Source organism: Ursus arctos, unplaced genomic scaffold (assembly GCF_023065955.2).
Source record: "Ursus arctos isolate Adak ecotype North America unplaced genomic scaffold, UrsArc2.0 scaffold_11, whole genome shotgun sequence".
NCBI classification, from domain to species: Eukaryota; Metazoa; Chordata; class Mammalia; order Carnivora; family Ursidae; genus Ursus; species Ursus arctos.
Window position 1 is genome coordinate 59860237 of NW_026622775.1, and position 72089 is coordinate 59932325.

Sequence of the window (72089 nt, forward strand, 5' to 3'; positions counted from 1 at the left end):
TCATTCCATCTGTTCATTCTACCATTGATATTTCGAAGACTTAAGTTGCCTAGACACAGATCGTAGAAAAATTAGAAAATAGGAAAGAAATAAAGTTTCTCTTTTTTTCTTTCTCTCTTTTTTTCTTTTTTACAGAGTATTATAAAAAGTTTGTTTTCCTGGCTAAGAGCAGCACATGTACAAAGCTTTCTTCGTTAGGGTTTGCTATTTAAACCATCAGCTCATTCTGCAAGAACATCAAACATGTGTCTACCAGATGCTGGGGAACAGCGCGGTCCTAAGGATCTGACTCAAGTGAACAATAATCCGTGGACAGCGGGTGTGAACCTGAGCTGGGCCAACACCTCATCAGACCGAATGGCTAATTGATTTCAAAATTAGACTTGGTATTTCTGAACAATAATCTTAAAAGGCAGCAATAAAATACATCAGGATCCTTTGAGCCAGCCAAGCTTTCATCCAAATGGCTTATTGCAAAGAGCTGGCACACCTGAACTTCGGCACAGCCCAATAAATCCCAACACAGCAAATGGAAACCACATTTGGCACTGGAGGCTTGTCAGGAAAAGTTTGTATTCATGAGGAAACATGATTTTTTATTTTGAAAATAATTTTTGGGTTAGTGGCAGGAAGCAATTCATTGAATGCGTTTTCCTTTGACACCTGTGATTTATGCAATAAAATATGCATACTAGGTATCTGAAGGCTTTGGGGTGTCACCTAATCTTTGGAACACCAGGAGCAGCCAGGGCGCAGCAAGGGTTATAGTAGTTCCATTAGTGATAACTTAATCGCATGTGTAGGCCTACCCCTTTGAACTCTGAATAGCTGTTTTGTGGCATCGGGGTCCAGAAGGGTTTAAATCTGACTGCACCGCAGTGACAATAAATTATACCAACTATTTTAGAAATGCTTGGAATCTTATCTTGCCTTCAGAGTGAGCAAACTAAGATTACAATCCCCGGTTGAAAATATGGCATAAATTCTGAGAACAAACACTTAAGATTTACATGACGGCAATGGTGAATTTTAGTACTCTTCTCCAGCGACATTTTATTAGAAATCCTACAGATACATATCGAAAGGCCTTATTTAAAAAAAGAAAAAAAAGAAAAGGAAAGGAGGCAAACAATAGGGTACATCTGACTGGGTAAAGTGGATTTGAGAATTGGTGGCTTGCGTAATCCCTGTAAAAATGAGATTCTTATTTTAACTCTCTGGCTATTTTAGGAGAAACACTTTTTTTTGGCATTTTCTTTACACGTATTATCCAAATAATTGACTCAATTTTTAGAATTAAATTTTATGTAAAAGCTTTGCTCAACTGGATGTTTTTGTTGAGTCTTTTCACTTCCTTGCTAGACTCTATCCAAAGATAACAAAATATTTCATAGAGGGAGGAGGGAAAAGAAAAAAAAAAATTAAGGAAAGGAAATAGACGCACTAGTATGGGTCTGACCCAGAACTCATGCGGCGAAGAATTTTCTAGAGAATCAGGAGGGCAGGGAGTGACCCTGGAGACCTTATCTGCAATTGAAAGTATTTTTCCTTCTTTGGGTTCTCCCTTTTTCAGGGCAATATCTCTCTGGCTGGTCAAAAAGCTGACCACCTAAGAGCAATTGTGATTATGATTTTTTTTCACGAAGAAGTGACTCCCAGCCTACAGCCTGTACTGAGCTCAGTAGGAAGTGACTGCCCCTTGGGAATTCGTGGTTAGAGAGCTGAAGAAAGAAGTCACATGTGAGTCCTATCCTCCACTCCTCCGTTAATTCTCTTGATGATCTTGGACACATCTTCCTCTCTGGCCTTCAGTTCACTCATTTTTAAATGATGAGAATCGAACCAGATGATGTCTAAGGACTATTTCAGTTCTAAAATATTATAAAGCCATAAAATAGCTGCTTCAAAGTTGGTATAAACAAGCTTGGTGCATGCACTGCTTGAAAGAAAACGTTAGAAAGAAATATTTAGGCTGTGATATTTAATGAACTGGATTAGGACACATGCAATGGTTTTAGAAATTTGGTTTATAGCCACATTTTTCAGCATAATGAGATAGAGAACTAATCGACAAAAACTTTAATGAGAAATGCTATTTGAAGTGGAAATGATTTTTTAGCTGGAACTAAGTAGATGGAAAAATCACTCATTAACTCCACTAGCACAGGGCTAAAGCAAAATTTTCCAAAATAAAATTAGTTTCTGAGAGCACATCTCTCAAATCACATTCTTCATTTATCTAGTTAGCCAGCATACTCTGAGTGATTCTTTTATAAAGACAAATGAATACTCAAGATATACAAATACTCCAGAGAGTTACTAATGCAGAGTGTTGAATTCTGGAGAGTTTTAGATATTGTGAAGATTAACTACTTGGTATTCTGTTTATGTATTTTGTCAGTATACAATAAAAGAGTAAAGCATGTATTTAGTTTCAAATGGTGGAATCTTAAAAGTTGGAATCCAAAATAGTGCTTAAATTACAAAAACACTTTTATGGTCTATGTTCAAACCCAAAATTCTTAGGGTTTTCCATTTTAATGTATATTTAGCAATTAAAATTTATGTTAATATGACGTTGTGTTATCTATACCTTTAGATAATTTTATCTGGAATCTGGTTTTGTTTTTTTTTTTTCTGAGAGAGAGAGAAACAGAGCTCATGTGTGATTGGGGATGGAGGGGGGGAAGGGCAGAGGGAGAGAGAATCTTAAGCAGGCTCGATCTCACCCTGAGATCATGACCTGAGCCAAAAGCAAGAGTCACCCAGGTGCCCCATCTGGAATCTCAAGTAATACATTTTAGAGGGTACCTATTTTTATTTCGTTCAATATGCCTTTGGTCTCACTTAAGTAATTTTTTAATTTTTGTGAAATGACGATAATAATGAGAATAATATTTAACAAATGTATTCTAGTCTGCCAAGTGTTTTAAATGCAGTGACTCATTTAAATTTCACAATAAACTTGCAAGGTGGGTACTATTATATCTGTTTTACTTATGACGAAAGCAATTGTAAAAAGGTTAAGTAACTTGCCCTACATAGCACAGTAACTTTTAACTGGCCATTGCCCACCAGCTCTGATTTCTACAATAAGCACCATTACGACTGCAATGAGTGTCATCACATTCATTTATTCCTTTATTCCACAAATACTCATTGGTGGCCTGCTAAATGGCAATCACTACTCTAGGTATAGAGGACAGCAGCACATTTACATTTTAGGGTTGGGGATGGGCAAATAAATGAGTAAATATATAAATAAACGAGATTATTTCGGTTAGAGGATTAAGTACCAAGGGCCACCACGTCTAGCCACACGAGTTGTGACTCTAAGTATTGTGAAGAAAATAAAGCAGGATGGTCCAATGGGGAGTGACCAGGAGTGATTTTAAATTAAGTAGTCAGGGAAGGCTGCTTGGAGGAGGTAGCATTGGAGCTGAGATTTAAATGACAAAAAGCAACCAGCCTTGGGGAGATCCTGGGCAGGGGCACCATGCAGAGTGAACAACTGGTATGAAAACTTTGAGGCAGGAACAAGTTTCCTGAGGATAAGAAACATATAGGCGGGCAGTGGGGCTGGAGCCCGGTAAGCAGGGAAGGGGAGGGAAGACGACTGGGGGGTCGGAAGTGGACTAGACCCCATGTGGCCTTTTAGCCATAGTAAGGAGCATAAAATGCATTACTAGAATACTAATGTAAACCTTCCTGTTAAACTGTTGTCATTAGCATTTATAGAGGTAAAGCAGAAGCTTGAGAACTTTTCTGACTCTTGGAATGCTTGGAGATTTTAGGGGCAAAAAAAAAAGAAAAACTATAGACCATCTCCCTGGAAACACACACTCACACACACAGATATCTGCACACCATTTCAGGAGGTATCTGGATTCATGCTCCCCCAGGAGCTTATATGTGGGCCCACGGACTTCGGGTTCAGAGAAATCACAAACACGATTTAACAGTGAACTAAAATGAATTGTAGTCATTAAATAATAAGTATAATCCACACTTAAGTAGACAGTTTTCCCCCAAAAAATTATATAATCCAGTCCAGACTGTAAGCCACACTACCCCACACAAGGCTAAGTTTCCAGTTTCAACCTCAAAGGTAGATTTTTTTTATTTTAACAGACCCCCAATCTCCTTTTTACAATTCTTCCATGCAAAAGCCAAATTCTAAAAGCCAAGAACAATAGTTTCATAAATCAATTACCAGAAAAATTTCACCTCACCGATGTGAGGTTATTTTTGATTTGTCTTTATTTGTACGACTCCTATGTTTCGTGGCAGAGATAATAATGTATTGCATTAAAAAGCGATGCCTTAGTCTTCATGGTTATGGTGATGAGAGATGGATGATATAGACAGGTAGGTAGGTAGGTAGATACGTAAGTACATCGATATTTAGATAGTTACATAGATCCCTACATCCCCTCCAAAAAAATATAAGAATTCTGCAACACAGGAGGCCTTAGGCCTCAGAGGTAAGGAAACATGGACCCGTGTAAGTTTTCTTCCTTCTGAAATGTTTCTTGATATGTTCGAGATCCCAAACATAAGTCAGCATCCAGGGCTCTAACCAGCTGGTGTTCTGACGGGTTTGAGATGACAGCCTAGCATTTCCTCTCCGAGCAGACCACCTCGGGAATACGAAGGCTACAGGACACTGTGAACATTCTCCCTCAGCGTATAAAACACACCTGTACCAAATTAATTTGTGCTTATCCAGTGTGAAGTTCACAGGGTCCCTCAGCCTTTCTTACCTATGAAGGGTGGTCTATTGACTTAGCTGCTGTACAAAACAAGCCCAGGCAGGGAGCCCCAGCCTCTCGAGGGGCTTTTCCAGGAATTATTCCTAACATATTCCCAAGCTTGGTTCTTCTTTTGTTTTCTCCATTCTTATTTAACGTTTATTTATATAGTGTAGTTTTGTATTTTCAAGGCATTTTGACCACCATTTAATTGCTAATCCATCCCACATTGTTGTAAAGTCGGCATTATTCTCCTCATGCTGGGGAGAGACCCAGAAACGGGTTAAGTAATTTTCTCAAGGAATCCGAATGTGAGTCAGTGATTAGGCTTCAATTAGAACTCAGTTTCATATGCGCAATGTTCTTTTCTCAGGTCTCTGGGGCACCATGTTATTATCCGGGAAACGTTCCCAAAGACCAAACTAATTATCCCTAGCTATGATGCTTCTGCCTAAGAAATAAACACTTCTGGGGACAGAAGAGGAGGGAAGAACTGTAAAGAAATAAATTTCCTAATTTTCCATAATGTATTAATGTATTGAATGTAATGAATGTATTACCTCTTTTTCAGTCTTTGTAAATTCATCCCCCCGTATTTTAATATACTCTAACATGACGACTGAAAGCCTAAAACAATTATACTTTCAGAAAATAAAACAGTGAATTAAAACTATTAGAGTTGAACTTCTGTTGAGTACATTCACTTACTCGTTTTACTTTGTGTGCTTAATTGAAAAGTTAAAGTTAATCTTTGCAAGTAATGGAAAACCAGAAAAGAACGCATATTTGATAAGTCTCTAGTGGACATCTGTCAAAATTAAAATACTTTTTAAATTCAGTCCATTGTTGTTTTGAATATGAAAATCTGACAGATGGCTCAAGAAGGAAAGGAGGACACATTGGGAGGAATATTCTTCTCTAGTTTTCTCCAATTCTCTCTCTCCACTAGGTCATCTTGTGGACACCCCTTAATTATGTTTTTTCTTCCCCTGCTCCTTTTGGGATCCCCATAACTGACCTTCTCCATTTATATGCAAGTTGCATCCAGGTTTTTCTTAACCTATACCTCGACCCCGCAGGTCATTGTAGGATCTGCTATTGTCCACCAAAATTTCCCTCTGTATCTATGTCAGGTCTCTAGAAGTCCACTTTGACAACTCAGTTTTTTATTTTATTTTTACACTGCCTCACTTCCCATCAACGTCAGTGATAATTCTCTTGACTCTTTGGACCATCTCCTCTTTCAAATATGTTTTAAAGAAAAGTAACACATTTCTGCTTATAATGTGTTATAATTGCTCCCATTTTCTACCCCCCAGAAGCCCAATGGCTCCATCTTTCAGTGGAATTCCTCACGGCACCACCAACATAATTGCCCTGTGTTCATCATTCAGATCACATCAGAACCATCCTGAAAAACCTTTCAGTGGTTCTCAGGATTATAGCTCTCACAAATGAGCTATGTAAACCATGCTGCTTGTTCTTCAAATACCACACTTATATGTTCCCTGAAACAATTTAGGGTGTTCCTTTTTCTCCAATCATGGCCCAATTTGTTGGTCTCTAAGGGCTTGGAAGAATTCTTTCTGAACATTCCCTAGATTTCCACTTACACATGTAATAGCCTCTTCTGTTCCATCCCACACATTGTAATTTTCTTCCTTTAATCTTGAACTCTTCTCCTTTCACCAAGAAGTCTTTCCTTATTAACATTACATGCCCCAAATCTCTCCACTTACCAATTGTTTATTACTTCTGTTTTCATACTTTGGTTTTTTCAAATTCCTATTTGGTAAATTCTTCTTGTTATTCTCACATCTGTCTTGCCTTTGTCTCAAAGGACATAGTCTTTACAGCTAGTGAATCACAAACACGCAATGCCAATTCTACGCCATGCCCTTAATTATCTGCTGTCTATTTGCTTTAAAAGAGAGAGAGAGAGAGAGAGAGAAATTTAATGTACCTTTTTCTACCAGAAAGATATCTCTGGAGTTTTTTGTTTTTTTTTCATTTCTGTTTATTTGTGTCGCCCATATGTTTTGTAGTAGAGCTGATGATGTGTTGAATTATAGGATGATGCCTCTTTCTCCACTGGTTATATTACTATATACAGTGTACTATGTATAGGATAGAGAGAGGGAGAGAGGTGAGTGTATCTATCAGAGGTGAGTTGAGTGTAGAGTCAGTAGACCCCAGAGCCAGACTGCCTAGGGTTATATTCCACTTGAAACCTTAATTATTAACTCTGTGCACCCAATCAAGTTAACTGCTCTGTGCCTCAGTCCCCTCGCTGGTTACGCAGAAATAATCATAGTGCTCACCTCTTAAGATGAATGTGAGGCTTTAACGAGAAACTGTACTTAAAGAAATTTTTAAATAATTTTATTTATTTATTTGAGGGAGAGAGAGAGAGAGTGAAAGAGAGCACGATCTGGGGGGAGAGAGAGAGAGAGGGAGAGTGAAAGGCAGACACCCTGCTGATTAGGTAGCCTGACACAGGGCTCCATCTCAAGACCCTGAGATCATGACCCGAGCCGAAGGCAGATGCTTAACGGACTGAGCCACCAAGGTGCCCCTGTACTTAAAAAACTTACTAGTGTCTGGCACAAAGTAAATACTCCATAAGATATAACATTATCACCTTTAAAATTAGATTGAGTTTCTCATGTGACTTTCAACATACTGGCTTGGTGGAAAGAGTGTAGAGAGCAGAGTGCAAAAGAACATACTACCAGCTTCAAAATAATTTGTAATATAAAATATTGAGTGTGGTTAGTGTTTAAAGTTACAAATTTAATTATAGTGTATTCTACTGAGAAATTTCATATTTTAGTCATTCACGTAGTAAAATATGCATTTATTTAAAGGAAATATACACACACAGATATAGGAATTTCTCTCTAGGTTCTCAATATTGAATAAATGCATATGTAAATATAAATGTTCTTCCCTGAACAGTGGAAAACCATTGAAATCTTGGTGGTGAGCAATTAGGAGGCTTGTAACCCCATGAGCTAAACTGTAGATGAAACAGAAGTTTTTAGGGAGAATCAGAGAAAGAGACAGTAACAAAGAGAACTCCTAGGGTGGAAACAAATCTCAAAGATTCTCTTCAAAGATCACACCCTCTTTACCAATCCAAATAGCAAATCCCATAATAGAGTTCTCATCCTGCTGGATTGTTAGCCCTAAAAATTCATTCACAGCAGTGTGTGTCTCTGTCCTCCAACAGACATTTACATGTCCAAAATTTCCCCAAATCTATAATCAGTAAAATGATAATAAATGAACCCACTAATATAACTCCCTAGTACCATTCTTGCACATAGAAAATCATCAAGTAATATTCAGTAAATTTAATTGACTAATGTTTTACTGTAAGTATAAAAGGAAAACCAACATGACCTGGTTCAAATTTGTGAAAATAATATAGCAACTTTGCAGGTATTTACATGATTAAGTAAAATAAGCCCTGTGAACATCTAACAAGTTTAGGAGTAATTTTGCTAGTTTCAGAGCTGAAATACAAGTTATTTTCTTAGTAAAGTCAGAAAAGATTACCAGTCAGAATTGCATAGTGAGTTGAGACTGTGAAGCATCTTCCACTCACTGGACACATGGCAACAGTAGAAATATAGAAACTAAAACTTGAAAGGATAAAATAGAACTCGAAAGCAAGATAATCATTTATAATGGATTAAAAAAGAGCCAAAGCACAAAGCTCTGAGTCATATTCAGGTCTGACCTAACTGCAGCAGTAAGTAGTAGCTGGGAAGGGACAGGGTCTAAAATGTGCTTGAAAACTGGGTTTCCTTCTCTTGAGTAGAGGCCCAGATAAGCCACTCAGGGGCCACGACTAACTGGAAGATGTGGAACTAGGGAGAGCACGAGCCGGGGCGGGGGGGGGGGGGGGAGAAGAGGGAGAGGGAGAGGGAAAAGCAGACACCCTGCCGATCAGGGAACCTGATACGGGGCTTGATCTCAGGACCCTGAGATCTTGACCTGAGCCAAAGGCAGGTCCAAGATGACTTGGAAGATGTGGAACTAGGGAGGCACATTTTAGGCCCTGTCCCCGGCCCCCAGCACCCTGCTAGGCAGGCATGGCCAAGAGAACCTGTCTCCTTCTCTGGAACAGTTCCCCGGCATAGAAGAGAATCCGGGGGCAGTCGGCTGAGGATACTGAGACTTCAGTGCTTCTGCCCGGGCTCACTTACAGGGAAATGTTCCATGCCAGGAGAAGCTAACTGAGAAGACCTGGGTCTAGCATCTGCGCTCAGAGCTCTCCTCACAGACCAGGGCAATCCCTCTGGCAGAAGTGGGCGACTGTCCCGGCTGCGGTGTAGCAGTAGTTTTGCTTAGGGGGAGAGAAGGATTAAAACAACAGAGCCCTACAACTCAACTCAAGGGTAACTGATTGTATTTGGAACTGGGTATGGGTCAGTTCACGGCTAAGGGTATTGTGGAAAAAAACTGAGATCTTGGTGCTGAGCAATTTCGGAGGAGTCTTGTAACCCCATGAGAGAAATAAACTAAATGGTAGATAAACCAGAAGCTTAGAAGGGAGAACCAGAGAAAGAGACAGTAACAAAGAGAACTCTAGGGTGGGAACAAATGTCAAAGTTTCTCTTCAAAGATCACCCCTCCTAAGAGGACCCAATTTAATGGGTCAGATTGTGGAGCCATTTATGCCCCAAGGCATTGTCGGAAACAATAAGGCGATCCGATCCGCCAGCCAGGAGGGGAAGCTAGAAGCAATTTGTGATTTTAAGAGAGGCAGTCAGCTAACAGAGAAGTCAGGGAAAAAGAGAACTGCAAAATCCTTTCTCTACTAAGGGTGCTTATACACACGGCAAGGCTGTGTCCACGCAAAACGACATCAGAGGCTGCTCCCAGAAGGAGAGCTAGCCTTTACTAAAATAGTCCACCCAAGTCACCAAACGACCAACACGGAAACACTATATTATCTAAAATGTCCAGGTTTTAACCAAATACCGTGAGACATGCAAAGAACCCGGTAGGCATTACCGACAGGGGAAAAAACAGGCAACAGAAACTACTCTGTATGATACTATAATGACAGATACGTATTAATAAACACTTCTCCAAACGCATAGAATGTGCAACACCAACAGTGAACCCTAAGGTAATCTATGGGTTCTAGGTGATTCTGTTGTGTCCATACAGGTTCATCAGTTAGAACACACGCACCGCACTGGGGCGCGAGGAGGCTAGTAATGGGCGAGGATATGCATGTGTCGGGGCAGGGAATATATGAGACTCTCTGTACTTTACTTCCAGTTTTGCTGTGAGCCTAAAAACGACTTTAAAAAATTAGTCTTTAAGTATGAAAAAAAAAGAATACATAACTTAGAAGGAATATAAAGGTTGGTAGTATTAATCAGCCAGATGTCAAGTTTTATAATAAAGCTACTGTAATTAAGACAACATGGAAATCGTGCAACTATAGACACGTATTGCCCAACGGAGAGCTTGTCTACAGAAACATGTTATGGAAACATGTTAATATTACAAAACAGTCTGGAAAAGACTGAAAGGAAAAATGTTTGATAATTTCTTATCTGTATGGTAACATAAAACAAAATTAGATCCTTACCTCATACTTCATATGAAACAAGTTCCAGATGGACAAAAAGTCTAAATATAAAAAACTAAGCAATGATATCTTGAGAGGAAAATTCTTAGAAAACATCATCATCTTGAGGTAGCAAAGAATTTTGAAATATACAAGAAAAAAAGTCATGAAGCAAAAGATTGTTAAATTTGACTAAATTGCACTATAAAATTCTTTTTCTAAACACACTAGAAATGAAAATATAGGATTTTATCTTTATGATTTTGGAACAGGGAGTGTGATATTGTGATATGAGAAATACATCTTTTGGTCTTTGTTCCCAGCTCCAGGTCAGAGCTTCTAAAACCCTTGTAATTTCCTGGAAAGACTACAGGAGCATCTTTTGTTATAATATTTGGGTTTTGTTACCAGTTCCTGAAATAGCTCAAGGGTGATAAAGGTGAAGGACTGTCTTCTGTTATGTATCAAGCCCTGTTCAACCACACTTGAGTTTCTGTTAATGAGGTGACTTTTTAGAAGCTTCTAGGGATGGGGAGCTTGTTGCTAGGGGAACCAACCATATGATTAGAGGATTGGAACTTTGAGCCCCACCCTCAGTCTCTGGGGAAGAGGGGCTGGAAATGTACAGAATCACCAATGGCCAATGACGTAATTCATCTACCTATGTAATGAAGTCTCCACAACCCTAACCTAAGGAGTTCAGGGAGCTTCTGGGTTGGCAAACACATTGAAGTGCCTGGAGATTTGGCTGCACAAAGAGTTTTATGTTGTTGTGGAATGGTGTGTTGACTCCACACGCCTTTAGGAACCTGAATTTCTTCTGTCTTTCTCTCCAGCCATCTGTGGCACGTGGTTTTGTCTCTCATACCCCTCCCTTCCAGTCACAAGATGACCGTTTCACCTCTACATTACATTTCCTGTCCAGCCATGAAAAAGAGAGCAAAGTCAGTCGAATCTTTTGAAATAACTTTCTAAGAAACCCCACTCGAAGTTTCTATTGCATCCTCATTGGCTAGACCTGTGTTACATGGCATCGTATCGGCAAGAGAGACCCGGGAAGGTGATCTTGTAGCTGGGCATGCTCCCTTGAACAAAAGCGGAGTTCTGTCAGTAAGAGGAGGACAATGAACAGAATTGAATTGGGAGCCATTGTTTTATGCATTCCAAGAGGACCTTCATTTTGAGTCCTGTTTGCTTGACTAGAAATGATTTGGGGGCGACAATCTGATTGGAAATACATTTATTCGATTTGATTTGAGCCTCTGCGCACTGCTCTTATTAAAATGGCACGTCTGTTTGGGGTGTGGACGGAGGAGGAAGAAAGTAATAGATGGAGCTGGTGAATGTGGAGATTCTGGAGTCCCTGAGAGTCCTCAGGTGAACCACGGCTTCTAATAATTTTGCTTTTAACATCTCTGGGCACAAACGCTTCCAATCAAGTTTTCTTTGCTTGTGGATTAAATCAGGGAAGTGCAAAGATCACAACTCTGGTTAAAAATGTGTTTTCATGACGGGGATTAACTGGATTTTGGCAGAATTGTGCTTTTCTCCTTCTAACTTTTTTTCCCTTCTCTTCTCATGGTCTTAGAGGAAGAAACTATTAGAACTAATGTTTTTTAAAAAGAAAACAATATTCCTCCCATGAGAGATCTTGCCTGAAGCAACCTCTTTTATACGGTGCTTCCTAAGGCAGTAAGTCCAGCCTTTTATAGACAGAGCACAACACAGGTGCGTTAGAGCCACACTAACGAGCAGCACACGCTTTTCGTTATGTTTTCATTCGTGGTGTCATCAGGGTCCAAGAAAGCAAAAATATTACAAATTTAAAGGGGGGAGGAAGATTCTGAGGCTCTTTTAAAAGTTAGGTATTCTGGGAATCATAAATAAAATCAAAACTTTGACTTATTACAGTGCACCCCACTTACAGCAAATCATTCACCGGTGAAAATTACATGGAGAAAGAATGTTTTAAAGTCTATAAGAAAGGGGGGATTAAAACAGGTTTTCTTGTGATGTCAATTCAGGCCAACCTTGACCAACCTCCATTCTCGAATCAAAGTTTGGCCCAGTACCTCGATCTTTATAGAAGTTCTGTTAACAATGGCTTTTAAACAGGGTAAAAACTGAAACCAGATTAATTGACTTGCCTCAAGTCTTAACTTCCCTGAAGACTGCAAACCAAGCCCTGGACTCCTTAAAACTCTAATTGGCTCATCTACAAAAGTCAACTTCAAATTTTATCTTGGTGTCATTTGGAAGGATCAGTCCTATTACAGTCAAAGGTGGTTATGATGGGGGGGCGCCTGGTTGGCTCAGTCGGTTAAGCATCTGCTTTCTGCTCCGGTCATGATCTTAGAGTCCCAGGATCGAGCCCTGAGCCAGGCTCCCTGCTCAGTGCAGAGCCTGCTTCTCCTTCTGCCCCTCACCTTGCTCGTGCTCTCTCTCACTCTCTGTCTTTGTCTCTCTCAAATAAATAAATAAAGTCTTTTTAAAAAGAGGTGGTTGTGAATCTTCAGAATCTCTCTGCAGCTACAAACAACATCTGGATTAATAAGAACCATTTTGGATAAGGACATATCTTGAGCTCCTAACTGTATTCATAAGAAATAATGAAGACACGTAATTCACAATCATTCCCTCTTCCATTGCACTAAAGTTTAAAATTGCCCTAGATGCTAATATGTGCAAAAAAGTTGAAGGACGCTTCCACTTTGATTTTTAGCCCCAACCATCAAGCAGTGAAGAGCAAGAGAGTAAAAGCACAGGGACGAGCCAAAGTATCAGCCTTTTATGGTTAATGTTATAGTGTATGGGGGTGAAAGATGTGGGAGAAAATAGAAGATTATATTTATACATTCTGGACTGTTTAGTCCCTTCCAATGGCCACTGATTACTCAGGAGTTGCGAAGCCCATCACTAGAGGGTGGGATGAGGTCAGAGAGACACTGGACCCCACCCAAAGCCTAGTTTGAGCCTTTCTAGAGAGGAAGGCAGGCCAGTCACATTCCAGTCAACTGGCAGATGACACCAGAGCCAAGCAGGGCAGGTGCAAGAACCAGGGTCCTGGAGCACAGTTAAGATTAGAGTTGACTGGAGTTGATGAGGACAAAAGGAAACTGAGAAACACATCTCCATTTGGGAGGGCTCAGTTCTTTGCGGTGGCTTCTTACAAAGGTATGTGCCCTTCCCTGCCCCCAAATATCATGCTACCTCTGGCATTTGAGGGGTAGCATTTGACAATATTTCATCAGGTTGTCATCTCCCCTGCACACACCTTTCTAGTTTTGACACATTTCACACAGTTGTCATACCCACTGTGCTCAGACAAGTCTGTGTGCTTCGGACAAACAGAGCTGTGCGAATACAAATGTCTGTAACTGATAAGGAATGAGGCATCTGGAAGATTTACTGCAGCTAAGACCAGAAAAGAACGCTGTCCCTTCTCTTCCCCTCCTTGGAAACGGATGCCTTTTCATATTTCCATCTAAACACTCCTTCCAATTTTTTTTTTTCTTTTTCCAAAGCCGAGGTAACTCTTCCAGGTGTCAAATCTGTCCCCTTCATCTTCTATGCAGAATGTCATCATGTCTGCCAATCTCTGCTTTTGAATTTATGTTTTCCTTTTCTCTAACACCACCTAGACTAGACCCTGGTCACATCAAACCCGGATTATTTTAATAGTTTCCTAATTTGATGGGCTGGTCCTAGCCTTCCCTCTCCCCTACCTATTTTCATTGTGGGACCCCTGTGCAGTCTCCTTACCTGTAATAATGAGTCTAAAACCCTCCTGTAACACTTAGGATCTAGGCCACCTTCATCCCACCACATTTCCCACCTACCTCTTCTTATCACTCATCTCCCTCTTTCCAGTTTGGCCATGTTTTCCCCCACTTCTTCTTCTTCTTCTTCTTTTTTTTTTTTTAAGATTTTATTTATTTGACAGAGATAGAGACAGCCAGCGAGAGAGGGAACACAAGCAGGGGGAGTGGGAGAGGAAGAAGCAGGCTCATAGTGGAGGAGCCTGACGTGGGGCTCGATCACATAACGCCGGGATCACGCCCTGAGCCGAAGGCAGACGCTTAACCGCTGTGCCACACAGGCGCCCCTCCCCCACTTCTTCTAAACAATTCTCTGCTTACAATGACTTCTCCTTCCATTCCAGCTATCCAAATGTTACTTTTCCTTCCAAGTTCATGTCAAATTATCTCCATTAAGTCTCTCTGAAAAACTTGGTCCCTTTAAATTCCACAGCCCTAACTGTCCATACCACACATTTAGGAATCTAGAAGATTATGTTCTGGTTTGTGTTATTTAATTCTTGTTTTATAAGTTCAAGTTTGCCTCCTTACACTGCTCTTTAGGGCGATGACTTGTGATACATTTCTCCTAAATTAAGCTGTAGCCCCTTCAGGGGACATGCAAATATCACGCTCTGCATACAATGGTTGTTTAATATATATTCATAAAATTTGTCTGAAAACATGAAAAAAATTACATTAAGAAGGACTCTTGGAAAGTCAGCTTGGGATTGGAGAGGATTAAACATTTTATACACAAGAATTAGTTTGAAGACACACGCGAGGAATGAAATACTCTGCTCCCTCTGACCTTTGGACCAGCAACAATGCTGGCACATTATACTCTATTTTTTGGCCCTTCTACCACCGTTTCTGGGCTCCTTAATTGGCCTGCATTCCAAGTTCATCACTGGAATGTAAGACATCACCTACACATTTAAATAAATAGTTAACTCTGACCTCTTGCTTTTCCAAGTGAAACAGTGTTTCCAAAAGTGGGAGCCCCCCCCCCCCCCCACTCTGCCACAGCCTTTGTAACTTGAGGAAAGTTCTGTGTAATCTCCTCACATCCCTGTGTTAAATTCACCTTCTCTTCCCCTGAAAATAATGCTAAAGCAAGACAGGGGTAAAAATCAGAGCCCAGGGGAAATAGAAGGATTAAGTAAATTTGATTTTAAACTGAGAAACAATTTTCATTCTAAATAACTTGCCTACATGGTACCTTCAGTTAAACAAAATAATATGATTTTTATTAAGCATCACAGAAGCAGAGAGCCTGGGTGAAGTTGCATCTAGCTGGGGATCTGCTCAGCATCAGATATCTGATTAGAAACACTATAACAAAGGTCGAGAATATATCCAGAATATGAAAATTGATTAAATCACAGAGTGACAATTCTCTTCAATTAGATCTTCCCTATTCCATCTTCGGGGACTATGGCAAAATTATTTAAAGTATGGAAACCATGTAAATTTTATAAAATCATCAAGGAAAGGAAAGTTGATTTTAGACCAGTAAAACAACACCGGGACTGGGATCAGGGGAAACTGAACTGACATGCACTATCTACCACCAGCAGTAGAATCTGGGAGTCATCAATTAATTTTGAATAAGAGCATCTCATTTTTATTCTTTTTTAACACATGTGGGTTAGAATTTCAATCATCAAACCATCATGGGTTGAAAATACCAAGCTGGCTGACCAAAGCTTTGTGTAGACCAGATTAGCATTCAATAACACGCTGACTAATCTCACTCGCCCTAAACATATTATTTTCAGATTTGACTTAAAGAGCCAAGTTACCACTTTATCTCCTTCTTTGTCCAAGCCAATCCCTTCCCTCCCTGCCTTTTACAGTGCCATCTTTTCTTCTTACTCAATATTATCAAACCAAACCACAAATCTAATTAAGCTGTCTTGATGCCAAAATCTCTGCTCCTGGAAAAATGCATCATGCAGCACATCTAGGTAAGTGAATTACAAAAGCATCCAGGCAGGTATCTGGTGAATGTCTCAGTTCATCCCTGCATAATAAACTATCTTCTCCTGCTCATTCATTTGTCAGTCACAGTAACTAAGGATTATTATTTGCTGAATGTACGTGACACCAGCAATTTGCAAAGTCTGTTGGCAAGAAAATCAGGTTAGAATGACAGAGTGAGAAATTAAGCAGAAGCCTGATGTAATTAGCTACAACAATCAGTGCTCTAATTTCTGATTTATTGTTTCCTGTTTTCCTGCTGCACTCCACTCTGTGTATATACTGTATGCGCTTCGTATGGGTCAAACAATTGCCTTATCAGTCCTGGCCAAGCGAGGGGTCAGAGTTAACAATATTTATTTAAACATGCAGGATGCTTCCCACTGCAATTAGGAAATAACTATTACTAATAGGTCCTTGGCACTACTTCCTCATTTATGCAGTTTTTTGGGGGGGAAAAAACAGAAACAGAAACAAGAAAGACTTGGGATTCATGTCTTAAATATGCACGGGAGTCAGTTTCGCTCTCCTTGTAAAAGAATTTTCCTCACTTTCAAAAAATCTGTGATTCTAAATGAGCCAAACAAATCATTATTGTTACAGATGAATGTTCATACAAATATGGAAAAAAGTATCCTTCCTGATAAGTAAGGCAGTTTTATTTTCAAATCTCTGTTAAAACGTTGTTATTGACCTCCCTTTTGTAAACTCCATGGCGAATTTCTTTCCTTTCTGTCATTTAACCACAAACATAAGATGGAATCAGTCATTCTTTTCATACTTAAGAAAGCATTCTTTAAAATAGCAAGTAGGATCTACTTGGAAGAGGAAAATCATGAGCATTTTTAAATTCAAAATAGAATTTTTAAAAAGAAACCTCTAGAGTAAAACAATAAACTCCTATAAGATAAAAATACCACTGGACTGAACTCAAAATAATGTTTGCATTTCTGAAAAGATGACTATACCTCAAGTCCGTGTAAATTCAAATGAAATTTTTATCACTGGCCATGTAAAGAACAACTTTATAGGTCATTTTGAAAAACAAATGAACTGGGTATGATGAAATAAGTATTTTTGTTTTTATTCCTTTTTAAAAAAATTTTTTTAAGTAAATAAATAAATACTTTTTAAATGTTAATTCCAGTAAGTTAACACACAGTTATTTTAGTTCCAGCTGTACGGTATAGTGATTCAACAATTCCATATGTTTTTGTTCTTTTAATTTCAAAATTTTACATATCCAGTGCTCCCACAGCACGATAAACTTACAATAAGATGAAGCAGAATCTTTACAAGGCCTTCAGGAAGCCCTCGGCTGACTGCAAAGCAATATGGGAATTAGAAGAACAATGAGTATCGGGAGACCTAGATTTTTATCTAGGCCATTTCTTTCATTAACTAGTGGTCAAGTCATCTGCCCTCTCTAGATTTCATTTTCCTTAGAGATGAAATGAGAAGTTTAGACTTGATCTATAAATCCTTTTTTTAAAGATGTATTTATTTATTTTAGAGAGAGAATCTCATGCAGACTCCCCACTGAGCACAGAGCCTGACAAAGGAGGGGTGGGGGACTCGATCTCATGACCCTGAGATCATGACCTGAGCCAAAATCAAGAATTGAGGCTTAACCGACTGAGCCACCCTGGCGCTCTGATCTTTAAATCCTTTTCATAACAAAAATTAGTATAAATTAAACACTTATGCTCTGTGTCAGGCATTATACTAAATATTTTAGAAGCTCTTTTTTTTTTTTGCTATTAGTACAACTAAATTAAAAACAAATCAAATTCAAATTAAATTAAAATCTAAAACATTATAATGGATAAAAGAGGGGCATGAGGAGAAAGATTGTCTATTATATTTGCCCATATATCTGCTCTTACATTATTCTGCCCTTCCTGATGCTCCATGATTCCTTCATTTGTCATTTCCTCTTCATTTGAAGAACTTCCTTTAGCTGTTCTTGAAGGGTAGGTCTACTAGTGACAAATTCTTTGTGTTTCCATTCATGAGAGAATGTCTGGATTTCCTTCATTTTTGAAGGATAGTTCCCTTGGGTATACAATTCACTGTTGACAATTCTTTCCTTACATGTTGACAGACATTCCATGTTTTTTAATTCTCTGAATGGTCTATGAAGTAGGAACTCATTATCTCTGCTTTACAGATGAGAAAACTGAGACTGAAATTCAGTGACTTGCCTGAGGTTATTCAGCTAGAATGAGACCCAGGGATCATTCCAAACCAGGTTAATTAGCGCTCAGGGGCTTAACCTTTGAGTTCTTTAGCCTTATGTCTTAAGCTCCTAACATAGTAAGATTCTAACCAAACATACATACGGATCCATGGAAATCAGCACTATACTATATCTTAAACCAAAACAGAAATCCACACAGTTCTGCTCAAATAAGATTGAATACCTTTATGTGTGAGCGTCCAATTGTACTTGTATCTAAGAACAGCTCCATGAAAATGCCAATAAGGAGCGTGAAATCAACCACTAAATAGTTGCTGAGCACCTACTATGTTCTTAATTCAGAATTCGATCCTATAGAAAGGTATAGACATCTAAAATGCATCCTTTTCCCCCAAGATATTATTGATTCTGTTGGAATTATAATCCATGTTATACATTTGTTTACAATAAAATTTGAGGTGCACACAAAAAGTGCCGAAGTATTTCAACTCTCAGAGCAAGAACAGTCAGAGAATATTCATGGATGAGGTAAATGAATATAATCTGAATTAATGGCAGTGGGAAAGAAGAGCTTTACTGGAAAAAAAATGGCAAAAAGATGTTGGGTAAGGGATTGAATAGAGACAGGAGTGTTTAAGAAAGTCTACAGTGTTCAGGGCTGAGTGGTGAGGACTAAGTAGACAGAGTCCCGTGGTATTTAGAGGAACACCTATGAGGATCTCCTGATCAAGGCTGACCTTCAAAGACATGTCTTGAAGGGGATGTCTGAGCTAACATTTGAGAGATAAGTGGGGGGTAACCAAGTGAGGAACCAAAGTAAGAGTATGCTGAGGCACAAGATAAGCATGCTTGAGGTGAGATATCCCACTGCATGCTGGGGGTTCTGAAAGAAGTTTGGAACAGGTAAAGTACGCAGTGCTGGAGTATGTGATGGAAAAATAACACTAGTTCAGTCTTAAAGAGTCTGTTATATCTTCATCTGAAGATAATAGGGAAAAACAAAGGGAACTCGGGTTGCTTCCAGTATTTTGGCTATTGTAAATAATGCTGTAATAAACATAGGGGTGCATAGATCTTTTCAAATCAGTGTTTTCGTTTTCTTTGGGCAAATGCCCAGTAGTGGAATTATTGGATCATATAGTATTCTATTTTTAAATTTTTGAGGAACTTTCATACTGTTTTCCATGCTGGCTGCACCGATTTGCATTCCTGCCAACAGTGCACAAGTGTTTCTTTTTCTCCATATCCTCATCAGAGAAACACAAATACCACATGATTTCACCCATATGTGGAATTGCAGAAACAAGACAAGTGAATAAACAAAAAAAGAAGACAAACAAACAAACAAACAAAAAATCCAGACTATTAAATACAGGGAACAAGCTGACAGTTGCCAAAGAAGAGGTGGGTGGGAGGATGAGTGAAAAACATAAAGGAGATTAAGAGTACACGTATCCTGATGAGCCCTGAGTATTGTATAGAATTGTGGAATTATCATATTGTATATCTGAAACTAATAAAACACTATATGTTAATTATATTTCAATAAAAAAAGAAAGAGAAAGAAGGAAAAATAATAGAGAACAATGAAAGAATAACATGATCGGACTTGAATCTGGGAAAGCCAGATATTCAGTGTAGATGATTGTATCATCTGCAAAGTTAATTTTATTTCTGACTTCCCAATCTGTATTCCTTTTATTTTCCTTTCTCGTTTTATTGCCTTAGTTAGAACTTCCAACATGATAGTTGAAAAGGAGTAGTAATAGGAGATATCCTTGCCTTGTTCTTGGTCTCAGTGGGAAAGTTTCAAGTTTCTCATCATTAAGTATGCTAACTGTAGAGGTCTTTTTGGTTTTTTTTGGGGGGGGGGTGTTTGTTGTAGCTATTCCTTATCAAGTTGCAGAAATTCTCATGTGTTCCTAACTTATTAAGATATTTATCAAGAATGGGTGTTGGATTTTGTCAAATGCTTTTTCTGCACCTATTGATATGATCATGTGATTTTTTTCTTTTTCAGCCTGTTAATGCAATGGATTACATTAATTGATTTTCGAATGTTGAATCAGCTTTGTATATCTGGGATAAATCTCACTTGGTTATGGTATGTAATTCTTTTTATACATTGTTGGATTTTATTTGCTAATATTTTATTGAGGATTTTTGCATCTACGCTCAAAAGGAAATTAATCTACAACTTTCTTTTTTCATAATGTCTTTGTCTGTTTTGGTAGTAGAGTAATGCTAGCATCACAAAATGAGTTAGGAAGTATTCTCTCTGCTTCTGTCCTCTGAAAGAGATCCTAAATAATTGGTATATTTTCTTCCTTAAATGTTAGGTGGAATTCAAAAGTGAATCCATCTGGGCCCCAGCTTTCTGTTTGGGGAGGTTATTTGCTATCGAGTCAAATTCTTTAATAAATACAGGCTTATTCAGTTTTTCCATTTTTTCTTGTGTGAATTTTGGCATTGTATGTCTTTCAAGGAATTGGCCCATTTCATCTAGATTATCAGTTTTATGGGCATAGAGTTAATTCATAGTATTCCTTGATTATCCATTTTTTAGAAATCACATAGAAAGCACAAGCACCAAAATCAAAATAAACAAGTGGGATCATATCAAACTAAAAAGCTTCTGCACAGCAAAAGGAACCATCAACAACAGAGTGAAAAGACAACCAATGGAATAGGAAAAACATATTTGCAAATCATATATCTGTTAAGGGGTTAATATCCAAAATATACAAAGAACTCATACAACTGTGTAGCAAAATTAATAACAACAGTAATAATCCAATTCAAAAAGGGTACAGGACCTAATAGATATTTTTCCAAAGAAGATATGTGAATAGCCAACAGGTATATGAAAAGATATTGAACAGCACTAGTCATTAGGGAAATGCAAATTAAAACCACAAGGAGATATCACCACCTGCCTGTTAGAATGGCCATCATCCAAAAGACAAGAGAGAACAAATGCTGGTGTGGTTGTGGAGAAAAGGAAACCCCTTTGCATTGTTGACGGGATTGTAAGTTGACACAGCCATGATGGAAAAACAGTATGGAGGATACTCAAAAAATTAAAAATAAAACTGCCATATGATCCAACAATTCTACTTCCAAGGATGCAAAGGAAACCAAAACATAAATTTGAAAAGATATCTGAACCCCAGTGTTCATAGCAGCATTATTTACAATACCCAAGACATGGTACTAAGGTAAGTGTCCATCAATGAGGGAACTTGGTAAAGAACGTGTGTGTGTGTGTGTGTGTGTGTGTGTGTGTGTAATGGGATATTATTCAGCCATGAGAAATGAGAAAATCCTACAATCTGCAACAACATGGATTGGCTTTAAGAGCATTATGCTAAATGAAATAGGTCAGGGAAAGATAAATACTGTGTGATCTCACTTACATGTGAGAACAATCTAAAAACAAAATAAAACAATTCAAAAAACACCAAACTCATAAAAAAAAATAAAACAATTCAAAAAACACCAAACTCATAAAAAAAAAAAAAAATGACATCAGATTTGTGGTTCCCAGAAGCAGGGAGTGGAGGGTGGAGGATCTGGAGGAATGTAATCGAAATATACAAACTTCCAGTGATGAGACAAATAAGTACTGGGGATGTAATATACAACATGATGACTAATACAGCAGGATGACATATAGGAGAGCTGTTAATGCGGTAGATTCTAAGGGTTCTCATCACAGGAGAATTTCTTTTGTTTTTATTGCATCTATATGAAATGATGGTTGTTAACTAAACTTCTTGCGTTAATCATTTCACAATATATATAAATCAAACCATCATGCTGTACACCTCAAACATATACAGTGATGTTTGTCAAATTGTTTCTCAATTAAACTGTTAAAAATGCAGTCACTATTATTATTTTGAACAAACTGTTATCTGTTATATCAATTAAGAATAAGAAAATTAAAAGTTTTAAACTTTATCTTCACTATTTCTTCTTCAGTGCTCTTCCCTTCTTTATGTAGATCTGAGTTTCTGACCTATATTATTTCCCTTCTCTGTAAAGAACTTCTTTTAACATTTCTTGCAAGGCAACTCTACTGGCAGCAAATTCCCTCAATTTTTGTTTGTGTGAGAACGGCTTTAGTTCTCGCTCCCTTTTGAAGAATAATTTTTCAGGGTACAAAATTCTAGTTGGTGTTTTTTTTCTCTTGACACTAAGTATTCCACCCCACTCTCTTCTCACCTGAACGGTTTTTAAGAAGTCAGATGTAATTCTCATTTTGTTCTATAGGTAGGGTGTGTCTTTGCACTCTTCCAGGATTTTTTTCTTTATCTTTGATTTTCTATAGTTTAAAAAGTTATATGCCTGGTGTAGGGTTTTTTGTTTTTTGTGGTTTTTTTGACATTTATCCTGTGTGATGTTCTTTGAACTTTTCTGGACCTATGGTTTGCTGTCTGGCATTAACTTGGGGAAATTCTCAGTCACTACTGTTTTAAATATTTATTTGTTCCTTTCTGTTTTTCTTCTCCTTGCGGAATCCCCATTATACATATGTCACACCTTTTATAGTTGTCCCTCAGTCTTTAATATTCTGTTCTCTTCCTTCCAGTCTTTGTCTCATTACTTTTCAGTTTGGGGGTTTTCTATGGACATATCCTCAAGCTGAGAGATTCTTTCCTCAGGCCTTTCCAGTCTACTATTAAGCCTTTTAAAAGTATTCTTCATTTCTGTTACAGTAGGTTTTTTTGGGTTTTTGTTTTTGTTTTTGGTCTTTATCTCTAGCATTTCTCCTTGGGTCTTTTTAGGATTTCCATCTCTCTAATTACAATTGCCATTTGTCCTTGTATGCTGTCTACTTCATCCCTTAGAGCCCTCAGCATAAGAATCATCATTGTTTTAAATTCCTGGTATGATAAATCCAATATCTCTGCCATGTCTGGTTCTGACACTTGCTCCATCTTTTCAAATTGTGGTGGGGGGGTTCCTTTTGGTATGTCATGTAATTTTTCTTAATAGTCACACATGATGTACTTGGTAAAAGGAACTGCTACAAATAGGTCTTTAGGAATGTGGTGATGAGATGTGGGGAAGAGAAAGTGTTCTATAGTCTAATGATTAGGTTCCAATCTTTTAATAAACCAATACCTCCGGACTATGAAGTTCACGATGTTTCTTAGTTTTTTCCTCCCTCCTCGGTGGTAAAGGACAGCTAGAGTGGGTTGGAGTTGGTTATTTCCCTTCCTCCGCATGAAAGGCTAGAGTGACTGGAGTTGGTTTTCCCTTCCTTTAAGGCAGTTAGGCTCCTATAATACGTGGTTCACATGACAATTTCCACACATGAGGTCTCTGCTCCAGTAAGCTGAGACTGTCTATAGGCACCTGTCTCTCCAATCTTGAGGGTCTTGGTGTGCCTTATGTTCTCATTTCTCCTTTGGATCCTAGAAGAGTTGTTGATTTTTCTGTCTGTTCACCATTTTACTTGTTATTAGGATTAAGTGGCAACTTCCAAGCTCTTTATGTGTGAAACCAGAAACAGGAAGCCCCTAGTTTTTTTTATGTGAGTGATAGGGTAAACATGGTGTCATTTATAGAAACAATATTTATCATTAGTGAGGTATTGTTGATGTTTATACAGACACAGCTGTGACATAAACCTATACATGGCCCATACCAAGCTGTACTATGAAAGGCATACATTCCTTAATTCTTTCATTTATTCCACAAATATTTACTAAGTGCAAAATGGTCTCTATGCTGTATTGAGAAAACAGTGGGAAACACGTAAGACAAATCTTCATTCTTATGGCAGGAACTCTGGAGTTCAAGGTATCTATCAGGAGGTGAAAGGCCCCATGAATGATAATTGGCTGAGGTTGAGCCACCTGGGTGCAATCTTTAAGAACAGCAAGACAGGCATAATGGACAGCATCCAGGCTGGAGTGCTAATGGAAGTCACCTCGTGCAGTGTAGTTCTGGATCATAGACTTAAATTTCTCACAAAGAACAGCCACGTCTACAAGTATGATGGCTTGTAAGAATCCAGATTTAAGAAACTCTGATTCCTTCACGACCTACTATTGCCTTGAGTTAATAGAGAAGGTCCTATGTATGAAGAGCTAAAACCGAGGGACAGTGAAGTTTGGTGGACTGCTGTTTTCCTTTGACATTGGTAACCAGCTGCTTTTTGAAATACCCTTCAGCAACATGTCCCAGGACACCACAGGCAAGAATGAGGAGACACCAGAATTCCACCAGAATGTTGATGCCAGTCTCTCTCATGGAGGTGCACTTCTATGTGTCTCCCACCCTAGAGGATGATGTGGACCTGGTTGAGGCCTTTGCCGAGTACATGCTAAGATGTCCAAAATCCTGGAGGCCTGGAGATGCACTTTCCAGAAGCTGCAATATCTGACTTCTTGGGGTTGTGAGAACATTTGGATCCACCCCAACTTTCTGCAGCTGCACAGCAAGACCTTTGACTGTAAGATCCCCTTTACCAAGATACTTAATCTCTTTTTGCTACCCAACAAGGATCAACACCAGATATTCATTGTGATCAGCCTGGATCTGCCCATCAGGCAAGACCAAACCTATTGCCACTTCCTGATCTTCCTTTTCTCCAAGAACAAGGACATTTTCTTTTCTTTTCTTAAGATTAATTTATTTATTTTTAGAGAGAAAAAGAGCACGAGACAGAGCAAGTGCAGGGTGGGGCAGAGAGAGAGAGAGGGAGAGAGAGAGAGAAGATCCTCAGACTCCCCACTGAGTGCAGAGCCTGATGTGGGGCTTGATCTCACAACCCTGAGATCATGACCTGAGCTGAATGGAAGAGACCAACGCTTAACAGACTCAGTCACCTAGGCACCCCAAGGACATTTTCTTGACTCCCATGATGAATGAGAAAGAGATGGAGAAGCACTTTGATGGACAGATCACCAAGAATGTGTCAAGATCCCTCAAAGAGATGGTTAATTGGGTTATGAAAACACTAATGAACAACTTCCAAAGGCACTCAGGGGCCTGGTGCATCACCTGTTCCTATAAGGCAGGATCAAAACACTGCTGGAGCAATGTTTTATCTAGGCTTACAAGCCACCTATGCACATCTGCTCTGACGAGATCTCCTTTGTCTGTTCTGCCTGTGGCCTCGCCTCTTGCTCCTTTGACTTTGATACTAAGACCAAGCAGGGCACTCAGTACACCATCAGAAGCATCAAAAGGCAAGTGTATGGGAAATTGATTTTGTTAATACAAAAGGTTCAACATCAAAAATGAAATATTGAAAGAGAAGATAAATCAGAACTACAATAAATAGGTCCCTTACTGTGACAAAGATGAGCATAATGCCCCCTGGAACTGATAAAGGATGCCTACTCAGAGAATGCCATCAACAACAGAGATGACTCAGGAGAAGGAACCAGTAAGACAGTCAACTCAGGTGAAGAGGAGGAAGAAATGGCAGAGACGTTTGACAGCAATGCCTTGGCCGGTTCCTTCAGTAATGAGGATGACAGTGACTGGAATGAAAAGAAGAGGAAACACCTCAAAAAGACCAAGGTTCGTAAGTTGCAAGAAGCCTGTGGAGATAGCGAAGAGCAAAGAGCTCTATGACCCAAGGGGCATATTTATGCACAGATGCTCCGGCTCAGTGCTGGCTGAGGAAAGACCATGTCAGAGCACCGTAACATCGGTATTACAGATCTTTCCAAGAAGGTAAACAAGACCTGGAAGGGAACGTCCAAGGAGAAGAAAGAGGAATGACATTGCAAGGTTGAGGATACTAGGAAGGAATATGAAAATGCCATGAAAGAATATAAAAGAGTCCACAGTGAGTCTTCTAAGAGAGACAAGTCAAAGAAAAAGAAAAGTAAAGATGGGAAAGAAATCAATACTTTCCAGGGGCTCATTTTCCAAGTCATTCTCAAGGCAGCTAAATGAGGGCCTCAAGGAAATAGTCCATGTCCTGTGATGACAACCTTTTAGGAAAGAACAAGAGAAAAAGAAGAAGGAGGAGGAGGAGAGGAGAAGGCAGGAGAAGGACTCTAAAGAAGAAAAACTAGCCAGTACTTCCCCAGCTCGGAGGACTGCGTAACAGGATCCTGTAAGCAGAGAGAGGAAAATGTTCCCTCCTTGCTCTTGTCCCGTCGCACCTTAGTCTCCCCATCCATGTTTTGGTACCAGCTTCTCCTCATGTGAAATGTCATCCTTGGGGTATGTGCCATCCAAACAAGTTCTGATGATATGCCCTTCACCGGGCAGCAAGAGAGGTGTCCTACCTGCTGCTTCACGTGGATGACTCTTTATAACTTGGGGAGAGATTGGGTGGGAGGCAGGTCAATGCAGGGTCAAAATTCTCCTAATTTCCCAGCATTAAGAATATGTTCAATTTGCTGCAGCAGGAGTCATGTGAGGTCAGGGCTGTAACTTCTAACCAGGGCCTATTTCTACTTTTATTTTGTATTTCTGGTCTGTAAAAATCAACATTTAATAAAAGGAAATGACCTTTGGGGGAAGGAGAAGGAAGCAGTGAAAAATTATGCCAAATACTACTGGTTGGTAGAGAAAGGCAGATAATGACAAATGAAGATTAATTAATGATGACCTTGACAAAAGCAGATTCGTGAGCTTTGAGGCCACACATCTAGGGATTTAATATCAGGCTCCACCACTTAAGAGCTTATGACTTTGGGGAAGAAACTGAGCCTTACCATTTTCTTCTTGGCAATCTTGTTATAGTGCTACAGTCAGATTGGTCTGGTGACTAACAAAATAACATATGGGAAAGCTCTCATGACTCAAAAAATAAAGTCTTTCTTTTTATTCCTCTTTTCCCAAGTCAAAAATTGAAAATATTGCTAATTAACTAGTTTTGTTAAGCCAAATAAGGTCCATGCATTGGAATTTAGAGAATAGATGCTTACATTTCTGAAGCTACTCTTCCACTCACAAATTTAAGACAGCAAAGTTTAAATTTTGTAATGGGAATAGTCATGAATTACTAAATGGGCACGTAATAGCTAATAATTCTGATAAATGCTTTAAATTTCTAACACAAAGAAAATAAGTAAAACATGTTTCTTACACGAAGAACTAATTTTTTTTTCTGAAATAAAAGCAAAATGAAAGAAGGGATCGTGACAATAGAAGTATTAATAAAATTAAAGGCATATTAACTTAAATTAAAATGGTAATGATGTCCCAGTAGGAATGAATAAATTCTTTTCAGACTGAAGAAACAATTTCATGCAGGATTTGCGGCAAAAGAAATGCTATCCATGTAATGGAATCTATCATTTTGCAATTAATTTAACATTTTGTCTGGGTTAAGGCTTAATTACTGCACAAATATTCTTAAGGCAACATGAATTTCTGTCAAGACATTGAAACAGTGAAAACATTTCAGGAATGTTTGGAAAATACCTGGGAATCTCTGTAATACTTTCCTAATTGTAAGAATGAAATTGAAAGCAGTGCATTTCTCTGAAATTCTTTAATTTTAATGTTGTCCGATATGTCGATCTTTTCCTGAACAATTAGTGTCTTTTGTGTCCTATTAAAACATTTAGTGGATTTTAAAGTTCATTTATTCATTCATTTATTCAACAACATTACTTCTGTGCCCCTCCGGGTCAAAAATAGGACACACAAATGAACATGATAAATCACAGTTCCTACAGAGTTCCTTGTACAATTATGGAAGGGTGAGAGGTGTGGAAAAGACACTTAACACAGTTAATAAGTATACATTAAGAACTAGTGTGATTTAAATGTTATAGCACAAACATATGAAATCCCAGGGGAGCAAAAAAAGTAGATTAATTCACACCGTTAGGGGACAGGCCTTATTTCAGAATTTAAAATCTATATATTTCCAATACATTTAAAGGCTGTGGAAACAGTATGTTCAGTCTTATTCCGGGATGGACCCAAGTCTGGCTTTATTAGCTATATAAATTACAGCTTATTAGCTATATAAATTCAAGGAATTATTAAACAATCTGATTTTCAGTTTACCATCAATAAAATAAGCATGATAATGCCTGCCTGATGGGATAATTAAAAGTTTAATGAGACTACTTATTAAGGGACTGACCTATAATAGTCTTTCAATAAATGCTAATTCCCTTCACCTCTACTTTATCCTAAATTATTAAGGCCATCTCAGTTTAGGTGAATTATCAATTGATATCAGAAAGCTGAATAAATGTCCATAGTCCCTCCAAAGTTTAAAATTGTAGTTTTTTTTTAAAGATTTTATTTATTTATTTGAGAGAGAGACAGCCAGCGAGAGAGGGAACACAGGCAGAGGGAGTGGGAGAGGAAGAAGCAGGCTCCCAGCAGAGGAGCCTGATGTGGGGCTTGATCCCAGAACGCCGGGATCACGCCCTGAGCCGAAGGCAGACGCTTAACGACTGAGCCACCCAGGCGCCCCTAAAATTGTAGTAGTTGAGAAAATGTTAGTGTATCAGAGAATTCTAGGGTTCCTCAGTAATTAAAAAATACTACTCTTAAAAAGCTGGGCTTAGAGCCAGTGAGATTAAGGATTAAATCTCAATCTTCCTTACAGTCTATAGATGTGGTCACCTGCTAAAGTTCTGGTCAATGGTGGGTGAACGGAAGGGTTGTGGGCAGCTCTCAGACCCCTCCTTACTACCTAGTATTCTTGCCAAATGCCCCACATGTGTACTTGATCCCATTCCCCTTGCCTTCATCCATTTTTTAAAAGAATCTTCTTGGGTGCCTGTGTGGCTCAGTCGGTTAAGTGCCTGCCTTCAGCTCAAATCATGATCCCAGAGTCCTGGGATCAAGTCGCTCATCAGGCTCCCTGTTCAGCGGGGAGCCTGCTTCTCCCTCTCCCTCTGTCCCTCTGCCCTGCTCCTGCTCTCTCAAATAAATACATAAAATCTTTAAAATAAAAGAATCTTCTCTTACCTCTCTTACCGTGCCAACTAGCATTTCATTTCTTTTCTCCCCTTTGCTGAAAAGTTTTTAGAAAACATGTCAAAACTCACCGTTCCCAATATTTTTCTCTTTTCTCAAAATGATTCTTCTCAACCACTCCACTGATTGCCAGGTTGCTCACTCAAGTTATCATTTCTTGGTCCTTATCTAGAGTAGTCAGGAGTATTTGACTCAGCTCATGCCTCCCTCGTCTTTGATGTTTTTTTCGTACTTGTTCTCTTGATTTTCTTTCTTCCTCATATAGAATTCCTTCTCAATCTCCTTTGTACTTTCCTCTTTTCCATGAAGCCTTAATGTTGGAGTTCTCCAGGACTCATATCTTAGTCCCTTTCTCCTCCCTTTACATTCTCTTGCTGATATCATCAAGCACCATGCATTTGTCTTTTTGTTTTGTTTTTTAGAAAGAGAAAACTCGGGGTGCCTGTGTGGTGCAGTCGTTGAGCGTCTGCCTTTGGCTTAGGGCGTGATCCCGGCGTTCTGGGATCGAGCCCCGCATCAGGCTCCTCCACGGGGAGCCTGCTTCTTCCTCTTCCACTCCCCCTGCTTGTGTTCCCTCTCTTACTGGCTGTCTCTCTGTCAAATAAATAAATAAAATCTTTAAAAAGAGAGAGAGAGAGAGAGAGAGAGAAAACCCTTGAGAGGGGTGGGGGGAAAGGGCAGAGGGAGAGGGAGAAAGAGAATGTCAAGCAGGCTCCACGCTCAGCATGAAGCCTGACTTGGGGCTTGATCTCAAGACCCTGAGATCATGACCTGAGCTGAAATAGAGTAGGATGCTTAACCGACTGAGCCATGCAGGCGCCCCAAGCACCATGCCTTAGAATACCATCCGTATATTCACATACCTCTTGTTTCTGATTTCAGAAAGTGTTCAATGGTTCACCATTTAGTGTAATATTTACTATCTATTTTTGGTAATTATCCCTGATGGGACTAATGAAGTTTCCATCTCATTTCTAGTTTTCTAATATCTCTTTTTATGAATGGATGTTGAATTGTGACAAACGCTTTTCTGCATCTGCCATTATGATCATATTTTTTCTTTATTCTGTCAATGTGCTAATAAATATTGCTTTATCAAAATTAAGCTAGCTTTATGAAACAAGTTGGAAAATATTCCCTCTCTGTTTTTATTTTTGTTAGAATTTGTTAATATTGGTATTATGTCTTTCTTAAATGCTTGGTGGTACTCACTACTCACAACTAGTCTTGGAAATTTTTTGTAAGGAAGCTTTTAATTATGGACTCAATTTCCATAACTTATATAGGACTCTTCATATTTTTTAATTCTTTGTTTTAGTTTTGATAGGTTATGGTCTTCTAGGAAGTAGTCCATTTCACCCAAATTTTAGAATTTATTGCAGTAGAAATGTTTGGCCTCTTATGGCCATTATAATGTTTATAGGATATGTGGTGATCATACCAACATTAGTAATTCTTTTCTTTTCCTTTAGCAATCTTTCCAGATGTTTATCCAGTTTATTTTCTTTTCAAAAAGAAATTATTTCATGGATTGCTGCTCTTTTGATTGTTTTCTGTCTTCAACTTTCTTTATGTTTAACTTGTTATTCTTTACACAACATCTTGAGACAGATACTTGAAATAATTTATTATTTGTGTTTTTTTCCAATATATAAATTGAGAGCTATAAATTTCTGTCTCATTTCCCCACAAGGTAATCCCGTATTATATCTTCATTACTATTCAATTTAAAATATTTTCTAGTTTCCATTAGTTTTTATTTTTGGACTCACATATTTTTTATAATTATATTGGGGATTATGTTAGAAATTTTCTAGTGAATCTCTATTTTTATGATCAATTTTGGTAAATGTTACGGTTACATTTGAAAAAATATATATTCTGCAGTTCTTGCATGACGTATTCTATATATTTAATTAGATCCAGTAAGTTCAGTGTTTTTATATTCTTACTGATTTTTTTCCTGCTTCTTTTATCAATGACTGAGAGATGTGTGTTAAAATTTCCTCAAATGGTTGTGGATATTCTGTTGACCTTTTAGTTATGTCAACTTTTTCTTTGTGTGTTGTCAAGCTGTGTATTAAGTACATACAAATTTAAAATCCTTTTTTTTCCTTAAGATTTTATTTATTTATTTGACAGAGATAGAGACAGCCAGCGAGAGAGGGAACACAAGCAGGGGGAGTGGGAGAGGAAGAAGCAGGCTCCCAGGGGAGGAGCCTGATGTGGGGCTCGATCCCAGAACGCTGGGATCACGCCCTGAGCCGAAAGCAGATGCTTAGCGACTGAGCCACCCAGGCGCCCCCAAATTTAAAATTCTTAAAGTACTTTGCTGGATTGAACTTTTATCATTACGCAATGTCCTTCTTTATCTCTAGTTATGTTTCTTGCCTGAAACCAAGGTTGGTATCAGTTTAGAAGCACCAGCTGTCTTCTGGTTAGTTTGCACTGTGTGTGATTCTTCCTCCTTTTGCTTTCAATCCTTTGTCATTTTTATACTCAAGGTATATCTCCTGTCAGTAGCACATAGGTGGCTTTTTAAAAGAATTTGATCTATTTGTCTTTATTATGTTATATTTCATATAAGTCTGGATGTATTGATATTTCAATCAACTATCTTACCATTTGCTTTCTTTTACTCCCTTTTATTCCATCTCCTCCTCTCTTTCTTCCTAGACGATTAATCAAATGTTTTAGATCCTCTTAGGTCTCATTTTGTTTCTTCTTAATGATAAGTTACTCATTTTAGTGTTTAGTTTGGAGTTATAACATGCCTTTTTGACTTCTTAATATCTGATATAAATTAGTAACTTCACCACCTTCCAGATATTACAAACACATCAGAATAGTATAATTCCAATTACCCATCTTTCTCATGTAATTATTAATATATATTTTAATTTTACATAGATCTCAAATCCAAAAGACAATTTCTGCAATTTTCATTTAGAGATAGTAAGGTATTTACCCTTTATTGTGCTTCTTTCCCCCTTCATGCAGCTACATGCTTCCATCAACATCATTTCACTTCTGCTTGAAAAAATCCTCTCATGGGGCGCCTGGGTAGCGCAGTCGTTAAGCGTCTGCCTTCGGCTCAGGGCATGATTCCGGCATTCTGGGATCGAGTCCCATATCGGGCTCCTCTGCTGGGAGCCTGCTTCTTCCTCTCCCACTTCCCTGCTGTGTTCTGTCTTTAAAAAAAAAAAAAAAAGAAAGAAAAAATCCTCTCAAATTATTGCTGCTTCAGTAGTTACCAGTACCTACAAACAATTATTTTCACATTTTGTTCAGATTTTCTAATTATTCTTGGTAAGTGTATTGGTCTGAAATTAGGTAGTCTGCTATTGCTGGAAGCAAAAAGTCTCCCTGGATATCTCCATATCAAACCTCTCTTCCAGATTCTCTCCCAGGTTCATATATTCAAATGCCTACTCGACATCTCCACATGGGTGTCTAACGACTCAAATCTTGGCCTTCCCCTGACACTCCCACCCCATCCCAACAAACCCTCACTTAATCTACTGTCTTACTTGATAATATTGTCAGCCTTTTATTTGGTCAACCTCAAGTCTTTGGAATAATTTTTCATTCTTCTTTTTTCCCTCAGACCTCATAGTCAATCTTTTGGAAATTATGTTGGCTCTATCTTCAAGATTTATCCAGAAACCAACTATATCCATCTGTACTGTTACAACTCTAATGTGAATCACTATTATATCTCACCCGGATTATCACAAAAATCTCCTAATAGGTCTCTCTGAGTCTACCCCTGACCCTCAACAATCTGGCCTCAAGAGTACAACTATAATGATCTTTTTGATAGTTAAATCAGATCATGTCATTTCTCAATTCATACCTTCCATTTAAATAATGAGAGATCTTACTACAATTTGCAAGGTCCTACTTGATTGTCGTCTCCTTGCCTATCTGACCTCATCTACCATTTTCACTGTACTCTACCCCACTGGTCTCTTTGCTGTCCCCAAAACATAGAAGGCATTCTCATATCAGAGTTCCCACTCTAGCCCTTTCTTCTTCCTACAGAGCTCTTCCCTTACATATCCCATTGGCTAACGTTCACCCTTTAGGTCATTTCTCAAATTCCACCTTTTCAATGAAATAAGGCCTACGATGACCAATGTATTTAAAACTGCAACTTGTCTAACTTCTGAGTGGCCCCCTTCATCCCCCTTATTCTGCTCTATAGCTTTTCTTTCTTTCCATTGAATTTTTTAATCTTTTAACATAATATATGATTTGCTTATTTTATAGTTTATCTTTATTTATCTTCAACTGCTTGCATAAATGTTCCAAAAAGAAAGGAGTCTGTGTGTTTTTCATTAACAGTTAGAACAATGTCTGGCATATAACAGGCTCTCTATACATATTGGTTGAATGATAAGTGAGTGAATGAATACATACCTTCCTCCGTCTACACATTCTCATTCAGAAGATAAGTGAGACACTTGCCTATCTTGAACCATGAGAATCTATACCATATCCTCGTGTGTTCATGTTTTGTGCCAGCTGCAACAAGTGACCACAAACTTGGTAATTAAAGCAAGACAAATGTATTCTCTCACAGTTCTGGATGTCAGAAGTCCAAACTCAGTATCACTGGGCCCAAGTCAGAGTGTCTGAAACCGTGCTCCTTCCAAAGGCTCTGGGGGGGAGGGGGGACTTGTTCCCTGAAATCAATTTTTAGGATGGAGTTCCTAGACTATGGCCACATTACTCTAATTTCTAAAACCAGAGTCTTCAAATCTCTCTCTGCTCTGTTTTTGCATTAGCTCCCCCTCTAACGCGTGTCAAACCCCCTCTGCCCTCACTTATAAGGACACAAGTGATGGCTTTTAGGACCCACGTGAGTCCTCCAACATGTCTCTCCATCTCAAAATCCTTTGCTTATTCACATCTGCAAGAGTCTTTTCCCAAATAAGATAACAAATAACTTTTCAGGGATTAGGATGTGATATTTTGGGAGCCATTATCAGCTTACTACACCTACAGATGGTAGTGTAGTGAGGATATTTTCCTTAGAACTTCATGGAGAAGAGTTGTCCTATTAGCCCAGAATCCTTACTTTGGGATATTAGGTTAAAGAGAAATAAACCTATTTTAAGCCACTGTGATTTGGGGCTTTGTTAAGTTCAACCGAATCGAATCCTACCTGATAAAAGCTGGTGAATCATTGTTAATATTTTTTAATTGAAATATTACATTTACCTAAGGTGAAGTAACACAGACTAACCCCAAGGTCATGTTTCTTTACTTTAGATTGGAATTGTATTGACTCTGGGCAACATTGCCTATTTCACATTGATCAGAAACTCTGATATGAAATTTAAGAAAACATTACAACTTGATAATGAAGTACGGCATAATTTTTAAAAACCTTGAAATGCTTAGAGCATATAAAAAGTAATATAAAGAAGTCTTATTTTAGAACTCTTTAGAACTACTGCTCCATATGAAAGCACATTAAACAGCTGAAGAGTTATCTTCCTTACCCTAGACACTTTCTCAAGAAGCCTAATAAGGAGCAAATGACAACAGTCTAGACTGAGTCACGAAGACATCAGTGTTCAAAGAAAAGTATGTTCTAAACAAATACCGTATTTGGTAAGTGCCAATAAATGGTAACAGAAAACCTGAGTTTTTAAAATAAAAAACTGCCTCTTTAGCCTAATTGTAAAAGCTGATTTTTATTTTGACATGTTTGTCAAATAATGCATTAAGAAAATATTGGGCAATTCTAATTCTGCAAAAATAATCCCCAACAATCTTTCACCAGATATCCTCCAGGGAAAGGTATTATTGAGGAGTATAGGCCAAAAATGCTTTAAGAGATTAGCCCTGTGAAAGACAGTTCAGAAGGCTGTGGAATTCTAGTGGACATCTGTGTTTGGTCATATTTGGTCATTGCCCACATGTCTCATTAGTAACGCTGTCGGGGAAAACATCTCAGGCCAAAATCAAGTTCATTACCTGACAGAGTTATGTACCAAATGTTATCATCTTATAATTAAACTACATTGGTTCCCAACTGCTGCCCAAATACTCATATAAACCATACATTTCATTAAGATACCCCAAATTTTATGTTGTGGATTTTTCTATAAATTATCATCAGTTGGCTTATTCAGTAATGAATGAATGAATTACTTAATTCCGTAATTAACCACTATCCACTCAGCTGCCCAAATCCATTTTTCCAGTTTTCCTTTCCACATCCAGTGAGAGAGTAATTCCCACTTATTTAAGATCTTCATTCCTGTATTACCCCATTACAACCACTCAGATCAACTCTAGAACTATTATTTCCCATCCAGCTTGCATTAAGCTCCTAAATGACCTCCACACATCTATCAAGTCCTTTCTAGCACATTCTCCCCCAGAGGGACCTCTGAAAAGTTAAATACATGCTTCTGGTGAAGACCATTGGGTGACCCACCAGATTCACTAAGATAAAACAGTGGAGCCATTAAGAACTTGGGCCCTGGATCCAAAAAACATGGATTCCAATCCTTGCTCTACCACTACCTAGCTCTGTGATTCTAGGAAGTACTTCATGTCTCTGGTTCTCAAGTTCACACCCTGCAAAATAATGAATATAACAGTACTGTTGCATTAGCGTGTTTGTAGGGATTAAAAGAAATGATGCTTGTAAAGTCCTTAGTCCAATGGCTGGTACACACTAAACACTTCAAAAAAATAAGCTATGTCTCTAGTCTTGTGTTCTCTACAGTTATAAGAAAGTGCTGGTAATTCTCTGAAGGTATCATTTTGTCTGGTTTCTGTCTTTATACATGCTGCTTCCTTTTCCTGGAATCCAAAGTCCTTTCCCTACAACCTCAATACCGCTTTCCCTAATTGATTTCCACTTGTATCCTTGAAAATTAGTGAGATTGGGGGCACCTGCATGGGTCAGTGGGTTAAGCATGTGACTCTTGATTTTGGCTCAGGTCATGATCTCAGGGTCTTGAAATCGAGTCCCATGTGGGGCTCCGTGATAGGCAGGAGTCTGCTTGTCTCTCTGTTCCCGCCCCCCCAGTCACACTCTCTCTCTCAAATAAATAAATAAAATATTTAAAAAAAAATTAGTGAGATTTAATGTCCTTCTGGAAGCTTTTCCTCACCCACACTCACCCTGGTCTAGGCTGAGTCTATGTCCTCACAGAGTAGTTCATACTGTGCGACCTGATGTGCCATATCACAATTGCTTGTCTAGTTGTCTCTATCCCCGCATGGATTATAAGAACTACAGCTATTCCTCTCTGTATCCTAATTGGTTCATATGGGACCTGTATAATCAAGTCTTATGGATAGTGACCGACAGAAGATACCAAGTGAACAGAAGTGGCAGAAATAAGGGTTCTATAAAGTTGAATGAACCTGAGGGTAAAGGAGTCATCAAAAGGATCCCAATTGTCTGGTGGATGATCATATGCAAATATTTAAGACTGGATTTTTTTTTTCACAGAATAAATTCCAAACTAATCAGATCCAAATGTAGATCCAAGTAATAGAAAAAAAAACGTGGGTAAGCTCCTTTATAGCCTAAGAAGCAACAAAAGGGAAAGAATGATAATTTTGAACACACACACAGGTGTTGCATGATAAAAATAAAAACATAAACAAATTAAAAACCATAATATGTTTTCAAAAATCCTACTTATATCATAGACAAAGATTTATTATTCCTAAGATGTGTTTTAAAAATTGATAAGTAAATGGGGTGCCTGGATGGCTCTGTCAGTTAAGCGTCTGCCTTCAGCTCAGGTCATGATCCCAGGGTCCTGGGATTCAGCCCCGTGTCAGGTTCCCTGCTGAGCAGGGAGCCTGCTTCTCCCTCTCCCTCTGCCTACCACTCTGCCTACTTGTGCTCTCTCTTTCTCTCCCTCTGTCAAATAAATAAAATAAAATAATATAAAATAAAATAAAATAAATAATGGATGAGTAAGATGAAAGAATAGAGCATTTCTCCTATCTGAAGGATTTTCAGATGTAAGGATATGATGTTTAAGGCATTGATTTTTAAAAATTTAAAAAAATTTTCCCACAAACATTGGGGGATAAATAAGATTGACAAAATGGTAACTAGTGAAGCTAGATAATGGGTACATGGAGATTCATTCTACTGTTCTCCCTATTTTTTATGTGTAAAAATTTCCATAGTAAAAAAGCTTTTTGACGTGCTTGGAAGAAAGAAAATTTAAGCATTTGAAGGTTTAGGCTAATTGAGTTCCAGTGTTTGTTTATCAGTATTATAATTTCTAAGAAGAGTCCTTATCAATGTTTTATTCTTCACGTTGGTTTGAAATTACTGTATTCTAGGTCCTTTAAAAGGCTAGCAATTTTATCTAGGATGTTTTGTTTCATGAAGGGTTATCTGTGTTTGGGCAGATGTCTTCTGAATTAGACACTGAGCTTCCTAAATCTCAGCCTGTGTTAGATGTACCAGAACGGTTCTCGGCCATTTCACACATATCAGGCTGGCCTTCTGGCACTCACCTAAACCAAGACCTTCATAGACCCTGGCAGGCCAGGCCCACACCGTTGACTTTCTTAGAGCCAATGCTGTGTCCTAGATGGGGACTCAGTGATGGGTTTCAAAACTTTTGCTAGAATGGCAAAAAAATGTCTTCAAAGGCTTAGAGGTTTATTTAAAACCTCCAATAAAAAGAAAAGTGACTTACCAAAGAGAAATATAAAACAATTAACAAATGACCCTACATTTCTGTAGTTATATATAAATATATAATTAAATAAATATATCTTTATCTTTTCATCTCCTTTCTCCACAACTGTCATTGAAGCTTTCTGACCATTTCTCTGCGTCCTGTTGTTGCTCAGTAAAGTCTGCTCTGCACTTGCCTGCAAAATTAATTTCTAAGAACTTTGTCATTGTACTCGCTTTTTGAAAAACTTTTAATAGCTTATCAATGTCTGTGGATTAAAATTCACACTCAGAAATTCATGGCTTTCCACTCCAGGCAAACTTACCTTATCAACCTCTGGGCCTTTTCTCACCTGACTCTTCATTCAAGAAGCCTTGTGGCACATCTTAGAGTATTACATTCTTGTTTAGTTTTATGATTTTATTCTTTCTAGTTCCACCTTACACTAAACTTCTTAAACAGTACAAACCACATCTTTTTTTTTTAAGATTTATTAATTTTTTGGGGAGAGATAGAGAAAGCCGAGCAGAGGGGTGAGCAGAGGGAGAGAAAGAATCGCAAGCAGGCTCCTCCCTGAGAGTGGAGCCCCTGGCTGGGCCCCACCCCAGGACCCTGAGATCATGAACTGAACAGAAATCAAGGTCAGAAGCTCAACCAACTGAGCCACTCAGGCACCCCTAGAAACCACATCTTAAAGTTATTCTTCTCCCTAGAATTCTTTACACATTGTTATAACATGTAGTAAACAGATTTTTAAAAGGTTTGCTCATTCGATTCAGTTTAGCACTCTATTCAGGTGCCAAAGATAAGGAAACTAAAGAGAACCTGTTAGGTTTCTTCTCCTGGGTTTCTACACTCAGCCTCCCACAGGTCTGAGACTACAGATGGACTGTAATTCAAAGGAGCCCACAGGTTTGTGAGTGCATTGTAAAATCTCCGCACAGCCACTGAGCACATTGCATGACTCATTTTCAGAAAAGTTACATTTTCATATTTACGTAATTTCTTTGAGAAGTCTAAAAAGTTATTTTCATTGATTTTATAAATAAACAAGAGTAACAATTGTTTATCAGATGAGTCATAAGTTCCTGATGGGACACGACGTCTTGAAATTTACGGATGTGTGAAAGAAAATGTTTTCATGAACTTATAATCGCTTATTTCTCTTGTAACATCAGATGCGACCTTTGCTAGAAAGTTATAATCAATTTGGGAAGTTAAACTCTCACTCATTCTCCCTGCATTTTTCTTTTAAAATTTTGCGAAGTTTCTCATAATAATGATTATACCCTAAAAACTGAAATCACTTTAAAAGGTATACTTAGGATATGTATCTGAATCTATCAATCTATCTGTGTACCTATTCTTCCATCTACTCTCTCCGTTTCCCTACCCACCCACCTCTCACCTAGGCTCACCTTCAGAAAATATAACACTGGGAATAAAAGTGTTGTTCAATCTAAATCACAAAGCAAGATTAAGCGTGAGGATACTCTGATGCTTCTCATCTAATATCCACACTCAGCCAGACACACCACAATAAAAACTAAATTCTAGGGGCACCTGGGTAGGTCAGTGGATTAAGCATCCTTTCGGCTCAAGGTCATGATTTCAGGGTCATGAGATGGAGCCCCACCTTGGCTTCTTTCTCAGTGCAAAGTACAGAGTCTGCTTAAGATTCGCTCTCCCTCTGCCCTTCCCCTCACCCCCCACCATCACTTTCTCTCTCTCTCTCTCAAATAAATACATAAATCTTTTTTTAAAAAAAACCTAGGGGCACCTGGGTGGCGCAGTATTTAAGCGTCTGCCTTAGGCTCAGGGCGTGATCCCAGTGTTCTGGGATCGAGCCCCACATCAGGCTTCTGCGCTATGAGCCTGCTTCTTCCTCTCCCGCTCCCCCTGCTTGTGTTCCCTCTCTTGCTGGCTGTCTCTGTCAAATAAATAAATAAAATCTTAAAAAAAAAACAAACTAAATTCTTTATTATAAACAAACGAACCTGCTCTAAGCATGATCTGTTAATATCCCAAGGGGGTTATTTTCTTAAACATTAAACTATATCCTATTAATGGCTACATTTATGAAAAGAAATCAAAGTGAAAGACACCACTTTGCTTCTTTAAGTGTATCAGACTCCACATATTGTTGCCCCAATGGCCACTTGCTGATTTTTCCCAGGGCCATTCAAGAAGGCAGAGTCACTGCAAGACATTATCACTCGGTTGCTGCTAGCAAATGTGTGGTACAAACAGCATTTTAGTTTGACCCTTGATTTTATAATTTAATACCAATATTACTTACGTTATTAGTTTTACTGGTAAATCAGGAGCAAGTTGTTGGAGTCCAGCTGTGACCCCAGGGCAGGAACTTTTTGCCTGCTGTCACCTTCTGACAGTTTGGGCTGTTAATTACCTCAATCAACTAGCCCACAAGCACCCCTCTGTCTGCCAGCTGGCAGACTCGACTTCAGAAACTGGCAGCTTGGGAAGATTTAAAACCTGTAAAAAGGGCTGCTATGTAAACAGTTTATTGTATAATATTTGATGACCACAGTAGACCCGCATCAGTAATCAAAGGTAGGGTCTGCTCTTGTGCCTTCATAGGTTAGCAAAGAAGAAAGTTAAAAACAAAACAAAACAAACAAAACAAAAAAACAACCCAGCTCTCGTTTTTATCTTTTTTATCCAGCGGAATGAAACTAGGGATTGTGGCTCTGGAGGCATTATGTCAGTGCCGTGGAGGAAAGTCCGTCACTTAGCTCTACTGAAATAAGTGTAGAACCAAAGAAAAGGAAAAGCAAGCAAGCAGTAATGTTTATTTGGCAGAAATCACAGTAAGCTGGAAGGGCTTAAAGCTCTCTACCGGGTAAGGACGCTGTGTGCACACGCACCCGGAAACGCAATCAGTACCCACGACACGTGTGTAAATGCTGGACGTGCTGTAGGACGGACCGAGTCCGTCTGCTGCTCTATTCTGACCCAAACGCCCTTCCTTACATTCAAAGACATTTAAGATACGTTTTTCAGAACCATGCTCCGACTTCTGAGATTGGATCTTATATTTCACAATCTCCCTTCCAAATGCCATAGAAAAATGTTTAGCTATTAATTTGATTAGACTATCACATGATACGTCAAAATGCTAAATGAGCTTTAATTCTAAAGAGTCTATTCGAACATTAAAATTCAGAGACATCTGGCTTTTGTTGATTTGCTGGCTCGTTTCATAAGCCAAGTGGCTGAAGTTCAAATCATGATCAAAGTCTAAATTTTTTATTTGCTTTAAAGGAATAAGAAGAGGGGTACCTGGGCACCTCAGTTTGTTAAGCGTCCAACTCTTGATCTCCACTCAGGTCCTGAGCTCAGAGTCGTGAGTTCGCACTCCACCCTGGGCTCCATGCCCACCACGGAGCCTACTAAATAAATACATACATACATAAACATATAAAGGAATAAGAAAAAGTGTAATACACTGTGATAAAATAACTAATTTTCAGAAAAGAAATAAAGTCAAATTCGAATCTATCTGCCTTTGATTCATTTCTTTGAGGCCTTTCTTCATGTATCTTTCCAGAAGAAAATGGAGAAGTAGTAAATTTCTTGATCTCTTCCTTGGAAACTCTCTTCATACAAATCATCAGACCTATTTAGAATTAATTACTTTTATTCAGGTGTGCGCGCACACACACACACACACACTATCTGAACATTTTGCAGGTAAGAATTATAAACTTATCTGTGTTACAAAAAACCTGAAAACCCCATGTCTGAGTAAGAGTAGTCCCTGCAGGTTTGTAATCGGCCTTGCCTTCCAGAAAAGCAAAACTTCCGTCTGCTTCTCTCTTTCACTCTTTTCAACCTCTCTGCAGTATGTTCCGTTGTTGATAATATTGATTGCTAACTACATGCCACACGAAGAAAGAAGCACTTGAAGGGTATTATTTCTCCTTCATACTTTGCAACAGCCTTACGAGAGAAGTCATAAGATTGCCTTCACCGTCCAGATAAAGGTGCTATAACTTGCTCAGTCTTGCAATGACAAATGTCAAAGCAGAGATTCAGTAGGAAATCTTTCGGACTCCTGGCTCTAGCCCCTTTTGGGCTCTGCTACACCGCCTGTCAGGCAGCAACGTTTCCAGGAAATGCTTTCTTGAAAGACGATCACATCTCTGGGCTTTCTTGTCTCTCCTCCCTCTTTTGCCAGAACGTCACCAGCTTTCTCTTTTTTTCTGTACATATGTGGAGTATTGCCTCCGTTCCCAGGGCTTCTTCCCACCCACTGTCCTCATTTATTTCAGTGGCTTTGGCTTCTACTACTACGCATGTGGCTCCATCATCTTCATCAATTTTCTTGGGTTCTAGAACCTCCTCTTTGCAGCAAAACTGCCCTTTCACTTGTCACTGTGTCTTGGGTAACGGCATTACTGTCCAACCAAACTCAGGATTACCCATCGTCTCTTCATGTACCACCGATCCAAGTGAAAAAGTTCTTAAGAACCCTACTTTTGAAAAAAAAAATCTCTTTTTTTCTTACACTTGTAGCACGGCCAAGTTTGAGTCCCCGTTATTACTTGCTAGAGTAGTATTTCAGCAGTCTCCTAACTGCTTTCATTGCCTCTCGTCTCCACGTTCTCGAATCAGTCCCACATTGTGCCACCAGAAACATCTTTTAAATCACAGAATAGTTCTTAGAACTCCCCTTTCCAAAAACCTTCCATAGCTTCTCAATGTACACAGACTAATATCCAAGTTCCTCTGTTTAGTAAACCCCTTGGCTTAGTTCTGGCTTATCTTAATCCAGCTTCACTTCTACTTCAATACCCAAGATATACACTCTGCCATTCCCTAACTGTGCCCTGCCCTTGTCTCCTCCTGATTATGTTTGTGCTGGCCTTTCTCTGTGGGCTGCTGCTGCTGCTTCCATCTTAACCCCTCTCGAGCCCCCTCTGGTTTTCCCCTATGAAACTCCTCATGGTCCCACTATGATTCCCACTAAATGATTCATCCACCTTTCCATTTACTGAAGAAATATTTATTGAATATTTACCATGTGCCTGATAAGAAATATTTACTGAATATTTACCATGTGCCTGACACTGTGCTCACATCTAGAATCTTAAAAATACTCCCTTTTCTCAAGGAGTCTCTAACAGTCTGTGGGGGAAGACAAACAAGTAAATATGCAATTGAAATGAGGTACAGTTTTCATGAAAGACACAAACTACCAAATCTTACTCAATTAAAAAATAACCTTAAGGAGCACCAGAGTGGCTCAGTTGGTTAAGCATCTGCCTTTGGCTCAAGTCATGATCCCAGGGTCCTGGGATTGAGCCCCACATTGGGCTCCCTGCTCACTGGGGAGTCTGCTTCTCCCTCTCCCTCTGTCTCCTAGCTCTCACTCTCAATCTCTACCTCAAATAAATAAATAAAATCTTAAAAAAAATAGCCTTGAAAGTGCCATGATTATTTAAAGAAGAAGGGGGAAAAGGAGGAGGAGGAGGAAGGAGAAAGGAGGGAGGAGGGAGGAATAAAAATAGGAATAAGAAGAAGAAGAAGAAGAAGGAGGAGGAGGAGGAGGAGGAGGAGGAGGAGGAGAAGGAGAAGGAGAAGGAGAAGGAGAAAGAGAAGAAGAAGAAGAAGGAGAAGAAGAGGAAGGGGAGGTGGAGGAAGAAGGAGAAGAAGGATGATGATGATGATGATGATTCACTAGTAATTCCACTAAACATTTAAGGAAGAAATGATACTGATTATTCACAAATTCTTCCAGGAAATAAAGATTCCACCATGACATTACTGTTACGCATACTAACAACCTAATATCTCAATACAGCAGAAGATAAATCATTTGCAGTTCAAGGGAGACATCCACTAATATTAAAACCAGACAAAAACCCTATGAAAAAGGAAACTGGAGACCAATGTCTTTCATTCATATAGATGTCTTTGATTTCTGTGGGTTTGCCACCTTTATAAGGCCTCATGTCACTCCGCTGCATTCTCTGCATCCAGCTGCAAGACAAGAGGAAACAGAGAGTGTGGGGATCACAAGATCAGTTACCAGGCACCAGGTCCCAAAGTCTATATGGCTTCTGCTTGCATCTGTTGACCAACACTCAGTACCCTGGCCCCATCTAAAGGCGGGGAAGGCTGCATACTCAGGAAGAAAAGGAAACAGACGAGCACGTACAATTGTCTCTGACACGGTGATCCTGAAAACAACATATACTTCATAGTTTTCCTTTGGTATTCACATGTATTTTAGCTGCCTCAAAGTTTTTGGAGCAAGGTGAAGTATGAATTAATTGATTATACTTTTCTTATCATTAAATCATAACTAATATAATAACAAAGATGTTTTCTATGCCCCAAACTTTCCATTGTACCTATTATAATTATGGAAGGAGCACAATAAACTTCTACTGTGATGATTGAAAAATGCTAAAGAACTGATTCAGCAAATTGAATGAAACTCAGGATCTTTCCATGTCTGCATCCATGCGTATAAATGAAATGAAATTATAGCTCTCTGCATCTATGTTTCTAAATAAATTCAAACAAAAATGCCTGCAGTATGGTACAGGCTATCGTGTTTTTGTTTTTGTTTTTTAATTTCTACTTCTTACCTAGGACAAAAGAAGTACAGCTGTTCTTTGGCTTATGATGGGGTTATATCCTGATAAACCCATCAAAAGTTCAAAATAATCATTAGTCCAAAATACATTTAAGACACCTAACCTATCAAACATCATTAACTTAGCTTAGTCTACTTTAGATGAGCTCAGAACACTGACCTTAGCCCACAAAGCCATCTAACAAAGCCTATTTAATATTACAGTACTGAGTATATCACGTAATTGATCGAATACTGTACTGAGAGTGACAAACAGAATGATTGTATGGGTAGAGAATGGTTGTGAATGGATCTGTTATTGACCCTCGTGATCGTGTGGCTGACTGGGAGCCGTGGCTCACTGCACTGCCCCACATCACGTGGAGAATGGCATCGCCTATCCCTAACCCAGGAAGAGATCAAAATTCAAATTCTGAAGTATTTTTTTTACTGAATGTTATCACTTTCTCACCATCGTAAACTTGAAAAATCATAAGTCAAATCCTAAGTCAGAGACCAGCTGTGCATATTAACTATCTCATTATATCATGGAGTGGTGGAAAGAGAAGTGGATTATGAAGTAGGAATCCCAGGTTCTAGGTCTGGCCCCATTAATATCTGTGGTCTTAACAAGCAGCTCAAGTCTCTGGATTTTGTCAGTAAAGTGAAAGATGTGGATGAGATTATCTCCAAAGTACTTTCCATTTCTAGTGTTCTGAGAGTCTTTACAAAGCCATAAACTCAAGCTCGCTTGCTCCCTTTGGAGTCAAAGGGGCTTATCACTCAAGGACTGAAAGTTTTGGTGGCAGAAGCTCAACTGGAATGAAAAGAGAAAGGAAGGGAGACAGAGAGAAACCCAATTGAATCAAAATGTCTCTTTGCCTTAGGAACTTGTAATGTACAATTAATTCTATCTGGGGAAAATTATAATTATTTGTATTCTTCCCATAAGAGGTTGGTTTTGGGGGGGCTCAGTAAGTCAGTAGTCATTGCCATAGACGATACCCTTATTCACCTGCACTTATGTATTGTGGGTCAGGTTCTAACCGTCCAGTAGCTAAGACTATCAAATGAATATTAAAAATACTGAAATTTCCTGGTTTGCATTTAATTAATTTCTAAGGCGTAACCACAAATAAGATGATGTAGACCTCAGAAGAGACCACATGAAATAGAAATAACACAGAAACAGAAGCTTGAAAATCTGTATTCTATTTTCTACTGTGCTCCAAATTATTTTCGTGATGTTGGCAAGTCACTTAAGATCTTTAGACACCAGTTTCTTTATAAAAGAAAGAAATGTTTGGGTTTGCGGGATGTTAGGATGCCTGGCAATCGAGAAATCCCTTTAATATAAGAAAAATAAGATCCAAATTGAGAAATATAAATAGTCATATATTACTAAAATCCTATCTCAGATAAATCCTGTAGAAAGACTCATAAGCAACATTTCCCTCAACAACTGGCCTTCTGGCTTACCTTGGACCTACCGCTATTACCGCCATTGTTAGGAGAGAAAGCAAAAGGACAAGTTCATATTCTGTTTAGAAGATAAAAGAATGAGTTAAGGTCCTATGTCACAGGTCTCAAAACCCACAAGGTCTAAAGGTGGAATAAGTAAAAAATAAGCAGACATGTAACTTAGAGCAATGGAAAGGTGAGCAATTTTTCACATTTTTCTTTTCAGCATATCAGTGAAATGAGAGAGGCAAATGCTTCTGTGGGAAATTTAATTTCAGTTTCAAGCCTCAAATTAAAACCTGCCAAGCTTCATATAGTAGGTTTCTTCTAAAGAAAGTAGGAAGAGCATTTACACACTGAAGAATGATTCGAAATAAACGGAAATATATTTTCTAGCAAAAATTAATTCTACTTTTAGAACTTAAGATGCAAGAAAAATTTTTAAAAGAGATTTTATTCTCAGAAGTATTGTCATAGTAGGAAATTTCTCTAGAGCCACATTAAATATCTTCTGAATGCTATAGTAGTAACTTAATTTCTCTTTAACTTCATTTTGCTGTTGGATCTCACCTACCAAACATCTTGCCTATCCCTCAAAAGTACTTTCCATTTCTAGTGTTCTGAGAGTCTTTACAAAGCCATAAACTCAAGCTCGCTTGCTCCCTTTGGAGTCAAAGGGGCTTATCACTCAAGGACTGAATGTTTTGGTGGCTCAGTTGTTTAATTACAGTACTTTTCATTCTTCTGATGATTACTTTAGACTATCTCTTTAGAACTGTGGGATAACTTAGATTTTATCCTTGAGAGAACAATTCTGCTCTTAGGAAAACAAACACTGTTGTTTAACTACTCAGGTCTTAGGACAATCATAAGAATTTAGATTCATAAAACCAAATAAACAAATGTGGTTTTTGCCTTACTGACCACATAATGAGCACCAAGCTGCTTTTGCTTTGAACAAATATGGACTGTCGTTTTCAATTTCTTCCCATTGTATAACGTAACAAAACATTTCACGAATAGCCAGGAAGGAAATCAGACTCACGAGCATTCTCAAGATAGTTATTTATAAGTGCTTGTGCATATTCACACACACACACACACACACACACACACACACACACACACACAGCCTGTCTTAGAAATGGAAAACATGGCCTAATAGTTTCTGCAAAAAAATACCTTATTAACCCTTGGGCAAAGCATCACGGGAACATGTAGGAGCAGAAATCTTGAACAGGATGGGCCCGTTAAACTATCCATCATTCTGATATTAGAAACAACTCCTAGTTTTTCATAGGTTGCCTACAGTGTTTAAAATGATAGAAGTTCTGAGTACATAAACAAGTTAGAAAGATTTCAAAAATAATTACTCAGATGTCATTTTACAATTCCCTTTACAGTAAATATCTAAAATAATAATTTTTAAAATTATGCCTCGCTTTGTCTGTTTTTTGCACCTTTCCGTGAATTCTTATGTTTCTCTGAATCATCAATACCTCTCTTTTTAATTAAATGAATGAAAATTTTAAATACAGAAAAAAGAGAGAAGCTAGAAGGTTAGAGAGAAGAAATGAAAGAAAAAGATAGACCTTTAACATTTAGAAAGTAATGAGAAAACATCTCCTCCAGATTCTATCGCTCAAGACTTTCAAAATTGACAGTTGGAGACTGAAGCTTCTAAGAATTGAGTCGTATTTTGAAAACTTCACATACTCGCTATTTATTTCTTTGTTTGAGAAAGAGAGAGAGAGAGTGAACACGGTGGGGGAGGGAGGGCAAAGAAGAGGGAAAGAGAGAATCTTAAGCAGTCTCCATGCTCAGCATGGAGCCAGATACAGGGCTCGATCTTACAACCCTGAGATCATGACCTGAGCCGAAATCAAGAGTCTGACGCTTAACAGACTGAGCCACCCGGGCGTCCCCGTCACATACTCTTTAATTCACTAACTATACCACAGGGAAACAAAATTCAACAGGAATTTTAAAGCTCTCTTGGATGTCATAGACACCCCCACACACTGTGTGTATTCCGGGAGGAAGTTTGCCAAAGATTTGCAAGGAGAGGTGTTTGTCCATTCTGGGCAAATCACCCATTGACATTTAGAAGACTTTAAAATATGCCATGATAGATTTCACAAGGAGCCTTTGTAGGGCTTGCTTTTTTCACCTACCTGTACTAATACTGTAACTGGCAATCCTCAGTCATGTAGAGGCAGACATTATCCTTACACCTGAGAGAGAATAAACTGGAATCTGAATTAAACTTGCATGTGCCTCTTGTCAGAAGTGTCTGGTACATGTTTAACGACAGGCCCTCTAGAAGAAAAAAAGGTGTATGCGCATGTTTATTGTTTATGATAAATTTCATTGATAGAAAGACTGTGTAGCGAACAAATTACAAATAGTAATAATGTTGCAAAAACTTTTTTTTTTCAAATTTCATATAGCTGATTGGTGTTCACAGTAGCTTTTGCTGATTTTTGCCAAAATCTTAAATCCACAATTGATCTCTGGTTATAATTGATGAATGAATATAGTTCCAGCATGAACATTGGTTAATATTTTTTATTTACCTTAACCAAAAAGATAAAGGTAAAAATCCTGTAGAAATAATTTGGATGTTTGCTCATTACCAATAACATGGGCATTTCCTTTGTTGCATCTCATAATCGTTCGCAAATACCGGAAGAATGTGTCATGAAATTTTGCACTGGTCACAGTATAATACCTACAGATAAAATGCACTTTTCAATGAGATTTGCATTATTAACACTTCCTCCATCATTTTTGGAAGTCTAGGCCATCAAAGGAAAAAAAAAAACAATAAATAAAGCCATGATTCAGAGTGTTTGCCAGTTTCTGTGGTTTGAGTGCTTTCACAAGCTTGGAATTCAAGCTACTACCATGCGTCTCTGAGGCAGCGTCAGAAGAAATCTACCGGAGCGCTCCATTATATGGCATTTCCACTGTGCAGATACAATGGGCATGAGTTATGTCAAGAGCAGAGATGCTAGTACAATACAGTGAACTAATTGGGAAGTAATAAATTTTGAGTATTTACTGCCTTTGTTTTTAACATAATTTATTTAATTATAAGTTTATTTAACCCAATTTTTAATAATGGCTATGTTTAACAACCGCCTCACAAAATTCTTCAATGTCTAACAATCTGCTCTTGTGAGCCAGTGTGAGCAGACTCCCTCACCCCACTACCCCCTGTTCAAAATGGCCGGGAGATTGAATACTAGCATTTTGCCACAGTTTCGTGAATCTAAATTGTTTCCTAGGTACAAGATTGCTGGAAGTACCAGATGAGAACTTCTTTTTAACTTCATGTAAGAATATGCCATTTAGTAAATAAGTCCTAAATTTGGCAAGTGCTTTGAAAGTTAATCTGTGAACGCTATAAACTCCTTATACCTCTGTATATTTACACACCACGGAAGAACAATAGAGGATTTATGCAGGTTTACATCTTATACAGGTTTAAAGGTTTTCTGTTTCTTTGTTTCCATAACAATTACAGTGGTCAGAACAGAAGTAGCAGACAAATAGTCTGCTTAGTCTCATTGAAAATACTCAGAACAAAATTTATTTATGGCATAAAATGCCAGCACCTATAAAATTACCAATGCCCCATCTTCGAGAATGTAAACAAGATACTGGGATTTGTAGATCAGAGTCTGGCCGAAGTTCCATTAAATGATCTTGAACACTGTCAGAAAATTAAGTTAAAGATACTTACAAACAAGGTCATATAATTAGGTGTGAATCAAGCTGTATACTTGAAAAACAATGAGACAGTGCAACATAGTAGAGAAGGAGCAGGAGGAGAGAGGGTGGAAGTTAAAGTGGACTTGGGGCTAAATTCCAGTCAAGCCACTTAACTAACCATGTAACTTTGGAAAATTACTTAACTAGTCTAAGCTTCCGTTTCCTCAAAAATAACCTAGAGATTACAATACTTAGTTTACAAAGCTATCAGGATCATGTAAGAGAGTATATATGCATTACCTGGCACGTAATAGTAGGTCAATAAGTAACAGCATTATGAAAACATACTCCCTTCTGTGTGTAGCCAAACGAGTGGAGAAAAAGGTAGGAACCCGTCTGAGGAAAAATATTTGTAATGCACTCAAACAGACTTCATTCAAAACAAAGCAGACAGTGATTTGTATTAGCCCCAGAGGCTACCTCAGTCCCCAAATATCTAAAAACCATCATTGGACTTCTTTGGGTCAAGCCACACAAACTGAATCTGAGACTCGGAAGCTCTATTTGCTCACCACCAAGTACAGGGTCTTCAGAAGTACTGCAAATCCTCTGCTGTCTGTTACAACACAACATTCAATAAAGAAAAGAGAGCTATCAAATATCTGTGATTTTGTCACTGAGTCAATTCAAAAGGCACAATCTAGGAATAGTGACATTAGAAAATTCTAGAAACTTCTAGAAAATGCATATTCTTTTTTTTTTTTTAAGATTTTATCTATTTATTTGACAGAGAGAGACAGCCAGCAAGAGAGGGAACACAAGCAGGGGGAGTGGGAGAGGAAGAAGCAGGCTCCCAGCGGAGGGGCCTGATGCGGGGCTTGATCCCAGAACGCTGGGATCACACCCTGAGCCAAAGGCAGACGCTTAACGACTGCACCACCCAGGCGCCCCAGAAAATGCATATTCTACCTAAAACTGATTTCCTTAGCCTTCAGTACCAATAACTCATTAGAATGAATTAACTTTTCACTTAGTGTTCCAGAGAGAAGAGGGGGCCAGGAACAGGTAACTGACGGAGGGTGTGGAGAAAGAGCTACCCTTACCTGGACAGCTACTATCTGGGAGGGCCGTCCCAGCAGCAGGAGGCCGTGATGCACTTGGGTCTATCACAGCCACGGGCTAGTGGTGTGGAGAAAGAAAAAAAAGGGAGCTGTGTAAACAAAATTATTTTATTTTGCAGTTTTGCATGAAAACGGTACTTGGCACAATTATAAAAGCACTATTTTTTGAGTCACAAAGAATATTTTCTTGGATATTCTCCTTAATATAGAAATGTCAACAAGTTGGTAAGTATTTTTTACTTGGCCTCTTCTTTAGTGGCAGAAAGCCATCTTTTGAGGTAGCTAGCTACCAGGAAGAAGTGCATCAACTGAGTTAAAAGTAACTCTTCTATGTACTTGTAGGTCTTTAGAAAAAAAAAAAATGTATGAACTAGAATCCCTGAAATAGCAGATAAAGAAAATAGCAGCCAGACAGAAAATTAAAGTCTGAAAGCAAAAGCTGTAGCAGTTCCAGAATGTCTACAGAGGAGAGGCTTGGGGTAGTCATCAGGTTGGAAGGGAAATTAGAGGACTTTCCTTAACACAGCATTCGCTTAGCAAGCACACAGCTTTTACTTACAGAATATATTTATTTAGGGCAACCTGACACCAGGAATGGGAGGGAACCCTAATGGAGATTATGAGGGAACTAAATTGAAAAAAAGAAGAAAGAAAGAAAGAAAGGAAAAGATGAGGGAGGAAGGAAGGAAGGAAGGAAGGAAGGAAGGAAGGAAGGAAGGAAAAGAAAGAATCACACATTTCTTTGCCCATATACCTGCAGTCACTAAAATGGAAAGAGAAGACAAATCTAAAATTATAACTTAGCTGAAAAACATTATCCAAGTTTTTTAATTATGAGAAGTTAATTTAATCAATAATCAACCGATATTTATTGATTGCCTCCAGCGTGCTTGATACTGGGTAGGAAAAAGGTATGTCTCCTGATCTCTCATTGCATGAAGGCAGCAGGGAAGATGGACATTGGGCAACAAAGTGATGTCACTGGTCTTATAAAAGGGAGACGATGGAGATTCGATCTGGTATAGGGTCAGGGAAGGTTCCCTGAGGAGGTGACATTTCAAGGAGTAGTTTCCTGGGCAAAAACTGAGAGGTAGGTGGTAAAAGAGGGACAGAAGGATGACAGGGACTGGAAAAACTCCTAGCAGAGAGAGCCGAATGTGGGAAGTCAGGAGTAGAACCTTCGTAATCTGAGCAATTTAAGAAATCTGTCTGGAGTAAAGAGAGTGTATCAGCCAGGGTCCAGAAAGAAAGCAGAAACCAGCTGGTTATTCTAACATAGAGAACTGGGAACCACTTCACAAGCGTTGGACAAGGAGAGATAGAAACTGCAGAGAGCAGGGACCCCTAAAGCTGGGAGAAGAAAAAGGGAGAGGGCAGGGTAACCGGAACCTGGAAACTCTGAGGAGAGGTCAGAGCTGGAATCCAGGTCTCACAGGAAGGGACTGGCCGGCAGATCCTAATTATACCAGAGAGGACGCACTGAGACTGGTTCTGGGGGTACGGGGGAAAGCCTCGAGGCTGGAACCCACTGCTTCAAGAGTGAAGAGCTATTGGTGCATAATTGAGAAAAAACAAAAAGGAGCAGGTCTTCTCTTCTCCAATCTCTCTCTAGCACCTCCTATTGGCCAAAGTTAAATATCAATCTACCTTTTCCATGAGGTCTCCAGGTGTGAATGATCCAACTGAACTTTGAAATGGAATTGGTCCCTCTGTTCTCTTAACACTTGGTTTACATCCGTATTTTCATAGTCAAAGAGTACTATTGCACTAAAATATAATATGGTGGGTGGGAGGATGGATGAAATAGATAAAGCAGATTAAGGGTTACAAACTTCCAGTTACAAAATAAGTAAGTCACAGAGATGGAAAGTAGAGCACAGGGAATATAGTCAATAAGATTATACAGTAAGATGATAAAAACATTGTTTGGTGACAATGAATGACTACACTTATCATGGTGAGCACTGAGTATTTTATAGAATTGTTGAATCATTATGTTGTATACCTGAAACTAATGTAACATTGTGTATTCATCATCCTTCAATAATATGTGTGTACATATATATCACACACACACTATATATATATATATATATATATAATCAAGTTATTTTATTCTCCACTGTTTTACTTCTCATTTAATCCCTTCAGTTCCCACCCTGAGTCCGCAAGATTTCACTCTGACCAAAACCTGTTGAAAATTTGTGCTGCTTACTAAGGATGCTCTCTTTTTTCACCATGTCGGCAAAGGGGCACTACTCAGGGTATCTCACTGTCCACGATTGCTTTGGGGAGAAGAGTATAGGCTCTTCTCTCAGGGAAAGCAAGGAAAGCAAAAAATGAAGCTGAGTGTTTTGCTCTTCTGCTATTGTAAAAGGTGGACGCTAAGAACAGCTTCAATCTCTTTGATCTCAAAAGCAATGGAACTTGGAAGAACAAATCAAGAGGTGGGATTTACCCTGTTCTCTTAATCACAATTGCATGACATTTCTAACTAGTCCTAAAGGAGGATGAGAAGGTCAGATTTCTGCAAACGTTGTACATGGGTGAAATAACGGATACAGTTTTAAAACATTTTTAAGTATTGAAGTCGTTATGCTGTAATAAAATTACAAACATCAGGTAATTTGCAAGAATCTTGCTTGACCTTTTTATTTTTCTCCCCAAATCACCTTACAAAATGTGAACTCCAATAATTTGTCAAATAGTGACAACCTCCAGGATCTCTCCTTTTATTTTTCTTGGGCTCCTAAGTCTCTCTCATAGATACTACAGCATTAGTTGGAAAAGGCAGGGGCAGGAAAAAAAAAAAAAGCAAAGTTTGCTTCATCATTTTAAAACATCAGAGCTAAAATATATTATGTACATAAATACAAACCCAGAGTTTCCAAAATGGATATAATTTGCACGGCTCGATGTTTGATATCTAGATATATTTGTAACATCTCAAAAGCACTCTGTGCTGATTTTTTTAGACAGATTTTACAGAACCCAGCTTAAGTTAACAGAAGTTGTAAATTATGTCTAAGTGGACTTTATAAACAAAAGTTAAAGTTGAGCATGCAAGGGAATATTGAAAAGTTTGCATAATGCTGTCAACATCTACAGTGCCAATGTTCATCCTTTCTTTTATTATTAGCTGAACTTTTTTCTATATACATGGATATATGTCTAACTAAGTATGTGTGTACAGATTTATGTTTTCAAATGAAACAAAGCTGTGCAGTTACTATTGTAGGGGTCGACTGGTCTCTGCAAGCACGTGCTTCCTCGAGCCTATTAAAGTACAGTACCAACATTTCCCTCTTGTAGCTTTGTGAGTGTGATCCGACCTGAGCTTGTGTTTCTGGGAAAGCGCCTGGAGAATACCAATTTAATTTAGAAACTGCTCAGCTTAAGTGTTTGGTAGGGTTTGACAGCACTGCATCAGGTCATCAGATATATTTTCAGAGATACCACAAAGAAAGTTGGAAATGTCACCAAAAAGTTTACGTTAAATGTATTTTTCCTGCCGAGGAATTGATTTTAGACATCATTTAAATTTATAACACGTGCCAGATTCCAGTGTTTTGCTACATGACGGCCTTTAGTTGCTTGTTCTCTGCTTTCAAATTCTTTTAGTGCCGGTATGGGCTTTTGCTGGAATTGCCAACGTTGTTACTCCGTTGTATACTATTAAGCTAACGGCCGAATTGGAAATTCTTATGTAATAAAGATGAACAGCTATTTCTCTCACTGGTTGAACTACGGTAATGTTGTACAAACAATATCTGTGGACTTGTTCTTTCTCTTCCACATGGGCTTTTTCATTCCTGTTACACGGAGCTTTAAAAAAAAAAAAGTACGAAATTTTGTAGTTGGACTTGCCCTGTAACGTCCTTGAGAAAAAAGTTATCGAACAATGTATCCTTCCCCACTCACCGCCCCCATCCAAACACCATGCATCGCCTCAAGTTTTATTGAACACACCCAATGTATCTTAAAGAGTATCATACCTTGTCCCTGAAATTAACGGGGGGGCAGACAGTGCGGAGAATACTCCAGGCTAGGTGAAATCTGTTCATCAGTAACACATTTAAAGGTAGTGCATTTCCAAGGATGATCAACTTTTTTTGGGATGATCCTTCGGGGAGAGGAAAAATAATTTCAAAATTGAACTCTTCCTCCTAAACCAGCCTGCCAGCTTGCTTCTCTGCCTGCCTTTTTATTGAATCCGTACTTTGAATTTCAGTGGCCCGTTAAATTCTTCCTGCTTTTTAGAGTTTCTTTGAAAATATCTTGTGAAGAGTGAAGGAAAAAAATCTTCACCCACAGCCTCGCAAATCTCGTGGATTCTCTAAACAAGAACAGAGCTGTCCTCGGGTTTTGTTTTGTTTTGTTTGTTTGGTTTGGTTTGGTTTCTGAAGGAAGGGTAGAACACGAACACATGGCAACAGTGAGATCCCACAGATCAATCTCTGAGTTCTTTTATCTAGTAAACATTCTAATGATCAACTTCAAAGACAAGACGGGAAGAAGCTTCCTTGTCTGCAGTGCCAGAAGGAGAGGCGAAGCTCTTTACCACTCATATGGGAGATATGAGGAACCTTTGAATGGATCATTGCTTTTTATGAGTAGTAATGAGGTGAGAAGTATTCTGGTGTGTGGCACAGGCCTTCATTAAAAAGCGTGAAACAGAATGGCTTACGGTTAAAGGGGGTAATTTGTTCTAACATACTTGCTAAATTGTGCTGTAACCATGCCAGTTAACAGCACTATATTTTCCATAGGATTCCCGAATGCATTTGTGTCCAATTATTCTGCCCATACCAAGTTCAGGGATTTTTTCCAATCGCTTATGTTAACTACTTGACAATGCTCACTCCTTCAGTGGAAAGTAGATTGAGTCCCACCGTTCAAGGGTGAAAGAATCCAGAGATGCTCTCATTCTCCCTTCCGAAGCCAAGGGGTTCTTGTAAAATCAAAAATTCACAGAACCCAAATTTAAATGAATGCCATTGGCCTAAAAGGTAGTCTCAGAAGTAAGGGCCAGGGTAACAACCACAGAGCTTGAAGTGTGAAAATATGCATGATAATAAAGATAGTCCATAAGAAAGCAAATCAGATCTGGTAGTTTCAAGTCCACCATTTAAAAAGAGAAAACCTTAAAAAGTAAGAGCAGTCATTTTGCTACATTTGTGCAGAATTCTGCCCATAGGAGATCTTGAAGTTCTGCATCATACCAAGAAGATTACTTGTTCGGGCTCTTAACTGGGAACATTGGACTAAGATTTTATTCATTGGAAAAATCATTCTGCTTAGAGAAACATAAAATTCTTTTTTTTTTTTTTCACATGACCAACTATCAAAAGTGAAAAAATATAGGAGAGAAATAAAAAGTTTTGGACAGGACCTAGAATTGGGGTATGTCATATGGGAAAACGGTTTTATAAGTGACAACTTTTTAAGACAGACTTACTGAAAATGCTATAACGTTAGACTTCAAGGGGAAGAAAAAACTCCTTTGAATTTTCTAGAATTTTCTTAGGAGGTAGTAATCCAAATATTAATTGTTTCATAAAATATGCCCCAATTTTATAACTGACGATACAATTTTATTGGAACAGCAACGTATTAACTAAATGCAATTGATACGCCACCACGGACTAAAAGTGGAGACAATTTTTTTTTTTAAACAGGTTAAGAAGTAGAGTTTTTATTCAGGATACAATTTAGGCAATATATAATGGAGAAATATTTCCAACATCTGTTTTCAAAATGCTCAATGGAGACTTAAATTTAAGCACCAAAAGACTTTACAGTGAGACAGGAAGTATCAGTGTCTGTCCACTCAGTGGAATTTCTGAGACTGAGCAGTGGGGAGAAGAATTTCAGCTTTGTCACTTTCTACCCTTTTCATTATTATTATTTAGGTTTTGCATATTTGATATTTGATATTTGGGGAAAAGTATTTACAATCACTGTTTTGTACATTATTCTAGCTTCAAAAATAAATACTGCCAAACTTAATAGAAAGCAGGCAGTGGGCCTATAATAAATGTAATAAGCTCAGCCTCGCCTTTCTATTTCCTTTTATTGGGTTTTCAGGAAAGTCTATGAAGGAAATTCTAATTGCAGTTGCTCCTCAGAAATGCTCAGTCAGGTTCTTTTAGCCTGAAGGAGGGAACTGCTAGCCTTGGGCTATGTGGTAGAGTCAATGGTATTTTTTCAAGCAAAATTAAATATGTAGGAGTGAGTAATGAAAATTACATTTCACATGGCTTAATCCTCATCATTGTACAAGAAGTCAAATCAAATAAGGGCTGTGACTGCGTACAAAATAACGTCTCACTCTGTGCTAGATTCATTAACCTGGAACATGGCACTGAGAAAGTAACCAATCTTTTTATCACTGTCTCTGTAATTACTCTCAGTAATCAGAACTTCGCTTGTCCTCGTTTTAATACAAACATTCTGAGTTACTCGGGAACAACTAAGATAGAAAACCTGGGAACCAATACAGGAGAAAATGCGCATTAAAGGGACATTCACCATGCTTTAAGCTTTCTTCTGCATTGTCTGTCGTTTATATCTAACTGGAAAAACTGAGCCCTTCGGTCGGATACAATGAAGCAATACAAGGCCTAGGTGAATGCGGGGTGAAAGGAATACACTCATTGAGAGCGTTCTGAGCCAAGCTTGTCTAACTCCCTTGTGACATCATGGATCCCCATGACTGGGAATTCCAAGTGGCGTCATGATGTCAAATACTTGAGAAAAACAAGGATAAGGAGACTAAAATAGGCAATAAGTATTGGATGGAAAATACTTACGCAAATATGTTAAGACTAAATGTTATGTTACATAATATACATATACATTACATACATTACGAAAACATTTTCTCTCTGGGGAGAAAAAAAGAGTTAAAATATTCCAAATGAAATATATAGCTACACTTGAGAAAAGTTTTCATTGGGAGACCACCAGTGTGCTTTCCTGAGAAAGTCGCAGCCATTTAACAAAATTGCCAAGTGCTCCAAACCTTCGGCAGGTGCGTAGAGACCAACAGGTGTAAAGAAATACACAAAGCTCTGGTCAGTAGGAACTACCTGGGCAGTTGAAAAGATGTTACAGCTCCATTCTGCTCGTGGGCATCTCTACTCGGGTATATTTCAATGCAGGAAAATGCATAGGAAAATTAAGAAAAACATCCAATTTCATTTTGCTTCACCGGATAGTGTCTGAACATCAGGGAGTAGAAAGGAAGAGGGGATAAATACACTTGGAACACTAGAATAAGCCAAAATTTTTAAGTAGTCAGCGTTAATCTTTTGCTTCTCTTTCTTTGGTTATATCCACTCATCTTTCCAAAGCCCCTACACGTGAGTCTTCGATGGACGCTAAATAAACTTAGGAATTTCTTCCATGACTCAGCATGCTCCAGGTGATATTCTGGCTTCCGCCAAATTTATCCCTGCCACATCAATGGTTACCGTACTTGGAATTTCTCCTCCATTACATCCATTCAATGACAATCTCTGGACTCCCACTCTTTCTTTATATAAAAATCCAAGGTCCAGCTCAAGTTACTTCCACACATAAACTGGACTCAGCAACTCCCACCTAGATGGTATCATCTGTATCTTATGGATTTGAAATAATTATATTTAATTTCTCAATTTGTTCTTTGTTTTCTTGAATTGTTCATAGATTGTTGCAGGTGTATTTATTGTTTCATAATAAACTCCTTGAGGATACAAATCATGTATATTATAGTATTTTTGTTTCACCAAGAGCAATATACAAATGAAAAATAATCCAAAAATAGAAAGGCCAGGGAAACACACCAGACCTATTACCTTCTTTCTTGTTGCATTATTTATATCTTTTGAGGTAATTCTCCTGCCCTACTGTCTACTTTCTAACGAATCTAGTAGTGGACATTACTGTCTATATAAGAAGAAACGAGATCAAATTGGCAAACAGTGGGAAGAGTTTTTGTGGTACTCCTTCCAATTTCTCCCTATATCACCTTGTTCGCTTGGGATTATGCAAAAAAGGATAGAACAAAAAAATGAAAGTAAAAATGACTCTGAAATTTAGGATATTTAAGATATTAGGAAAAGAGCGGGCAAAGGAGGGCAAAACATGCTTGCATTTTTGAAAGCCATTTTCTGTAAGGTCTTCAAATGCTGGATATGCTAATTCAGCATATTGAACCAGAATCCTGTTCTGGATTTCTGAAACATAAAGAAATTATGACTAGAGTGAATGCCAAAAAACAGCAAAGTAAAACCAATACACGTTTCTTACTAATTGAAAAACACTAAATGAACATAATGTGTTTGTTCACATTGAAATGGGTGAAAGTATAATGATTTTATACCTCACTGAACAGAATGCTTTTACTCTTTTAATCAGAGCAGCACCTTTCCACGTTGTCTTACAAGTCGTAAAATTATCTCTTATCGTATGATTTGCCATATTTTAGGTTACTGGTCAAAATCTCCTTTGAATTAGCAGTCATATATATGTGCCAGAGTATTTGTAATTGGCATCTCCATGGTAAGACCAATCCATTTATTTTCATATTTATGCTACCCGTAACTGGAGGAAGTTAAAGAAACTGATAAGTATTGTCTCAATATTCCCTTTGCTCAATTTCTATGGAGAAATGATGGAGGCTTCATTCCAGGTAACTGAGAAGTGCCATATTTAGGGACATTTAGCAAGACATGCTCAAGCTGTAAAGAAAATTCTAACTTAATTCCAAACACTGTTCTGTACCTTAAGAAGTAGAACCATAGAAAACAGCTGGCTCTCTGCCAAAAATTAAGAAGTGGGCTAGAAAGGCTTTCTCGATCCCTAGTTAGTGAAATGAGAAAATTAAAATGAATGTTCCTTATGGTGTGGAGAAATCTCCAACATCCTTAGGCTAGTTCAAATAAGTCCAGTTCTCAAGTTAATATTTCTAATTAAAATAAATAACTGTGAAATGGCTTAAATTTTTTTTTTTTTTTTTGGTCCAAATGCTTTCTGGCAATGGGGACAGGGTCATGCTAATGAGTTTCCTACTCTATGCTCCCCACAGCCTAGAAGCAGATTGAAAGCATTCATTTCCCTTGCAATTTTTCTTTCCCAATAACAACATGCTAAAATCCAAGCATTTATATTACATTATTACAATTTTTAAAAATTGCTGATGTAAAAAACCTTTCTCTAATTAGTGTCTTTGCAAAATTGAATACAGACAGATTTTAATCCTTCATTTACTGATTTTATTTTAATGCTATTACTCAGCATATGTTGGCTACATTAAACCATTACAGTAAAAATTAAAATGAAAGTCATATGATTTATCCCCCTTTAAAAGTGCTCAATCGGTCTAATAAAAGTCGAGTGCCAAATACCAGATGTCTGATTTAAAAGAAATTCTGAACAAAAAAGAAATACCCTCCCATTATTCCGTTAAGATATTTTGTTAAGATTAATGCTACCCAAGGAAAAACAACATTTATATATAAATAGAGTTGTATGGCTATATTTCACTTAAGTTAGAAGATGCAGGTAATAAAAATATATTAATATTGTTCTTGCTTGTCTTAAACCTTTGTCTTGATAAATAAATTTGTACTACTAGTGTACATAATCATCAAGTTAACTTGATATTTTAAAAAGAAAATGAGGTGGTTGGTTCAGTTTAGAATGCAGAAGCCCAGAATGGGAATACAAGATATAATCAAGATATAATCGAGTTTTGTTCATTATTTTTCCTTCAAATTTTAGTTCCTCTTCACTATTTAATTATCAGCATAATTTCTAGCCAAAATCCATTGCCTGGGAAAATAAATTGATGTTCTCAGTTCTATAGAAAGATGTTTTCAAAAGAAAGAGCTAAAAAGGGGCATTTCTTTTCAGGTTTTATTACACTTTAACTCAACCACTCCATATTCACCACTCCTCACACGGTTATGTCTCTCAACTCCAGATCTTTGCCCATATACTTTCGTTTCCAAAAACAACTTCGTTTCTCCATCAGCTCAGATCTATGCCTCAAAGACCATCTCCCCTAGCAATCCTCTTCTACATTTTTTTTTCTGATTGCTCCTCCTTCCCACTGCCCTGACGACAATACTGTTATGGTAGTTACTGACTCTAAGTTCCCAAAATGTACGGGCTTTTTCTCCAGCACTTAGCAAGATGACATCCCCCAGTCTTCTTTTCCGAGCGGGATGGCCGTGTGATGGTAGGCTGGCCAGTGGGCTGTCCGCAGAAGTTATAATACCCTGCCGTGTGAGCCACTACGGTCCCTTCTGCTGGCTGGATTTATTTGCAAAATTCAGATGATGACACAAGCCACATACTGGAGGTAGCAGAGCTGGAGTCCCTGAAGACCCTACGAGTAGAGCCTGCTCTCCCTCCCACTCCAGCCCGCCACCCCCCCCCCCCAACTGAATTTTTGTGTTTCTCCACTGAGATTTCTGGGCAGCCGATATTAACTAACACCACGAAAATGACAATCTTTCCATTGACTGAATATCCACAACATTCTGGGTTGTTCTTGTTACTGTCCATGTTCTCCCTGTATATCAGCGATATCTCTTCTTGCCTTTCCTCTTAAGGTCAGGAACCACCTTCCTTTTCAGGTTTTAGTCCTTGCATTATTAAGCAGTCTCTGGTACAAAGTAGATCCTTAATAAATTATCCTGTACCCATCAATCTGAGTTTATTAGCCTACCCCAAACTAACAGAATCTCTTGGTTCTTTCATTTTTTTTATTCATGTATATGTTCTAAATATCTCTGGCATCCCTACCACATGTTGGTGCAATAGACAGCTTTGAGTTACCTGCCCAGCTCACACTGATTCTCCTTTCTCGAAGATTTAGAAAGGTCTGGAAGGAGTGCATCTCTAGCAGCCATAGTTACCCCCACATGAGCTTGTGGCCAATTTGACCGGAGTTTATGATGTCACTCAAGCTCAGCCAACTGCATTCTGTCCCTAAGAAGGTGTCTGGGAAGTAGGCAGTCCTTTGTCATGACTAGAATTTTTTCATATATACTGCAAGCAGAGGGCAGGTATATAATCCCACATTGGCCTGAGAAGCCCAAAAAGCTAGTATATGGAGGAAAGAAGAGAAAAAAAAAAAAAAAAAACAACACTGAGAAAGAAGCATTGAATTCTGTAGGCTTTCTAAGGCTTCTTTCCAATTTTTTCTTAAGGCCAGGCTACATTCAACCACAGCTCTGTAGCCTTCTACCTCACCTGTTTTGCATAAGTTATCTCAGGATGATTCCCGCTACTTACGACAAGTATAGCTTTAGTTAATCTAACTAGACATCATGCTTCCCTCCAGAGATACAATGGTGAACAACGCATAGAGAGCTCTTACGCTTACAGTAAGGTCAGTAGGTGGTAATTCAGGAATATCGCTAAGAGAGCGAAGGGACTTACCCTTGCGATGCTCTTGGATGTTGATTGTCCTTCCTCTTGATGAATGAAATTTGCAGGTGATTTTCTTTTCTGTTACACATTGGACAAGAGTTTTTTATTACCCATGAGAATATTACTTTCTCCCATCCTGATTTTTTCCTCTCGTTATTTTGCCATTTGAGAGTGCTACAACAAGTATAAAATCAAACATCAGCAAAAGAAGCTAAACACATCAATGGTGGAAAGAGAATGATGGGAAGCTTTGGACTGGGATGATGGTGTTGATGAGACAAGGTGGAAAGGTGTAAGACATTTGGGAGGTGAGAGATGCAGAGTTTTCAGGGCTAATTACATACAGGTACAGCAGAAAGAAAGAAGAATAAAGATGGCGGGGTTCTGAGCAGGACCCCTTTGGGAAATTGTGCAAGACCAAGATGCTGGTTTAAGGGAAGGATGATATGTGACATATCGCGGCATTTCGGAGTCTCAACCCTCAATGTGTATCAGGATATTCTGGAGAGCTTTAAAAGGATACCAATGTCCCACCTCCAGCCCTAGAAATTATGACATAATTGGTCAGGAGTGAATTCTGCCATTAGCGGTGCATAAAAACCTCACCCCTCCCCAGTGATTTTCATGTGTTGATGGGGTTGAAAACAAACTTTTCCATGTCTGGGGCTTCCATAAAAATGCCTGTTTACTTATTTCTAAAAGGCGATTCCATTTAAAATAATAAAACATTGTGCTGAAAACTGGAAAGCTGTGACATTTGGTAAATGGAGTCGAACATTAAGGCAGAGGAGGAGGGGAGAATAAAAAAGAGATGAAGCAAAAAAAAAAAAAAAAAAACCAACCCTATACAGTAATACGAAGGGTGGAAAGATAAACTTGAAAGGATATATTCTGTAAGTCCTGCTCTCGCTGTTCTCTTTACCTCACATGCTACAACTTCTAATGACTCAGAAAATCCAGGCAATGGCAAGGCTGACCTGTGAAGTAGTTGAAATTTCACTGCAATCCTTTCTTCCTGCTCAATCCTCAGTCTTTCCAGTGCCTCTCAGACCATCTCGGGTTTGCCAATTCCTTCCATTTAAACAGATAGCCGCTCCTCAGGACTCTGACCTCAACTTGGCGATGTTCTCTGGGCTGGGAAGTAAGAATATCAGAAGCTAGGTAATTAGCCAAAGCATTGTTAATAGATTATTTTCTATTCAATAATTAGCTCCTAATAGACATTGAATGAACACGTAGCCACTTAAGAATCAACTAGAACTTTGTTCCTCTTCTTCCCCTCCAAGGGCAAAAAGAAAAAAAGAGAGAGAGAGAGAGAGAGAGAGAGAGAGAGAGAGAAGAGACTTTTGTCCACCATTTATTAAACTGAGCATAAACAGGAACTGAAACCAAACCTAATTTCTCCTCCCATACAGAGTAGACAAAGCATGTAAGAGAAGCAAAACCATGTAATGAAAAAAGTGGAAAGTAATAGGTTTGATTTTGATGTTAAGTATTTTATAGATACTCCAAGCCAAATTTCATAGCAGTAAAAATGACAGAAATCCTCAAAGAATGGATAAGGGGCGTGCGTGTTGGGGGGGCGGTGAGGGAGGGATTCCTTTTCAAAGTGTCAGGAAAAAACATACGATGCCACCTAGTGGTAGAAAACAAGCCGATTCCTTTTAATAGCACAAAGCAAGTTCGCTGTTTCATCAGAAAAAGCAAATGAATTCATTCATACAGCGGACTCTTGCTTGTGCAAATTACACAGTAGTTAACATTTAAATATCATGTCTGTGTTTTAATTTTTCTTCCACCAATGGCACTAAAAAATGTGGTGAAATTTAAAGAGTTCTGGAGTCAGAGTTAGGATAACTCCCCTTTTTCTTTCTATCCAGGTCACTTAAGCATCCCAGACATCGTTTCTTCCACGAAGAGCGCAGGGTAGTTGAATCTAAACTGTTATCAGGCTCTTAAATGCCATGTTTCAAAGTAAGCAATAAGCCATATAATAAGGGTATTCTTATCTAATGCAGTTTCTTGTGATAAAGTCAGGTCACCATCTTTATTGACCGAATACTTAATTACGTGGCATGGTTTCCACACCCTCAACCCGATTCCAGTCACATTTTACAGGCTCTGCTCTTAATCCCAAGCCCTTCTTTATTGCTGCTTCTCATTATTTGATACCTACTGCAAATAGCCCCTCAGTTACAATTTTTAACCTCTGTGAATATCAGTGGTACATATTTGTAATCTATTTTTCTAACTTACATAAATGTTCACATATTCCCTTTTTCCCTTGGAAATCAGATAAACTATTCCTCAAAGAGGAAATGAGGTAGAGTTTGGGATTTTTGTAGCAATATTTCTCAGATATTAGGAGTATAATTTCCCCTTCCCCCCACTCTCACTAATAATATATTCCGAGGGTGACCCTGTTAATCAGAATTCAGAAAGGCATTAAAAGCCAGCACTTAATCTGAGTTCTTTGGAATATTTAATCTCCTAATAAACAGTCTGTTCTTGAAACCAACAAACAAGAATGCTAAGATTTTTTTTTAATTTCCAAAAAAAAAATTCTTAAAATATAACATTTTAATTGCCCCAATTGTTATGGAATATTTCTCCAAAGCAATGGCTTAAAAAGTATCGGAGTCATCTGTGCGAAGTCTTTTCATTTGGGAGTCTGACTTTCTCTAGACCAGAGCCTTGCCCCTCACCCCAGCCCCAACTGATAGCAGGAATCGTAAATAGCTCTCTAAAGAGCATAAGTGGGGACGCCTGGGTGGCTCGACAGTTAAGCATCTGCCTTGGCTCAGGTCATGATCCCAGGGTCCTGGGATCGAGTTTGCGGTGGAGTCCTGCATGGGGCTTCTTGCTCAGCCGGGTGCCTCTGCTTCTCCCCCTGCTTGTGCACTCATTCTCTCTCTCTGACAAATAAATAAATAAAATATTAAAAAATAAATAAATAAAAATAAAGAGCGTAAGTGGTTGATGCAAGAACATGCTTATATGACCTAAAAAGCCAGTCTTTGGATTACACTCTAGCCTCATTGTGTCCTCACTATTGACAACAGAGTGTCACGGGTGAAATTATGCAGGGAAGGAAATTAGTATTTCTCCTCCAAACTGGAGAATAGAAAACAAAAAGGACAGACATAGAAAGGAGACAGGATATACATGAGCCCTCCAAGCACACAGAGGGCCTGGCAAGTAGATTTATGGTGAATATGGCCAGCATTCCCCTGATGCAAACTCATAAGATAGAAATAATTTTCTCAAATATGCTTATCACTGTGTTTATTTATTTGCTTGGCTCTCTTTCTTAAACTCACACTGACATCCTTCAAGCCTCCTACCTCCTCCACAGATGTGCACAGAAATGCATCCAAGCACTTTACTTTTTCCCCTAACACTGTATATCTCTATTCAAGCCTTTGGCTCCTTATAGTATATGTTTATTTGTCAGTCTATCTCACTAGATTGTCAATTATAGGAGACAGGAATCTTATCTTTGTTAAACTGAAGACCTACTACTATGATGGGCATATAACAGGCGTTTTAAAAACCTTTATTGGATTGAACAGACCCTGTTAATTTAAACAGTGTGTTATTAACACTGGGACCAGCTGACTCTATCTCACTTCCTGTTTTTCATTTCTAAGGGGGATGTGCATTCCCAATAGCAGAGTTTCATAAATAAAGTACTCTTCTATTCTATTTAGAACTATTGAAAAGTATTGCTTGTTTTGATGCTCTTTTCAGAGTGTAGCCAGCAAAGATCTCTACCGACTTAAACATTTCTGATAACTGGGAACAATGAGGAAGTCTCTTCAGTGAGCTCAGAGACAAGAATCAGAGGAGTTTGTTGCCTCCATTTTCCAAATATTATGGGCTAGGGCAAAATTTTAATTTTTTTCCAAACACCTTATATCTTCCTCTCCTCACCCATAGTAAGATCTTTGAGCATACCATATTAGACATGGTAATATTTAGCCCGAGGAAAATGTTGTTTTATGGTTGATGATGTTTGCTGCACAATAGTTTACTCTGGAAAAATCCCAAAGAACAACCTAAGCTTCTTCTTCTGAAGGACCTATCCATTCCCATAAATAGAGCCAAGAATAAAAGTCGCCGAGGCTTTGATCTTGGCATGCTACTAAACAGAAGCCAGGAACTCAGAGCACGGGATGGGGTGAGGGAAGATGGGTAGAAAACACAGGAGAGATACCCCCATAGTCTTCGATTTGAAGCCAACCCTGACTGAACTAAAAAGTGTCATGGTGGAAAAACGCTGGGTGGCATTCTCCAGATCTCACACATCTTTATAGAAGGCTAACGTTAGGATGATTTTCCAGTAAAACATCTTTCTGGGATTAGTGTATACCCACATCCTTCCAGATTTTGGAGAAAGTAATGGAGTGGCCACAGTCAGAGTGTTCTTGGGTTTCTAGACATGAATGAAGAAACAGTAATCACTTTGCTTATTAACGCATAGACAAGTTCGTAGCAAAGGGGGGTGGGACGAGGACTATCTAACCAGCAGCTAGTTGTCTGATACTCGTTTTCACTTACGGATGCACTGCTTTGTGAAATCTTAGCTGTTTAGGAGTAAGAGCACTTTCTGACTCCGCTACTGGACTGCCCACACCTTGAAGGCAATGCTATTTGCTGTTTTCGCCTATCTCATCCTTCTCACTGTCGCCCACAAATAGTCATTTCTCCCCCAAATTCTCCACGTGAGAAAATCTTGAGTTGATTGTGCATGAAATGCTGCTAATACTAGGAGGAGGCAAGGCAGGAGAGAAAGTAGATGTCCTGTTGAAATGTGGAAGTAATTAAAGAAGGGGTAAAGAACTAAATGTTTGTGCCTGATGGTTTTAAATAATTATAATAGTCACTATTTACTGAGCTTTGATTAGGTGCAAATTATGATAGCAGATTATCTTCAGGTATCAGCTAATTTCATTTTTACCAATGTCTTCCAATATTGGATATTACTTGCCCGGTTTTTCAGATGAAAAAATGGGAGATCAAAGAGATTGACTTGCTCAAGGTCACACTGCAAGTCGGTGATAGAGCCGGTGCTCAGACTCAGATCCATCGGAGCCCATGTTTCTGATTTCAACTCTTGCACCAGAAAGCCCTTCTCAGTCGTGCCCAGACATTGTTTTGCCTGTTGGTTTATGGAAAAGTGGTTGTAGTTTTACTCAAGATGACTTAAGAATTGTTAAAAGAAAGTTGCACTATTCTAGATAATATAAAGAAGGTTATGATAAGGTCCCAACAAAATATTTTGAAGTCAAGGTTATCTTTTGCCATAGTTTTCACTTAAGGGTCAAGATTCTTTTTCCCTGTGGATCTGAATAGTCTGTGGCTCACCGTATAGCTCAATCTGGATGTCTCACAAGCCTCAAATTCAACTGGTCCAAAACAAAACACTCACTTTCCCATCCCAATCAAATGTCCTCTTCCTCCCCACCTTGGTCTTCACTGTGGTTGAAGGAACCAACGTGCCATCTGCCATGCCAGAAGCTTCAGAAACATTTTCAACTTCTGCGGATTGTGTTGAACACCTCACAAACCTGATTCTTTTTTTCCTTTCCGTTCTCTGGCCCCTCCTCAGCTCCATTTCCTGCTTCCCTTCTGTAATCATCTTTTCCATGTTAGGTTCCTTAGTTTTCAGGTCCTCTGTTCTCTTTTCCACCCTTTATATACTCTTCTTTAGTGATTTTCACTGATGCTTACTGCCTTATATGCCATCTGAAGATGGTAATAGAGTCTAAATCTATGTCCCCTACCCAGAACACACACACTCTCTGTTATTGTCCCTGACAGACACCTAACAATTAAATCTCTAAAGCAGAGTTTTATCTCCAACCCCAGGTTTTAAATGTTTAAATGCCCTCTTTCAACATTTAAATGGCACTGCCATTCTGGGGCACCTGGGTGGCTCAGTTGATTAAGCATCTGGCTCTTGATTTCAGCTCAGGTCATGATCTAAAGCTCGTAGGATCCACCTGAGTAGAGTTCTGCACTGGGTGTGGAGGCCGCTTAAGATTCTCTCTCTCCCTCTCCCCCTCTCTTCCCCGGGTAAAAAAAAAAAAAAAAAAAAAAAAAAAATTTTTTTTTAAATGGCATTGCCATTCACAAAGTTGATCAAATCAGGGATGTGGTACCATTTATAACTCTTCTTTTTGCTCCTCCCGTCCTGCCTACATCAAACCACTTATAAGTCCTGTTTACTCCATGTCCTCAACACTTCTTAAGTCCCTCCACTTAGCCCCATCCCTTCCGCCACTTCCCTAATTTGCCCTCCTCATCTCCTTTCACTCATGTGACGGCTCAGCACCGTAGATGCTTTTCCTGCAGGTTTGTCAGTCTTCCAATCTCTTCCAAACGCTGTCCTTACAGCATTTTTTTCAGGAACTAAATCCAACCTTTATTAACTTTAAACATTTCCATGTTTTCCATTTTGCCATTTGCAAGGACACGGATGGAGCTAGAGAGTGTTATGCTAAGTGAAATAAGTCAGTCAGGGAAAGACAAATACCATATGATTTCACTCATTGGTGGAATTTAAGAAACAAACAAGCAAAGGGAAAAAGAGAGAGAGAGAGAGAAATCAAGAAACAGACTCTTAACTATAGAGAACACACTGATGGTTACCAGAGGGGACGTAGGTGGGGGGATGGGTGAAATAGGTGATGGGGATTGAGGAGGGCACTTGTTGTGATGAGCACTGGGTATTGTATGGAAGCATTGAATCACTATACTGTACACCTAATATTGTGCTGTGTGTTAAGTAACTGGAATTTAAATAAAAACCTGAAAAAAATTTTCCATGTTTTACCTTCGTTCTTGGGATAAAGCCCAAACTCTGTGACGTGGCTTTAAGACTCTTTGTGATTTTGATTTTATATATCTTTCCAGCCTCATTTCTAGACACTCCCTTCTTGAACTCTAAACCTCAGCTGTCTAGTTTTTGGAAGACCCATGCTCTTTCTCACCTCTGGGTCCATTTCTGTGTTCCATCAGGGACAGCATTTCCTTCCAGCAGCACTTTTTACCTTGAGAACTTCACTTCATCTTTAAACTTAACTACTACTGCCTCTAAGAAGCCTTTTGATAATCCTTTCCACTAAGTCCAGGAGAATTGTCATCTTCATGCATTCCCTTGTCCCCAGTACTTCCCCTAAAACAACTGATTTTATCATACTCTATTGTTTTCTTCAAAAATGTATGTTCAGCACCCAACAAAGTGTTAGGCATATAGAGGATTATCAGTAAATATGTGCTGGAAAATGAGTAAGCATGAACAAAGGAATGAAAACCAGCACTAGATTATGTTCAGAGCTGCTTCACTCGTGGGGGGCGGGAGGGGTCATAGAGAGTGTGCTAAGGAAGAGAAAGGGCAGATGACTAATTGTACTATCCCATCCTGCGGATTCATGGCACACTTGAGGCTAACTTGTGACCTGGAATATGGTTGTGAATTTAAACTGATCACTAGCAGTTGTAACGCTTTGGATTCATGCCTCATAGAAAGGGCTGACCTTACGCCTAAACTCACTGTTAAGGAAATAAGGTTATTGGAGGAGCCACTGCAAAGGGGTTTTTGGAGTTCCAGTGGGAGCAGACAGATCAGAGGAGTCTGGAACAACCAATTCACACCAACAACCTCCATAGCTACACACACAATTTTAAAAGAAACCTCCCCCTACTGGCAGCCCTCCCTCCATTCTTTGCAGCCCGCACGCTCTAGGAGACAGACTCAGCTGCCTCTGATTTCTGAGAAACCTCATGTCTCCCCCTCTGGAGATTCCAACTACTGAAGTGTTCCTAGGCTGCTTTGTACCGAGAGAGATCTCAGTACCCAGCGTCACTGGCCTGTCCCATCAAAATCTCTGCCTACAAGGCAAAAGCAATTGAAAAAGCTTTATTTGAAATGGCCCCAGCCTCATAGGGCCTGGGATCCTTTTCGCTAAGCATCACATTGAGAACATTAAGGTCAAGGGGTGCCTGGGTGGCTCAGTCGGTTAAGTGACTGCCTTCGACTCAGGTCATGATCCCAGGGTCCTGGGATGGAGTCCCACATCCGGCTCCCTGCTCAGCAGAGAGCCTGTTTCTCCCTCTTCCTCTGCCAGCTGCTCCCCCTGCTTGTGCTCTCTCTCTTTCTCTCTGTCAAATCAATAAATAAAATCTTAAAAAAAAAAAAATATTAAGGTCAAATCCTCAGATCCTAAAGTTTAGTTCGTACAGGGAACAAGAGATCTCCCGCAATGTTGTCCCTCGGAAACTACACTAAGCTTTCATACTTCAAGTGCAACTCAGTCACAATGTCTTCCACTGCCATCAACAATTTGAGGTAAGATTGAATTCTCAGCAGAATGGAAAAGATTTCGAAACTAGGATGGGATTTGACCGGATGTCTGAACTTCCTGTTAGCACTAGAAAGTAAAGGCCTCACGCATTTGCATGATTGAAGATGGATTAAAATCAGTGAATTATACCTTTCAAGTTGTGGGATGCCAGACATTTGAGCTTAATTCTGCTTCATGTTGTTCTACTCATCTATTTATCAAACAACAATTATCTAAAATGGATATTAGACTATCAAGCTTGGAAGAAAGAAGGAGACATGAAAGACCTTCTAACGTTAACATAGACACGGAAACTGACCATTGGGAAAAATGAACTGAACATCAAATACTGTAGGAAATTTATTGAAGAAAGCTTGGAATCGTCAAATGTAGCAATATCCGAAAGTATTCTAAATCGGTTATTTTATAGGCTCAAATTATTTAATTTTAGGTCAAAATTTTAACAAGGTTTTGAAGCTTAAATGGTGATTACACAATATCATGCATTTCACAAGTTATTATTTCCTTCTTAACTGAGTTTTAGGATAGTTGTATGAAAGACCATGTATTTTATATTCATGAACTCTATCTGGACTGAAAGGAAATAATCATGCAAAAGCATGAATTAAGAAATATTGTTTCCATTGTCCAAAGCTGGGACAATTTGAACAACAAAAAAGTAAATGAAACCAATTAATACATATTGACTAGATATTTTAAGAAATAAGTTTGTTGTGGGTACCTTTGGAAGTAAGTAGGACACCAAACTTTCACTGTTAAGGGAAAACAATCGAGCATTTATGTTGACATTCTCATATGAGCTGTATTTTGTCACTGTTTTACACAGGGAATTTTGGCTATGGATAGCATATTAGGTGAGGTACGTGTTACTGTTAATTTTATTCAGTATGATTGGGCTTATGTGCGTATGTTTTGGTATGGAGGGTTAAAATGAGATAATGTTTGGGATTAAAAAAAAACACTGCAGTAAAAAAAATAAACAAATGAACAAAATCTTGACAACTGTTGACTCTAGGAAATGTATTCTGGGTGACTTATTGCATTATCCTCCTTTTGTCTTTGTTTGAAAAAACAAAACTTTTACAGAAGAAGTGTTGGCCTTCTGAAGTGTTGATTAATATATCAGTGTAATGGGTCTAAAATGTACCATGCCAGGTAAATACCACTTCCCACACACAGATGCTTTCAAATCTGTCCTCTCCTCTCCATTTTCATAGTGGATTTGCATTAGGTCTCGCCTCAGTGAATGAATTACCTTTCCAATTGCCCTTCCTAACTCAAGTCTCACAGTCCATGTAGTATGCCATGGTCTCCAGGCAGGCATTAAGCAGAGGTTCTGAAGCAGCAATAAGGAAACATTCATGTCAGATCAGTCACACAATTAGAGGGAGTAAAGGCCAAATCAGTGAGAAAATATGCAGAAAAGATGAGAATCTAATGGAGACTCCAGTGGAGG

The 72089-nt window shown here is 38.6% G+C and overlaps 1 long non-coding RNA gene and 1 pseudogene across 1 annotated transcript; one reads left to right on the forward strand and one right to left on the reverse strand.

Annotated features, from left to right (window-relative positions):
* The first annotated feature begins 21531 nt into the window (after positions 1–21531).
* LOC113270024 (FACT complex subunit SSRP1-like) lies at positions 21532–26278 on the forward strand (annotated as a pseudogene).
* A 27747-nt stretch (positions 26279–54025) lies between these two features.
* On the reverse strand, positions 54026–63766 carry LOC130543355 (uncharacterized). The gene is made up of 4 exons (XR_008958674.1): positions 63242–63766; positions 62274–62342; positions 57929–58060; positions 54026–54960 (listed from the first exon to the last, which is right to left on the reverse strand). It is a non-coding gene; the product is annotated as an uncharacterized LOC130543355 (long non-coding RNA).
* Positions 63767–72089: the final 8323 nt, after the last annotated feature.